This window comes from Dermochelys coriacea, chromosome 15 (genome assembly GCF_009764565.3).
Source record: "Dermochelys coriacea isolate rDerCor1 chromosome 15, rDerCor1.pri.v4, whole genome shotgun sequence".
In the NCBI taxonomy this organism is placed as follows: domain Eukaryota; kingdom Metazoa; phylum Chordata; order Testudines; family Dermochelyidae; genus Dermochelys; species Dermochelys coriacea.
Genome location: NC_050082.1, coordinates 2574278 through 2643783, shown reverse-complemented (window position 1 = coordinate 2643783; position 69506 = coordinate 2574278). Strand labels below are relative to the sequence as shown.

The 69506-nt window shown below is 52.1% G+C and overlaps 2 protein-coding genes and 1 long non-coding RNA gene across 6 annotated transcripts; 2 read left to right on the top strand and 1 right to left on the bottom strand.

Annotated features, from left to right (window-relative positions):
* The first annotated feature begins 33964 nt into the window (after window positions 1–33964).
* DDX54 (DEAD-box helicase 54) lies at window positions 33965–53620 on the top strand. 4 transcript variants are annotated; one of them, XM_038373502.2, is made up of 20 exons: window positions 33965–34132; window positions 35084–35210; window positions 35662–35732; window positions 36109–36297; window positions 37454–37503; window positions 38228–38269; window positions 42009–42104; window positions 42705–42826; window positions 43353–43414; window positions 44311–44442; window positions 45234–45444; window positions 46217–46351; window positions 47305–47526; window positions 47876–47949; window positions 48531–48716; window positions 49109–49251; window positions 49337–49450; window positions 49846–49950; window positions 50524–50621; window positions 50921–53620. In XM_038373502.2, the coding sequence occupies exons 1-20, from the start codon at window positions 34034–34036 to the stop codon at window positions 51160–51162; spliced, it is 2520 nt and encodes an 839-aa protein (XP_038229430.1). In that variant the 5' UTR covers window positions 33965–34033; the 3' UTR covers window positions 51163–53620. The 4 variants fall into 4 exon arrangements, with proteins under 4 accessions (XP_038229430.1, XP_038229426.1, XP_038229429.1 ...); XM_038373498.2 differs by having other exon boundaries at window positions 33985–34132; window positions 47861–47949; XM_038373501.2 differs by having other exon boundaries at window positions 33989–34132; window positions 35081–35210.
* A 149-nt stretch (window positions 53621–53769) lies between these two features.
* Window positions 53770–68973, bottom strand: CFAP73 (cilia and flagella associated protein 73). The gene is made up of 8 exons (XM_038373506.2): window positions 68626–68973; window positions 63579–63684; window positions 61711–61815; window positions 60491–60691; window positions 58452–58673; window positions 56667–56825; window positions 56167–56295; window positions 53770–54174 (listed from the first exon to the last, which is right to left on the bottom strand). The coding sequence occupies exons 1-7, from the start codon at window positions 68934–68936 to the stop codon at window positions 56203–56205; spliced, it is 1197 nt and encodes a 398-aa protein (XP_038229434.1). The 5' UTR covers window positions 68937–68973; the 3' UTR covers window positions 53770–54174; window positions 56167–56202.
* On the top strand, window positions 60598–64308 carry LOC122456762. The gene is made up of 3 exons (XR_006275804.1): window positions 60598–60717; window positions 61166–61213; window positions 64214–64308. It is a non-coding gene; the product is annotated as an uncharacterized LOC122456762 (long non-coding RNA).
* Window positions 68974–69506: the final 533 nt, after the last annotated feature.

The following is a 69506-nucleotide window of genomic DNA, read 5'->3' as shown; positions in this document are numbered from 1 at the left end:
GTCCCCCTCTCCCTTGCCATGTGTCCTATGTACAGTCAGGAATCCTGATGAGTCATCTGACTGAGCAGGTGAGCGTTCTGCAGGTGGCAGAGCTCCCACCTTGCCATCACAAGCAGAGAGAGACGGGCGGGTGAGAAACAAAATCCACCTCTCTACAGTCTGTGCAATCCGACCCCAACACTGAGAACACAGCCTCTGGCTGGGCTTTGTAGCCAAACCTCGCCCCTTTAGCTTGAATCAGAAAAATGAACCATGGCTAACTGATAGGTCTCAATAAGAAGTTGGTCCAATAAAAGGTATTACCTCACCCACCTTCTCTCCGATATCCTGGGATTGATCCAGCTACAACAACACTGCATGCTCTCAAAATGTAATTGTCACTGGGGAATCGTCATCAAATGGGTGTGTTTCTAATGGGACTCCACAGGGACTGGTTTTTGGCCCGACACTATTTAACATTTTTATCAATGATCTGAAAGAAAACATAAAATCATCACTGATAAAGGTTGCAGATGATACAAATCGGGGAAGTGGTAAATAATGAAGAGGACAGGTCACTGCTACAGAGGGAACTGGATCACTGAGTCGGCTGGGGGCAAGCAAACAACAGACATTTTAATATAGCTACATGTAAATGTATACATCTAGGAACAAAGAACATAAGCCCTACTTACAGGATGGGAGACTCTTTCCTGGGAATCAGTGACTCTGAAAGAGACTTGGAGATCATGGTGGATAATCAGCTGAACGTGAGCTCCCAGCTGGATGCTGTGGCCAAAAGGGCTAATGCGATCCTGGGATACATAAACAGGAGAATCACGAATAGGAGGAGAGAGGTTATTTTACCTCTGCATTTGGCACTGGTGCAGCCACAGCTGGAATCCTGTGTCCAGTGCTGGGGTCCACAGTTCAAGAAGGAAGCTGATATAGTATAGTATGAAAAACTGCTACATGAAGGAATTTGCTACTTAGGGTGCACTGAGCATGTTCACACGAACTGAGCATGCTCAGTAACATCTGCTGAAGCCACTGCCCTTCAGCCTGCCCTTACTTGGCATAAGATTCTGAGGACTGCATTCTACAGGGGTTAAAAAGGGGCAAAGGGGGAAATCAGAGGAGAAGGGTGGCCAGAGTATGACCAGGGGGCGGAAATTGACTGGTCGGGGGGGTCAAGCAGCTGGAGGCAGGATTAAGATTGGGGCTGAAGGGCAAAACCAGGGATGGGGGACAGTGGGGAGGGGAAAGGAGCTGGAGTTAAGCCCAGGGGTGAGGCAGAGTGAAGAACCCTGGCACAGGCAGGGGCAGAGGGGTTAACAGTTACCCCAGTGGACTGAAACACCAGTATTTGCAGAAATAGGGTGGCGTCCAAGGGGCCTCTTTTATTTCCCCTCTCACAGGCAGCACCTCTTAGCATGGGCTTCTCATTGGTCCCTCTTTGAGCAGGGGTTGGACTAGAACCTCCTGAGGTCCCTTCCAACCCTGATCTTCTGTGATTCTATGATTCCCAGGGCTGGGTTCTTAGAGGCACAGGGCATCCCAATGCCTAGTCACTGCAGCTCCCCTTTGTCTGATGTAACCTACTGAGGTGCTGCAGGAGACTTAATTCAGTGAAACATTTTACACATACCGCCTCAGAAACAAAAAATCCCTTATCAGTGTATCTGACTGCATAGAGTCTGTCACAAATATAAAGGGAAGGGTAACCACCTTTCTGTATATAAAATCCCTCCTGGCCAGAGGCAACATCCTGTTACCTATAAAGGGTTAAGAAGCTCAGCTAACCTGGCTGGCACCTGACCCAAAGGACCAATAAGGGGACAAGATACTTTCAAATCTTGGAGGGCGGAAGGCTTTTGTTTGTGCTCTTTGTTTACGTGGTTGTTCTCTCTTGGGACTGAGAGAGGCCAGACAGAAATCCATCTTCTCCAACCCATCCTGATCCAAGTCTCCAATATTGCAACCAGTATAGGTAAACCAGGCAAGGCGGATTAGTTTATCTTTTGTTTTATGTGAATTTTCCCTGTGTTAAGAGGGAGGTTTATTCCTGTTTTCTGTAACTTTAAGGTTTTGCCCAGAGGGGGATCCTCTGTGTTTTGAATCTGATTACCCTGTAAAGTATTTTCCATCTTGATTTTACAGAGGTGATTCTTTTACCTTTTCTTTAATTAAAATTTTTCTTTTAAGAACCTGATTGATTTTTCATTGTTCTTAAGATCCAAGGGTTTGGGTCTGTGTTCACCTGTACAAATTGGTGAGGATTCTTATCAAGCCTCCCCAGGAAAGGGGGTGTAGGGCTTGGGGGAATATTTTGGGGAAAGACGTCTCCAAGTGGGCTCTTTTCCTGTTCTTTGTTTAAACGCTTGGTGGTGGCAGCATACTGTTCAAGACCAAGGCAAAGTTTGTACCTTGGGGAAGTTTTTAACCTAAGCTGGTAAGAATAAGCTTAGGGGGTCTTTCATGCGGTCCCCACATCTGTACCCTAGAGTTCAGAGTAAGGAAGGAACTCTGACAGAGTCTCATAGCAGTTCACCAATTTGTATTATCTGCTGCTGGGATTCCCTGAATTCCGTTTCCCTGAATTACTCTTAGCATGTCATCATTTAGCTTTGTTATTGTGCAGATGCATGTCTTTGTGCTATTTAATTTATGTTTTAACAGTAAACACTCATTGAAAATATGTATAAGTAAGTACTTACTAGTAGTTTTAGTGAGGACATCTGTGTTTCTAGTATTGCACTTGCTATGTTTTTTACTGTGATTTCTAATTTGGAATTTTTAATTGTAACTTTTTCTTCTTATTTTTAGAGCAGAAGTTTATTCTGTTGGATCATCTGACTTCCAACCTGACTGAATTTCTGGCCTGGTCTCAAAACTTTGTTTTCATTCTATCCGCCAATGGTGATTGCCTTTTGCAACTATTATTTTGCCTCTCAATCCAGCCTTTGCTGTTTTACCACATGCCATTGTGTAGAACTTGATTCTCACATATTCAGTAAAGGCAGTACACTATGTCCTGTAACATCCTTCTCAAAGGCAAAAGTCAATTGTAATTTTTGCTGAACATTAGAACTGCTGTAATGGGTCAGACCAATAGTCTGTCTAGTCCAGTATCCTGTCTTCTGACAGCAGCCAGTGCCAGGTGTTTTGGAGGGAATAAACAGAACAAGCAATCACTGAGTGAACCATCCCATTGTCCATGCCCAGCATCTGGCAGTCAGAGGCTTACGGGACACCCAGAGCATGGGGATGCATACTTGATTGTCTCAGCTAATAGCTGATGCACCTATTCTGAGGAACTGATCTAATTGTTGAACCCATTTATAGTTTTGGCCTTCAAAACATAATGAACATGCATCTACATCCCCAAGATAGCTTGACAACCACAAGAATTCTAAAAACATGAGTGTGACCGGTTGGACCCCCCTTTTGGGATGCCACCTGATTTACTGGAATTGCACTGAGCCTCTCCAGCTCTACCAGTCTGGGTTTGCACTCCCTGTTTTGCTGAATTAGGCTCTCTGGCCTCTTGAAGCACAGACACAGGTAGGACCGCACACAGCTGCAGCCGCAGACTCAAGTCAGCTCTGTGTGAGAGGACTGCCCCATCACTCATGTGTATACACCTTTTGGGAGACAAACACAAAATAATACTGTCTTGCGCTGTATAGAAAAATCTGCACAGCGCAAATTCATAAAAATCCACCCTCTTCCTCAATATGAAGAGAGATGTGTATTACTTCTTGCCCCTGCAGTAAGAAATTACGTTAAACTAGGTTTAATAATAAAATAAGTTAAACTACAAATGGTAGATTTTAAGTGGTTCAAGGGATTGCAAACAGAACAAAGCTGATTACTAGACAAATGAAACAAAATACACAAACTAAGCTTGACCCACTAAATAGGTGGGATACAAATTAGCAAATTCTCACCCTGAGTGATAAACAGGCTGGCAGATTCTTAAGGGACAGGTTGCCTTGCTTGTCCCAGGTTTTAGCCTGGGACCATCACTTCTCACAGTTTAGTCTTTGTTCCTCAAGTGTTTTCAGGTGTGTTGTTGTAGGAAGAGTGAGGCCCTATCAGGTTGCCATTGTCCCTCTTTTATATCTTCCCTCTACTTGCTGGAAATCTTTTTTGCTATGACCTGGGTCAAATAGTTCCCACTGTGTAGAGCTATCTCTGAGTGGTGTCTATTTCACACAGTTCATGGGGTGATGCTTATGCTTGTGTGTATTTTTTTAATAAGACACTAATATTGTTTGGCCTCATCCAATGTACCACATTTGAAATATAGAGACATAAATGATAAAGTCATACAAATTGGATAAACACATTTAGTAAATTTTAACCTTTCCAATGATACCTTACAAGACCCATCTTGCATAAAATATATCTTAGTTATACCATATTCATATCATAACCATATTTCTATGAAGAATATGGGGTGTAACGTCACACCTCTCCCCTTAGATTACTGCCAGAGGATTGATCACTGACCAATGTGGAGGCAGTGTGCCCAGCTTCCTCTTTTCTGGACAGGACATCTGCTACCGTGTTCTCCTTCCCTTTAATGTGCACAATCTCCATGTCAAATTCCTGCAGGACTAGGCTCTAGCGTAGCAGTTTGGAGTTTGTGCCCTTGTTTCTGTTCAGCCATATGAAGGATGATTGGTCCGTTAAAATCTTGAACCTCTTATTAAAGAGGTAAGGCCTCAGTTGTTTAACAGCCCACACTATGGCATAGCACTCCTTTTCTATGACAGAGTAATTCTGTTCAGCAGGGGACAACTTTTCGCTTAGGATGGCTGTCCTCCCCTGTTTGTCTCAGTACAGCACCCAAGTCAGTGACGTATGCATCAGGGCACAATTCAAAAGTCTTATCAAAGTCCGGGGTGGCCAACACAGGCTCTGCAGACAAGAATGCCTTTACCTCATCAAAACCCTTCTGGCACGCCTCTGACCAAATCACCTGAGTAGGTTGGTGCTTTTTACATAAGTCTGTGATTGGGGACACAATGTCGCTGAACGCCCCCCCACGGACCTCCTGTAATAGTTTGACATGGCTATAAAGGATTGGACCTGCCTTTTAGTTTGGGGCACAGGCCCCTTGACAATGGCTTCTACCTTAAGAGGGTTGGGGAATATTTGACCACCCCAACCCAGTGTGCTAGGTAGGGGATTTTGACTGCCTCTATCTTATACTTAGATGGTTTTATGGTTAGACTAGCTTCCTTGAGTTTTGATAGCACAACCTCCAAGTGCGCCTTGTGGTCGTCCCAGGTGTTGCTGAGTACAGCAATGTCCTCTATGTATGCCCTGGCATAGTTCTGAAAACCATTTAACACGTTGTTGACCAGTCTCTGGAATGTTGCGCCAGCATTTACCAAACCAAAAGATAACACCGTGAATTCATAGAGCCCTATATCAGTAATAAAAGCAGACTTTTGTTGTGTCTCTGCTTCCAGAGGGATTTGCCAGTAACCTGTAGTTAAATCAAAACTGCACTATACCCTTGCAGCACTGACAACACCTACCCTGTTTCAATTGGGGTTAATTCATTACAGATTTCCATATTTTCCAGAGTTGACCCATCTTGGCGTTCAGCCATCAAATCAATGAGTGGGTATGCCTCAGTTTCCCTTTAAGCAAAGCAGATCATGTTTACTCCAGCCTGTCTACTGTGATAGGCTTTGAGCCGGTTCACATGTACTAGTTTGGGAATAGTATCATCGAGGGGCTTTTTAACTTGTTACATGTCCTCATTTGCCACTTCTACCACCTCAAAGGGCCCCTCCCAGGGGTTTTGCATTTTGAACCTTTTTGCATGGTTGAGTACCATCACCAAGTCTCCCATGTCAAAAGTGTGTTTGCAAGTATTTTTCTCATACCACGCCTTTTGTTTGGCTTGGCTGTCTTGAAGGTTGTTTTGGACCACTTCCATCATGTCCTTTAACTCCCTCCTGAACCTTTCAACATACTCAGTTACTGGTTCTTCCCTCACCTCACTGCACCCTTCCCATGTGTCTTTAATGAGATCAAGGGGTCCCCTCACTTTTCTTCCATATAGAAGTTTAAATGGAGAAAACCCCATGGACGCTTGGGGTACCTCCCTGTAAGCAATACAGCAGGAACGGCAATAATTCGTCCCAACTTTGGCCTCTCTTCTTGGCATACATGCCCAGCATGGATTTTAGGATCCCATTGAACCTTTCCCCAACCCATTGGACTGGGGGTGATAGGGGGCAGTCTTTACTTGTTTCATGACACACACCTTCCATAGCTCATTGAACAACTGCGACATAATGTTTGCGCCCTGATCTGACACAACCTCCTTTGGGAAGCCAACTCTGCTGAATCTAGTGAGCAGGGCTCTTGCCACTGTCTCAGCTTCTATATTGGACAGAGCAGCCACCTCAGGGTATCTAGTGGCAAAATCCACCACCACTAAGATATACTTCTTCCCCCTCCCAGTGGGGCATGGCATTGGACCCACAATGCCTATTGCCATCCTCAGGAATGTATGACAGGTAAGGAATGCAGGGGAGCCCTCTGGGATCCTACGGGTGTTTTCCTCGCCTGACACACCACCAAGACCTGCAATAATCTCTGTATTCCTGGCCAGTAGAAATTCCTCCTTAGCCTGTCATAAGTGCTCTGTACCCCCAAGTGACCCACAAGTGACCCGCAAAGGGACCATCATGCGCTACCAACATTAATTCCCTCTGGTGCTGGCTGATTATAGAGTTCCTGAGACCTCTGTTCCATTCCACTGGAGCCTCCCTATACAGTTTCTCATCCTCTTCAAAAAAACTTCTCCCCCCATCCCTTACTGTAGTTCTCTCTAGGACACACTTCCTTATGCTTTCTAGGGAGGGTCAGTCTTTTGCTTATTTGCAAATTCCTGACAGCTAATACTTGGGATAACGTCCACAGACACTGATAACATTTCTCCTGCCCTGGGGACCTGTGGCTTTCAGTCGGGCAGAGGCCTGACTCCACCTGTCCCACACCTGGAAGCATGCTGCCACCCTGCACTGCAGTGCCAATGGAACCCCCACCCACCTTCTCTGGAATCTAAGGTTCCAGCCCCCTACCTGGGGCTCCTCTCTGAGATCCATGCTCCCTAGAGCAGGACCTGTCACTGGTTCAGGTGCATCAGACCTGCAGCTACCAGCTGAAACAGCCCTCTCACTGGCAGGCAACACACTCTCCTCCCCCTCTGGGGACTCTGCACAACTATCCTTCCTGCTGTGAGTTACCACACCAACGGTCCTGGCCTTGTGGAAAAAATTGTTCCCTACCAACATGTCCGCTGGGATGTCCTCTAGCATCCCCACAAGTAAATCACCTTTCAGACCTTCCCACTCCACCCACTAGAGGCCTTTCCACTCCACCCGCCTCCCCACTCCCACTCTACCCGCTAGAGGCAGGGGAAACCTTTCCAGCCCCATCCCCTTAATGTTGGCTGTTTGCCCCGGTAAAATACTAGACTCTGGGACCACACTTGGTTGTACCAGAGAGAACTGGGCCCCAGTATCCCTCTGAGCCAGGCACTCTGTGCTGTTGGGATATGTTAGGGTTCAGTAAAGACCTGCAAGGCTCGATGTGCTGACATTGCATTAGGGGATAAAGGCATAAGCAGGCAGTATTTCTTTGTGTGATAGATAAGTTGTCATATTTTTCCCTTCCCTGTTGCTTATAAGAATAGATAAGCCCTGTAGCTGCATGAGAAATGTAGTTGTCTAATGAATACCCTTTGCCTAAAAGAAGTGTTATCTCCCCCCTCCCTTCCTTTTCCAGCTACACAAGCGAGTCTGGGTTATGGCCCCTTCCTCCCTCTCCCGAGAACTGTTAATGGCCCCGTCCTCCCTCCCCTGAGAACCGCTGATTAGGGAAATTTGTAGCAACAAATTATTGCAGAGAAATGTATTTTCGAGGTAAAAATGCTTGTATAACATGCATAATGCTGTGAATAATAGATAGGGGTGGGTACACTAATTGTATGGGTGTTTTTATTACTTAATAAGGGGTTTGGAGTCTTGTAATGGATGTAGGTCTTTACATACTAATGCAGATAAAAAAAAGTGTGGTATAACTAATCCAGTGCTTACTCAACAACTGGGTTGAGGAGAACAAGTACCGCAATAAAGAAGCCCTTACTCAAATCCTCCTCTGGGTCAACCTGCTCCTTCTTCTTCTAACATCTGGCATCACAAACAGGATCCCAGGGTAGAGTCATGCCTGATCCCCATGTCAGGACTGGCCATCCATCCAGGGGTGGGTGGAAGCTGCCAGGGTGTCCAGGTGCTCCCAGGACAAGAAAAAAGCTATTTTGTTGCAGGCTCTCTGTGAGGGTCTGTCAGGTTTATGGGAAGAGGTGAGAAGTCTTAAAAGTAAATTGAAAATTCTGCAGCAAATTGCTGAGGAACAGTGCACAGTAAATCATCATAGTGTGCTGGTAGTCAGAATGGCTGAAAATTGCATGGACGATTTGAATCCTCTCAAGTCAGAGAACCTGGCCTTCAGGGGTCAAGTAGATGCCTTAAAGCAGAATTCTTGCTCCCCAGGCTCCATTTACCCATCCTTAGCCCCTTCTGCACCCTCTGCCCCTCCTGCTTGTGAAAAGACCCCCAATTCCCCAATAAACCCATCGACCCCGTCATGACACGAACTGTGGCCAGGCTGGAAGAGGAGAATCAGGCTGCAACAAATGAAGCAGCAGAGCTCCAGCGCCGGTCTGGTATCAGTGTGCCGCCCCGGCTCCGAATGCAGAGGGGAGTGCTGGTTCCCACTATCCGGCAAGAGGCTACCATCACATCCCTGTCAGAAGGGGATAGAGAAAGCTTGTACAGGGAGTTGCCCCCCACTCCCCACCCCGACACTGGAATGTGTTCTTGAAATGGTTGGAGCGGGTAGAAAGCCGGCTAAATCGGTATACTGGGAATGATTTGGCTTTAGCCTGGGAAACACTTTTGGGTCCTTTGGCAGCAGCTATAGGCCTCCAGGACAAGGATTTCCAATTGTTCTGGACACAGCCCGGATTCTCTTCGGAGTATACTCCCAAACAATGGGCTTGGTTAAATTGGCTATTTCCCACCTCCAGGTCTGGGTTCGTATATTTGGTGACCTAGGAAATTATTGGCTATTACCCACTGGGGAAGATCGGGGAACATCCCGTCTCAATGTTTGACTTCAATGCCTGAGTCCCCCGCTCTACGATTAGCTGAAGTTACAGGCACACTTCCAGGCTAACAACCTGCCTGTATTAGTGGAAAAGGCCTCCACGTATTCGCAGCAGAATATGGCCCGGGACACCCCTGCATCTCACAATGGACCCACTGGTAGGGATACCTCTGCCCAGATCCGATGCTTGGAGGAGTGCCTTGATGCCCTCCTCAGGGAGTGTGGGCCAAAGCCCCAAAGGTCCCAACCCGGTCCTCTAACTTCCTCGGGCTCTAAGGCCAGCCCCACAGCAAAGAAAGGGGACTAGTCCTGCCCTGAATGCCAAGCCAATAGTTTTGCTCAAAGGAAAACTTGCTATAAATGCGGGCATTCACAGGGCCCTGCTGTGGCGCCCATTGACTAGGGGAGCCCTCAGGCCGGTCCACGGAGCTGGTCTTTCTCCGTGGATCAGTTCAGCCACTCGGTAATCCGGGGGTGGATGAATGGCAGACCTGAAGGAACATATCTTTTGGATTCCAGATCAAGCTTAAATCTGGCACACGGCCCTTCCCAGAAACGGGGCCGGCAAATATCATTTGGGGGCGCTATGGGGGGCCAAAATTGGGGGATAGAACCGGATGGACTATTCTGGCCTTCTGAGGGAGAGACTTTTGATTCCACTTCCTGGGTTGTTTGCCCTAATATTCAGCTCAATATCATAGGGGGTACCCTGTTTAAAGCATGTGGTTATTGACCTGTGTAACTGCCAGTTGTGGTCCATGCCTAATGGGCATGGCCAGGTGATCCCCATGGGGTTGGTAAGCAGTGTAGCAAAAGGCCCAAAACCAGGAGTCATTCCCTCGGATTGGGAGGACCTGTCAGAATGGGCAATGGACAGCCTGGATGCTGGGCAGCTCCAAACTTTAGTAAGCATAAAGGGCGGAGCTCCTCCAGCGTTAAGCAGTACCCCATCCCTCAAGCAGCTATTCAGAATCTCTCCATTACAATGGAGGTCCTAGAGCAGCAGGGGCTTATTGAACCAGCCGCCTTCTGTGCTAATGCCCCATATGGCCTGTCTGTAAACCAAATGGGTCTTGGAGACTAACCATTGATTACTGGAAACTAAACCGTGTGACCCCCACCCCAACCCCCACCCTCTCGGTAGCGTGCCTGCTCAAAATGATTGCCCGAATTCAAATATCCAGCCCGGAAAACTGTGGTTTTCTGTGCTGGATATTTCCAACGGATTCTGGTCCATTCCTCTGGCCCAGAAAAGCCGGTGGAAAACTGCCTTCACTTGGCCGGGGTCTCAATTCCAATGGCGGATTCTGCCCCAAGGGTACTGCAGTGCCCCCACTCTGTTTCACTGGGAGTTCAAGTGGGTTCTGAATGCACTGGGACCCGTGAGTCAGCGATGTATTCAGTGTGTGGATGACATTCTTATTCTGGGACAGGAAAAGGAGGAGGTGGCTGCGGCTACCCGGGAAATAATCAAGGGTCTCAGGGAAGCAGGACTAAAGCTGAAAGGGAAAAAGGCTCAGCTGGTCCAACCCTCAGGACCCTTCCTAGGGGTGACCATTGAACCGAGTGGGCGGTCCGTTGATTCAAGCCAGGCAGCAGTAATCACCCAGCTGCCCCGTCCAACTAATGCTAGCTAGGACTCTATCAGACTAACTGGGTTCTGCCAGGAATGCATTCCTCAGTGCAGCACCTTGTTGCGACCCCTGCAGGCTTTGCTCCAAACTTCAGATTGGAGTGGACACCGAACTGTGAAAAAGCCTTCATGGTGTTAAAACAGCATATTGCCTCTGCCCCCAGTCTGGCCAGCCCTGACCCCAAGAAACCCTTCATTCTATACCCAGAATTTTTTGGGGAGGAAATTGGAGTAGTAGCTTGTCAGCAGGCAGGGTCAGATCTGTGACAGGTAGCATTTGCCTCCCGCCGCCTGTCAGCTGTAGAAAGCAAGTACGGACCCTGTGAAAGAATGGTGCTAGCTTGTTGCTGGGCATTGCAAAAGCTAAAGAACTTAATCGGTGGGGGGAAGGTCATTGCTCGAGCAAGGAGGGGTGTAATCAGGAAGGCCAAGGTATGAATGCAGTTGCAGCTAGCAAGGGATGTGAAGGATAACAAGAAGGGTTACTACAGATATGTTAGCAACAAGAAGGAGATCAGGAAAAGTGCGGGGCCCTTACTGAATGGGGGAGGCAACATGATGTGGAAAAAGCTGAAGTACTCAATGCTTTTTTTGCCTCGGTCTTCACAGACAAGGTCAGCTCCCAGACTGCTGCACTGGGCAACACAGTATGGAGAGGAGGTGAGCAGCCCTCAATGGTGAAAGAACAGGTTAAGGACTATTTAGAAAAGCTGGACAAGCACAAGTCCATGGGTCCAGATCTAATGCATCCGAGGCTGCTGAGAGAGTTGGCTGATGTAATCGCAGAGCCATTGGCCATTATCTTTGAAAATTTGTGGCACTCAGGAGCGGTCCAGGATGATTGGAAAAAGACAAATATAGTGCCCATATTTTAAAAAGGGAAGAAAGAGAACCCAGGGAACTACAGGCCAGTCAGCCTCACTTCAGTCCCTGGCAAATTCATGGAGCAGGTCCTCAAGGAATCCATTTTGAAGCACTTGGAGAAGAAGGTAATCAGGAACAGTCAACATGGATTCACCAATGGCAAGTCATGCCTGACCAACCTGATTGCCTTCTATGGTGAACTGGCTCTGTGAATATGGGGAAAGAGGTGGATGTGATATATCTTGACTTTAGCAAAGCTTTTGATATGGTCTCCAACAGTATTCTTGCCAGCAAGTTAAAGAAATATGGATTGGATGAATGGACTATAAGGTGGATAGAAAGAAGGCTAGATTGTCGGGCTCAACAGGTAGTGTTCAACAGCTCGATGTCTAGTTGGAAGCCGGTATCAAGCGGAGTGCCCCAGGGGTCGGTCCTGGGGCCGGTTTTATTCAACATCTTTATTAATGATCTGGATGATGGGATTAATTGCACCCTCAGTAAGTTCAGAGATGACACTAAGTTGTGGGGAGAGGTAGATATGCTGGAGGCAGGGATAGGGTCCAGAGTGACCTAGACAAATTAGAGGACTGGGCCAAAAGAAATCTTATGAGATTCAACAACGACAAGCACAGAGTCCTGCACTTAGGAAGGAAGAATCCCGTGCACTGGTACAGGCAGTGCTACAGAAAAGGACCTCGGCATTACAGTGGATGAGAAGCTGGATCTGAGTCAGCAGTGTGCCCTCGTTGCCAAGAAGGTCAATGCTATTGGGCTGTATTAGTAGGATCATTGCCAGCAGATCGAGGGAAGTGATTATTCCCCTCTATTCGGCACTGGTTAAGCCAAACCTGGTGTATTGTGTCCAGTATGGGCACCCCACTACAAAAGGGATGTGGACAAAATGGAGAGTGTCCAGCAGAAGGCAACAAAAATGATCAGGGGACTGGGGCACATGACTTATGAGGAAAGGCTGAGCGGACTGGTTTTATTTAGTCTGCAGAAGAGAAGATTGAGGGGGATTTAATAGCAGCCTTCAACTACTTGAAGGGGGGTTCCAAAGTGAATGGAGCTCGACTGTTTTCAGTGGTAGCAGATGACAGAACAAGGAGCAATGGTCTCAAGTTGCAGTGGGGGAGGTCTAGGTTGGATATTAACCTTCTTCTAACATGTGCCATCAATTTTGACAACTTTAATGTGTTCCTTGGCTGTTTCATCTAGCACAGTGTCCACCAAGCAGGTGTGATAAATTATGGAAGTACCCTCCAATGCCTTGGGGCTGAGGGTAACCAAGCCAATATGGAAGCGGGGGGGGGGGCTATTTTCCTTCAATTTGGGGACGTTATACTTCAGGTGCTCTGTAGAGTTACAGTGGAAGCACCTTCTAGAGTCTCCTTTTTAAGGGTTATTTGGGACTGGTATGGGAGGCCGGAATCTGGGAGGGTGAGCACCCCCCCTCCCACCCTCCTCCCTTTTCCTAGGGGCAAAATGGTGACCTGACTTCCCTCCAAACTTAAGCCCCTCTGCCTGTGATTTATTCCTACTAGGTGCTTGGTATTGTTCAAAATTATTTGCAAAAACTGCAAGTTCATAGGCCAGTTCCACCTTTTTATCCCATAAATACTGTTTCACATCATCACTAGATATATTCAGGAACTGTTCCTGAACAGCCAAATCACACATTTCTTCAAAGCTTGTAATGCTTTTCCCCCCTCACCCACTTATCCAGTAGATCTCTCATTTGGTTCACATAAGCCACATTACTTAATCCAGCCCCTCTCTTAAGGCTTCTAAATTTTACTCTACAAGTTTCAGGTGTAATCGGAAATGGTTTTAAAACCAAGTCCTTCAATTTACCATAATTGGAAGCATCACCAATTGCCATTTTATTGAATATGTCCAAAGCTCTCCCAGTCAACTTTGCAACCAAAGTGGTCGTCTTTTGATTGTCAGGAATCGCATGGAACATACACAGCCTCTCAACGGTGATGAAGTATTCAACAATGTCCCCAGATTCGCTATATGCTGGACATAACCACTCACACTTGTGGATTTTTGGAGAGGAGGGCCCCCGGGTGGGGTGGTTCTGTCTCCTCCACTCCATTACAGCCAGTTCATGCTTCATTTCTTTGTCTCTCAGTTCCATGGCTTGCTTCTGGATCTCCATGGCCCTCTCATGAGCTGCTTTCTGCTCATCTGTTTCAATTCCAACTGTCTCTTGTGTTCTTACTTCCTCTCCTCTGCCTGGAACACCCCATTCCTGCTGCATTTTACCATCTCCCTGGGTCCCTCCTTTCTCAGTCTCTCCCTTTCTCTCCATTCCCCCTCTCCATTGCCCCTTCCCTTCTGCTTTCTACACCACTCCTCTGGCTCTTCCTTCCCCAGGCAAGGTGTGAGGTGATGTCTGAGTGACAACCCAGGTCGCTGGCTGCAGATGCTTCTCTGGTCTCCCCTCCCATGGGCAGTGGGGCTGGGTGCTCACTTCTGCTCCCTTGGTGATCAGGATCAGGATCAGGAAAGGGGGTGGAGCTGCTGCCATGAGACATGGAGGGAGGTGCTGGGGAATGGAGATGGGGGAAGATTGGGAAAGCTGCTGGAGACTGGCCTGTGGAAGGGGAGAAGCAGCTGCTGGAGCCTTGCAGGGATTCACTGCTACAAAACACAGCATTTCTTTGGCTCTTCAGTGTCCCTGAGAGCCGGGCCATTACCAACCCACCTCTTTCCTGCTGGGAATCTCCACCTCTTTTGGGGACTCTGCTCTCCAGACAATGGGTCATCTGCCAAGTGCCAGGCCCCCTCTCCCCCAGGCCAGGCTGCAGCAGGGGCGGGAGCATGGCACTGTGGCTGAGGTTTGCCAAGAAGGGCTTTCACAGGGAGGTGGCTGAGCAGGAAATTCATTCCTTCCCCCCATGGTGGGGGCACTCCTTGGAGGCTCCATGGAAGGCCTGAGGGGTGGGAGGAAAGGGGAGGGGAGAGAGATACAAAGGCATTGGAGACAGGAGGAGAGGGGGAAATATGCTTATCCTGGGGTTACAAGCCTTATGTCATCAATGAAGGGGCGACGTCTGACTGCAATATTCTGGGAGATGGAGCCATGCCCCTCCCCATTGGGGAGGTAGATGATGTCTGCAGCTTTATGCATGGCCCCCATGACACTCCCTCCATTCTTTTACAGAACATGCCCATGATTGCTGACAGCTGAGACCGCAACAATTGCACCTGCAGGAATCATAGAATCATAGAATCATAGAATATCAGGGTTGGAAGGGACCCCAGAAGGTCATCTAGTCCAACCCCCTGCTCAAAGCAGGACCAAGTCCCAGTTAAATCATCCCAGCTAGGGCTTTGTCAAGCCTGACCTTAAAAACCTCTAAGGAAGGAGATTCTACCACCTCCCTAGGTAACGCATTCCAGTGTTTCACCACCCTCTTAGTGAAAAAGTTTTTCCTAATATCCAATCTAAACCTCCCCCATTGCAACTTGAGACCATTACTCCTCGTTCTGTCATCTGCTACCATTGAGAACAGTCTAGAGCCATCCTCTTTGAAACCCCCTTTCAGGTAGTTGAAAGCAGCTATCAAATCCCCCCTCATTCTTCTCTTCTGCAGACTAAACAATCCCAGCTCCCTCAGCCTCTCCTCATAAGTCATGTGCTCTAGACCCCTAATCATTTTCGTTGCCCTTCGTTGTACTCTTTCCAATTTATCCACATCCTTCCTGTAGTGTGGGGCCCAAAACTGGACACAGTACTCCAGATGAGGCCTCACCAGTGTCGAATAGAGGGGAACGATCACGTCCCTCGATCTGCTCGCTATGCCCCTACTTATACAACCCAAAATGCCATTGGCCTTCTTGGCAACAAGGGCACACTGCTGACTCATATCCAGCTTCTCGTCCACTGTCACCCCTAGGTCCTTTTCCGCAGAACTGCTGCCGAGCCATTCGGTCCCTAGTCTGTAGCGGTGCATTGGATTCTTCCATCCTAAGTGCAGGACCCTGCACTTATCCTTATTGAACCTCATTAGATTTCTTTTGGCCCAATCCTCCAATTTGTCTAGGATGAATGAAGCATCCTCGGTGACAGTCCCTGGAAAAATCATGGAGCAGGTCCTCAAGGTATCAATTCTGAAGCACTTAGAGGAGAGGAAAGTGATCAGGAACAGTCAGCATGGATTCACCAAGGGCAAGTCATGCCTGTCTAATCTAATTGCCTTCTATGACAAGATAACTGGCTCTGTGGATGAGGGGAAAGCAGTGGACGTGTTGTTCCTTGACTTTAGCAAAGCTTGAGACACGGTCTCCCACAGTATTCTTGCCAGTAAGTTAAAGAAGTATGGGCTGGATGAACGGATGATAAAGTGGATAGAAATCTGGCTAGATTGTCAGGCTCAATGGGTAGTGATCAATGGCTCCATGTCTAGTTGGCAGCCGGTATCAAGTGGAGTGCCCCAAGGGTCGATCCTTGGGCCAGTTTTGTTCAATATCTTCATTAATGATCTGGAGGATGGCGTGGATTGCACCCTCAGCAAGTTTGCAGATGACACTAAACTGGGAGGAGAGGTAGATACGCTGGAGGGTAGGGATAGGATACAGAGGGACCTAGACAAATTAGAAGATTGGGCCAAAAGAAATCTGATGAGGTTCAACAAAGACAAGTGCAGAGTCCTGCACTTAGGACGGAAGAATCCCATGCACCGCTACAGACTAGGGACCGAATGGCTAAGCAGCAGTTCTGCAGAAAAGGAGCTAGGGGTTACAATGGACGAGAAACTGGATATGAGTCAACAGTGTGCCCTTGTTGCCAAGAAGGCCAATGGCATTTTGGGCTGTATAAGTAGGGGCATTCAGCAGATCAAGGGATGTGATCGTTCCCCTCTATTTGACATTGGTGAGGTCTCATCTGGAGTACTGTGTCCAGTTTTGGGTCCCACACTACAAGAAGGATGTGGAAAAATTGGAAAACGCCCAGTGGAGGGCAACAAAAATGATTAGGGGACTGGAACACTTGATTTATGAGGAGAGGCTGAGGGAACTGGGATTGTTTAGTCTGTGGAAGAGAAGAATGAGGGGGGATTTGGTAGCTGCTTTCAACTACCTGAAGGGGGGTACCAAAGGGGATGGATCTAGACTGTTCTAAGTGGTAGTAGATGGCAGAATGAGGAGTAATGGTCTCAAGTTGCAGTGGGGGAGGTTTAGGTTGGATATTAGGAAAAACTTTTTTACTAGGAGGTTGGTGAAACACTGGAATGGGTTACCTAGGGAGGTGGTGGAATCTCCTTCCTTAGAAGTTTAAGGTCAGGCTTGACAAAGCCCTGGCTGGGATGATTTAGTTGGGGATTGGTCCTGCTTTGAGCAGGGGTTGGACTAGATACCTCCTGAGGTCCCTTCCAACCCTGATATTCTATGATTCTATGCTGTACCATCCCACTCCCACCTATCAGAAACCACGGATGGCACAGAGTCCTGCACCCCCCGCCCCAACGGGGCAGAAAGTCATTCTCCTGTCACTCTTGCAGGTGTTTTGCATGCGCCTCGACCAGAGGCTTCACTTGCACCTGCTTGGAGCAACTCCAGGCCCCATGAACCAAGCCCTGATCTACGCTGACTCTTCCCAAGCTTGGGCTTGTCTCCCTGCCTCCACTGTCTCCCTGTTGCCCTGAGCAACAGCTTCAGTCCCTTTCTCCTCCTTTGAGGCCCTGCAGCCTTCTGCTCATCCTACATCTCGGACTTTGTCTCCTGACACTTTGGCCCTTCCAGCTCCACTCAACCATGCAGACTGGCGTTGACACCTTTGTTCCATTCCCGCTCCCAGCTCAGACTTGTCCATGCTGGTCCCTCTGCATGTTACGTCTTCCAGATCCTCATCTAACATTGTCTCCTTCCACAAACTAACTTCTGCAGGGCGCCTACAAGCAGTGAGTTCATTCACCGTATTCAAAACAATTCCCATTTATAGAGAATGGAGCCACCGAGATGGGCAGGTGCTAAAACTGAGCACTTGTGCCGGCTGCTCACTGTAACCTTTGTCTTTGCTCACCCCAATTTCCCCCTCTCCCATTCTATCACATCTAGAATCAGGTGTCAACTCACGGGAGAAGGGACCAGGTCATGCCTTGATTTGCTCAGTAAAACACCTCCAACATGTGAGCGCTGTGTGTTAAACAACAAGGCTTGTGTTGGGATCTCGCTCTTTTGGGTGGCAGCTCTGCTGCTCTTCCGTCCGGGCACAGCGGCAATTCAGTGGCAGCTGCTTGGGGCAGCAAAAGTGGTAGAGCTGCCTCCGAGTGGACAGCTTTGCTGCAATGGGATTCCCTAACTGTGGTGGAGCGATAGACAAACGCATATCCCTGTCTTGCGACCGGACCACCTTGGCAGCCAGTACGTAAACTGCAAGGGGTATTTTTCAATGGTGCTGCAAGCACTGGTGGATCACAAGGGATGTTTCACCGACATCAACGTGGGATGGCCGGATAAAGGTGCATGACGCTCGCGTCTTCAGGAACTCTGGTCTGGTTCAACAGCTGCAGCAAGGGTCACCTGATGTGCTGACAATACCTCTGAGCCCGTTTTCCCTGCCAGCTTGGGACTCCAGAACCCTGCCTGGTTGAGCCAGACATGCCCGTCTGCTCCAACACTGATAGAGAGAGATGCACAGCTGTTTGCCCCCCCCCACACCCTTGTATTAATACATACTCTGGGTTAATTAATCAGTAAAAAGTGATTTTATTAAATACAAAAAGTAGGATTTAAGTGGTTCCAAGTAGTAACAGACAAAACAAAGTGAATTACCAAGCAAAATAAATTAACACACACAAGTCTAAGTCTAGTACAGTAATAAAACTGAATACAGATAAAATCTCACCCTCAGAGATGTTTCAATAAGTTTCTTTCACAAATTGGATGCCTTCTTGGTCTGGGCACAATCCTTTCCCCTGGTACAGCCCTTGTTCCAGCTCAGGTGGAAGCTAGGGGATTTCTCATGATGGCTGCCCCATTGTTCTGTTCCACCCACTTATATATCAGGTTTCAGAGTAGCAGCCGTGTTAGTCTGTATTCGCAAAAAGAAAAGGAGTACTTGTGGCACCTTAGAGACTAAAATTTATTAGAGCATAAGCTTTCGTGAGCTACAGCTCACTTCATCGGATGCATCCGATGAAGTGAGCTGTAGCTCACGAAAGCTTATGCTCTAATAAATTTGTTAGTCTCTAAGGTGCCAAAAGAAATTGTGTTAGCGGCTGAGGAAGTTCCCCTGCAGATGTACCACAAGAGGGCTCTGTTTTACCAGCCACTCACCCAAATGCAGAGTGATCATTTCACAGTCTGCTGCTTCATGTGGTCTCTGATTCCCCCACAATTTCTCCTCCTCCTTCCCCTCAGCTCATGGCTGGAGTGTTATAAAAGAAATTGTTAGGTTTCAGAGTAGTAGCTGTGTTAGTCTGTATTTGCAAAAAGAAAAGGAGTACTTGTGGCACCTTAGAGACTAATAAATTTATTCGAGTATAAGCTTTCGTGAGCTACAGCTCAATCCGATGAAGTGAGCTGTAGCTCACGAAAGCTTATGCTACGGCTGGAGTGTTATAAAAGAAATTGTTAGGTTTCAGAGTAGTAGCTGTGTTAGTCTGTATTTGCAAAAAGAAAATACAGACTAAAAACTAACACAAAAGAATTTGGTCTCAGCACAACAGCTTCCTAACCCAGCTCAGCATCACATTAAGCAGGTTTTACAGCTGGCTACTATGGCTGGAGTGTTATAAAAGAAATTGTTAGGTTTCAGAGTAGTAGCTGTGTTAGTCTGTATTTGCAAAAAGAAAAGGAGTACTTGTGGCACCTTAGAGACTAATAAATTTATTAGAGCATAAGCAGGCTGCTGTGTGGTTGGCACCATAGGCACTCAGCGGAGGAGAGCTGTGCCGCAAAGAAAGCGGGTGGATCTATATTTTTAAGACATCTTTCCCCACTCCTCCTCATGGCTGGGGAAGGCAAGGGATAAGCTTCCCTCTGCATGTTGGGGACAGGTTCTAGCCCACCTGATCCCCTGAAGATGTTTCTCACCTGGGTTTCAGTTGCAATATTTCCCACTCTTGGTGAGTACGATTTCAGGTCGATTGGGCCAGATCCTCAGCTGTGTGAATTGTCACAAGTCCATGGAAGGCAGTGGAGTTACAAGTCCCATGAGATGAGGAGTTAGCTCTAATTTCAGATTTACAAACCACCTGTTTATAAACCTTCATCCCCTACCCCCAGGTTTTAGAAGTTTGGAAGGTAGATAAACATCCCAGGTTCAAGCCAAGAGCCTTCCGAATGGATGTGATATTTTATTTTTTCCAAAAAGGGCTAATGGAGAACCAGTGACCCAACCTGATGACAGAGTGACTGTATCCAAAGGGGAACCAGTGCTTCTGAAATGCATCTATAACCCTACCCAGTCTCCAACGCTCTGGTGGTATGAGTACTACCCAGTGCAATCTGCAAGGATGGGCCTTATGTTGTACAAGGTAAATGAACACACAGTAAATGTAGGATTTCAATGATCAGATTCAGTCATATTCCTACATAAAAATGGTTAACCTTGTCAGCGGGGCTTAAAACAGGTCTTTGAATTAACAAGGTTGTCTAAAAATTGTGTAATTGTATAAACATTAGAGAGCTTTGGTTATTGCTTACAAACAAGTTCATTTCAAATTGAACTTTATAAACAATTTATTAATAATTTGGAGCTTCCCTGAAAATTTTATTACTGGGAGCATGAATAATTAACGATCAAACCCAGGATCTTCACTTTAAAGTGTTAGTTTCCATATTATTCTGAATATGGAGGATTTTCGGCCACATATTTATATATTTACTATGAAACAAGCGATTTTTGTCCTTATGGAGCATTTGTGAACTTTTGCCATAGGGATAAAGCTATTGAAAAAGAAAAGGAAACTGGGTGAGGCAGTGAGTAGCTGCCAACTCTGTAAAGCCTCCATCACATACACCACCTGCTGGTATATGGTGATTGGAAAAAAAATCTGTTTCCCAATTTGGAAGTTAAGATGCTCCGGTATGCGCTCTATTAGAATCCAACCGGGAACAGTGAGCGGAAGTTAAGTTACCTCCCGTTCCATAGCTGATGGAGTGGGGTGGCGGCAGGGACTAGGGGCTTTGAGAATGCGGGTGCCTGACAGGTGTCAGGTGTGGGGTTCCCTGCTGCAGCTCCACAGGCTGGAGCCTGCACCTGCCATGACAGGCAGAGGCTGGTGTAGCATGGCACAGCAGAGAGACGACACCTCCCATAACGGCGGGGCCTTTTCACAGCAAGAGCGGCACCTCCCCATGATAGCACGGACCCCACCTTCTCCTCCTGCTTTCTCCTGACAACAGCACCACTCTTCCTGGCACTGCCTCATGGCAGCTTCTGCTTCTGGACTTGCACCAGAAATGGGAAGCTTGGGGTAGGCCTGGCAACGGCTGAAAGGGAATGGAGGCAGGAGACATGACCACTCCCTTGGTGCCACAGGGCCCGCCATGGCTGAGGGGAGATGGAGGCAGTGGATACCACATCTCCCACGGTGCCACAGAGCCCACCCCATGGCTGAGGGGAAATAGAGCCCTGGGGAGATGCTACATCTCCCACCATGCATTGCTTTACTCTTCTCTCCCCACCCATCAGGGGCAGCCTCAACCCCATTACTGAGTATGTGGCCCCAGGATTTCCGCTCCCCTCCCCAGAGCAGGCCACCCCGCAACTCCATAGGGTTTGCAGGTGGGGTGCCCCCCCAGGGTTGGGGGTTGAGGTCCAGGGGAGGTTTAGCAGGTGAAGAGATCTGGTTGGGGTTTGCCGGGGCGGGGGGGAGGGATGGATAGCAACAGTGAAGGGGAAGTTGGACACTTGCCAGAATACCAGGGAGACAAGGCTGGTGAGGTAATGCCTGTTCTTGGACCAACATTTGAGCCACACAGGGCTCTTCTTTATGTTGGGGGAAGGTGCTCAGTGCGTCACAGTTCAATACAAGGTGGAACGCTCTGTCCTGAGTACCAGACATTCCCATACTTCCTGGAACAGTGGGGGCCTATCCCCATTGACCTATAACCAGCCCCACTGTCTAACCCAGAGGTGGTTGCATCTTACCACCAAGACACCAGTGTTCACTGCTCCAGTGCAGATGGTACACACAGGCCACTGCCCTACGTGGCCACCAGAGGTCACAGACGCCCTTAACAGGCCACCACAGGTTACTGCCCTAAGAAGTGAGGTACATACAGGCTACTACTCAAACTGGGCACCAGGGGTCACTGCAGCAATGGTTGGAGACACACATGCAGGGCACTGCCTCACTTGGCCACCAGGGGTCACTGCTGCAATGTTGGTGGTGGGGTGGGGAATGATAAATAGGCCACTACCTGAAGTGGCCACTACCCCAGTGGTGTGTGTGTGTGGGGGGGGGGGGGATGATACAAATAGGGCACTGCCACACCAGGCCACCATGGGGATGTCACTGCTCCAATTAGTAGAGATACACATTGGGTAGTGCAGGGGGCACTACCTCAGAGAGAGAGAGAGAGAGAGAGAGAGTATGGCGAGAAGAGGAAATCAAAGGCCACTGCCTTACTTAGCCAGCAGGGGGTCACAAATAGGGGATGGACACACACAGGGCACTGCCCCACCTGGCCAGCAGGGGTCACTGCCCCAGTTGGGGGATATACACAGGGTATTGCCTCACGTGGATGCCAGGGATCAGTACCTGCCATACCTGGCCACAGGGAGTGTGTGTGTGTGGGGGGGCACGCTACACACAGGGCACTGCCCCACTTGGCCACCAGTGCACATTCCTAACGGGGGAGTGATGCACACCAAGAACAGGGTTCACTGCCACAAGGGAGTTGGAAGATACCCAGGGTACTGCCTGACATGGCCATCCAGGGCACCCTGGCACCTTGGGGGAGGGGAAGAATACACCTAGGGCACTGACTCATCTGGCTACCAGTGGTCACTGGCTCAATGCAGGGGTTGGAGTGAGTAAATACACACAGGGGATTGCCCCACCTGGACAACCCGTGTCACCAAGATGAGAGTGGGATACACAGAGGGCACTGCCCGAATGGCTGATATACATACAAGACCCTGCCTCACACAGCCATCAACGGTCACAGTCACAATGGTAACGGTGGGGTCACATAGGCAGCTGCCCTCAGTGGCCACCAGGGATCGCTGCAGCAACGCTAGGGGGAATACATGCCAGGCAGGGCTGCATCCGGCCACCAGGAGCCACTGCTCCAACAAGAAGGCATCTACAGGGCACTCCCATGTCTGGCCAGCAGGGGTCACTATCACAGTGTGTGTGTGTGTGTGGGAGGATACACATAGGGCTCTGCCACACCCGGTCTCGAGATAATACACACAGGGCACTAACCCACCTGGCCACCAGGGGTCAGTGCCCCAAAAGGAGCGATATTCACCATGCACTGCCCCACCTGGTCACCATAGACCTGACAACTACCCCACATACCCCTGGTGAGCAGGCGTGTGCCTGTGTGTTATTCTGCACTTTAAGAAATGAGGCAAAGGCTAATTTTTTCTTAAATTTCTGATGAAGAAAGCCCTAAGTTACAACCCTCACCTTGCCAAGCACCTGCCCAAACCCAGAGCAGTATCCCTGATGACAGAGACCCCAGAACACAGAGACCCAAAGGAGAAGCAGCTTTTAGGTGAAGCAATGACAGACTCTGGAGAGGGGCTATGGGGAAGCAGAGAAAGAGCAACTAACTGCAGTGGGGAAAATCATAATCTACCAGGGAGAAAAGACTGACTCCACTAGGATATCACACCAACTCCTGCCAGGCTGGGGTACGCAGCAATTCGGGGCTGGAGCAGCTCCAGCTAGAGGCTGGGCAGAGGCAGGTGGTGGTTAGTGACCTCAGTCTCTGTGCTGAGTAGGCTGCTTTGGCTGCGAGGAGGGACAAAGAACCCGCTGGCCATGATCTTGCTGCCCGAGGAGGGTGAGATCTGTGGCAGTCTTTGGAGTAGCTGGTTCAGCAGCCATGAGCCTGCCTGCTTGTCCATGCCTGAGCTCTCAAGGAGCGCACATTGTGCACAGGTATACACACAGGATGTAGGCACCAGTGTAACGCTACAGGGCCAGACTCTGCCGAGTGCTGCCTGCAAGAGACAGGGCAGAGTCAGAAGGGCAGATGGGGGCAGGAGATGACAGGGCCAGTGGCCATGAGCTGAACCCATCACACTTCCAGCCTTTGACATCACCATCCGTCCCTGCAGCTCTCCACCTGTCCCGCTGTCCATCCAACCCTCAAGCCCCCCATCCATCCCCACTGTATGCCATACACATCCCTTCATCCATCTGCATGCCTCACACACTCATCTATCTCCTCATGAATCCCGCTGTCCCTCTGTTTGTCCGTGCAGTGCCTAGCACACCCTGAGCGAGGCTTAGGGTGATGCAGTAATGGAGCTAGGAGGTAATAAGAGGGGTTCTAGGCATCTCTAATGCCAGCCCCACTTCTCCTGTGCCCAAAGCCATGACCGCGAGGCCACCCCTCTCAGTCTCAGACCCCACAGCCCCAAAGACATGACTGGCCACTCACACTGTGACCCAGTTACAGGAATGAAGTCTCCCTAAACTCTCTAGGAAGATAGGGGATGGGAGGAGCAATCCCCGTAGCCTGGCAGGCAGTATGCATCCTTCCCAGTAGGGCAGAGACCATGGCCATAGGCAGATAGACCCTGCCTCGCCCAGAGGAGACTGGGGAGGGGGAGCAGAGGAAGAGGATCCAGGCAACTGAACGTAACAGGTGTCCATGAAAGGAGAGAGAGACAGAGACAGAGTGTGAGTTGCCAACACAGTAGAGAAGACAGAGAGAGAAACCTAGGAGGAAGGAAAGAAACTCAGAACAGGGAGTCACCCTCATGGATCCAACCTTCTGCTAGGGAGCACACCCCACTCCTGGCCAGAGAGATGAGCAGCTCCCGCAAATGGCAAAAACATCTCCCTTGAAGCCACAGCTAGTCAGGAAACTTTTTTTTTTTTTTTTTTTATATAAACAAACCCACACACCCAGCTAACGGGAAGTCCCTGTCTGGAGCCAAGGACGCTGTGAGCCCTCACCAAACCAGACACTTATCTCACTGACAGAGACAGCTGCTCTGTTCCCAGCTGGACAGGTCTTGCCTGGCGTGGGCAAGATTCACGCTGTCACTGCTCTCACTCACTTTCCATCTCACTTGGGGCTGGACTCCGTCCCCACGACTTCTTTTCCCTTGGTATTACACACAACAGAAGAGGAAAATAAAAAGCAATGGTGATGAGGCTTTTCTCGCTCCTCCCACACCCCAGGGCTCTGGGTTCAACCCCCCTCCCATTATGCCATCACAGCTACAATTAGAAATCACTCCTTTGATTATTGAAACTCTTCCCCTGCACTTAATACCACAGAGCTCCACGCCCAGCTTGCATGTTCACATCCTCTGAAGAAAACTAACCTGGGAAGAGCTGAGGAAGAGAGTGCCATCATCGCTGACTCAAACCCAGTGCTGGGAAAGGCAGAAAGCTCAGGACTGTTCACCTCTGCTTAGCTGGATGTCCAGGCTGCCCAGCTCCACTTCCTCCCTCTTCTCCTCTGGCTGGGGCTCCTGGGCGATTCATCTGCAAGTGCAGGAAATAACCGACCAGCGAGCCAGCCCTGCCCACAGCTCTACTGGTGCGCAAGAGCTCGCCCTCCCTCCGTCTCCCACATGCTCTAGAGCAGCCCCACTTGATGAAGAGACAGAGCCAACGGGTTGTTTGCCTAGTCACCCCACCTCCACCACTGTAGTATCCAGTACCTGGTATGATTCTCTTCCCTCCCGCTAGATAGTGCAGGCTCTCGAGACCAAGCCTGTGGAGATGAATGCACACTTCACCTGCCCATGTCCTATGGTAGGAGACAGTACAAAGAGAGAAAGAAGGTGTGTTGGCTAACACAATAGAGAAGTCAGAGAGAGAGAGAGAGAGAGGGGGGCACAGGAGAAATTAAAATAACTCAGCGCCTAGAGTCACCCTCCTGGATCCAATCTTCTGCTGGGGTTCCACACACCTCTCCCACCAAGAGAGATGAGCAGTCCCCAAACCAGACACTTCTCTCACCAACAGTGACAGCTGCTCCGCTCCCAGTTGGACAGGTCTTGCCTGGCATCAACAGTGCTTGTGCTCTCACTCACTTTCCATCTCACCACCGAGACGGACTCTGTCCCCACCCCCCAACACACACACACACTTTTCCCTTGGTGCCAAACACATCGCAAGAAGGAAAAACCAAAGTTACCATCACAATCTGCTGTGATGGCTAGGGTCTCCTTCGCGCATCTCCCACACCCAAGGGCTCTACCCTGAACCCTCTTTCCATGATGTCAGAGCTACAATTAGAAGCACCTCACTGTACCTGCACCCAAAATAGTCACTTTGCACAGGAGACTCTTGTCCCTTCCACTGGTCTTAACCCCACAGAGCCCTGGGCCCAACTTATTTTTCTTTAGTACTGGGGCTCTCGTCCTCTCCTTCCTATCCCTCTTGGACTCCATCTGTGAGAGGGGACAGGGAAGTGTTACAGACACAGACACCCTCCCCAGCTCTCTGTGCGCTGGGCTCACACCTGGTTGTCTCCCCAATCCTTGGCGTTATCCAGCATGTCTCCCTCCACAGAAGTCACCTGGCCTCATCTTAGACTCCATTTTCATATTGCTCTTCTCCTTCCCAGAGCTCCTGCTCTACTCCTCAGACTTGCCTTTCCTCAGCTCTGCAGGCAGAGGGGAAGGGGCACCATGGGAACACACACCCCATTCCAGACACCACATAGTATCCACAGGGCTACCAAACCGTGTCACCTTCGGCCAAAAACCATACCCGACCCAGAGGGAGCAAAAGGCCTTTGTGAGCCCAGCACACACAAGACAGGAAAAGATTAACACCCACAGTGACCAAGCCCAGCCAAATTGAGAGCTTGCTCCCCCCTTCCCAGGGCTCATGGATGGAGAAGTTTGGTGGGCAGTGGGGGGCCCTGAAGGACCTACTCAGTGTGTGAATGAATGACTGGGATATATGGGGGGGCAGACTGTGGGGTTGGGGTGTCCAGGAGGACCCAAGGGAAAGGAATGGGGGATTAGGGCTAGAAGAAGGTAGGGTTACCAAGGTGCACTGTGGGAATGGAGGATTTAGAGACCCCCGAGAGGATGGGTGGGGGTGGGCTGGAGGGCCCCTGGTGAGGCCCGAACCTCTTCCCACCCCCACTCCACCTCAGCCCCACCCCCACTTTCCCTGAGCAACGTCCTGGGGTACTGCAGCAGGGAACGGGCATGCCCTGCACTCCCCGGGTGGCGGGAAGTGGAGTGACTTGGCCCCAGCTCGCTCTGCGCTGCTGGTGAGTGCAGGGGGTTTCCTCCCTGCCCCCCAAGCCTGGGAAGGAGATGGAGCAGTGGGGAAGGGGCACGGGATGGGGAAGAGAGGGGGATAGGGGAAGCGGGGGCCCAGCATGCGGATCCCCTTGGCAGCAGCTGGGACTCCCCTGTTAAGCAGGCCCATCAAACCCTCACCCTGACAAGCCCCACCTCCCCTGCATCTGTACCACCCCGATGAGCCTCCCCAGACTGAGCCCCAACCATCTGCACCCCCACCCAAATGAACCCCACCTCCCCTGCAACCAGACACCCCCCCCCCGCCACTGAGCTCCAACCACTTTCACTTGGTCCCCCCTGCAGACTCCCATTGTTCCTGCACCTGGAACCTCCCTATGCATCCAGATCCCCCACTGAGCTGCCTGCACCCAGACTGCCACACAGAACCCTCTTTCCCCCATCTGGATCCCCCCACACTAAGTCCCTCTACACTTGGATCCCGCTGCCAGGCTGAGCCTCCCTCCCCACATCCGGTGTGCCTGGCGCAAAAGGGGCAGGGGCCCAGGGTGTTTCTGTGGCAGGCCTGGCCCTTGTGCTTTGTCCGAGTCAGGTTCAGCCTCACTGCCAAGTCCCTGTCCCAGGGGGGCGAGAGAGGCTGCAGTGTATTCTCCCAACTCCATGCAGCCAGTGGCCTGTGCTCCCCACTGCCATGGTGGAGCATCCACATTTATTTATTGTAAAAAAAAATTGCAGAATTTTAAAATATTATGCTGTAGCGGGGTTGTATTGGAAAACTTGTAAAGGTCCCTCCCCCAACCTAACAGGAGGGACCACTGAACCCAGGGACCAACTGATTGTGGGGGACAACTAATGAAAAACAGGGGTCGGCGTGAAGGTCATAGGTTCAAAACGAGGATACCGGATGGGGACACTGAGCAGAGAATCCCAGACAGCGCCCATTGCTCCTCAAAGCTGACAAAGGAGCCAGCGGACACTGCCCTGTGGAACTGTGCCTGGATGTGTGAAACTGCGGAGGAACAGAAATAGGCCCCACAGTCGCAGAGGACCCCCTCGTCCAACATCCTCCTCTTGGTATTATAGATGGAGAGCTTGGCCTGGGCCAGGAGGAGGTTGATGAGGAGGTCTCGTGACTTCGTGGAGCCACAGATAGGGTGTGCAAAGAGGAACAAGTATGGGGAGAAGTGCAGCCAGAACCTCAACAAGAGGTTCTGGAGGAGCCGGAATAGGGGCTGCAACCTGGCGCATTCAAGATAGGCATGCGCCAGGTTCTCCCTCATGCCGCAAAAGAGGCAGACCTCGGGTATAGGGGTGAACCGTGCGAGGTGCACGCCCGTGCTCACGGCTCCATGAAGGAGCTGCCAACCGATGTCCCTGGCAGGCCGTGGGACCAAGATGGAATAAAGGCTGGCCCACTGGGGCTCCTCACCCTCTTTAGGAAGAAGATAGTCCCGCCATTTGGTGTCGGGGCGGGACGCAAGGGTGAGGAAGTGCAGAGTGTGTACAGATGGACTCTAGGCATGGTTCGGAACCAGACCTGCTGCAGGGTGTGCAGCCGGCTCAGAGCGTGCGAGCGGGGAGGCTGGGGGGGGCTCATGGAACAGGGGCCGAAGAAAAGTGTCCGAAGGGCCAGGGGTGAAGGGTGGGCGGGGAGCACCCTCTCGCAGGGCTCGCCACAGGAAAACGAGAGAATCGGGTGACAAGGCGGCCTTCACCTCCTGGACTACGCGCCTGGGGGTCGGAAGGGTGGAAAGCCCCATGCGTCGACTGAGCACGCGGGGCGCCACCCAGTCCCCCCTGTTGTAGTCCAGGAGGTCTCAGACTCTGGTGGTTTCTGCCAGGACACACCGAATGACACTCCGCCACCTGCACACGTAGATCGAGGTTGTGTAGCAGGGGCTCCCCGAGGACGTCCGCCCCCTTGGTGGCCACAAAGGGCCTAGTCACCGAAAAAAGCTTCCCGGTCCGGAGGAGGTCCGGGTATAAGACCGGCAGCTCGGAGAGGTCACGCGGAAGACCACTTGGATGGAGATAAAGGAGCTGCTGGTTATATTGGAGTCCTTGGAGGCAGTGGAGGAAGTCATGTGCCAACTTGCTCCACACTGCACTACCTGCGCTATAAAGGAGCCTCTGCAGGGCCTGGAGGCGGAAGACACGGACCTGGCTGCGCAGGGCCTGGCTGTCTGTAAGCGAGGACTGGCCTGTCTCCTAGAGGTCACCTTCAGCCCTCAACTAAAACCTCTCCAGCACATCATCAAGGATATACAACCTATCCTGAAGGATGATCCCTCACTCTCACAGACATTGGGAGACAGGCCAGTCCTTGCTTACAGAGAGCCCCCCAACCTGAATCAAATACTCACCAGCAACCACACATCACACAACAAAAACACCAACCCAGGAAGCTATCCTTGCAACAAAGCCCGTTGCCAACTCTGTCCACATACCTATTGAAGGGACACCATCATAGGACCTAATCACATCAGCCACGCCAGCGGGGCTTGTTCACCTGCACATCTACCAATGTGATATATGCCATCGTGTGCCAGCAATGCCCCTCTGCCATGTACATTGGCCAAACCGGACAGTCTCTATGCAAAAGAATAAATGGACACAAATCAGACGTCAAGAATTATAACATTCAAAAACCAGTTGGAGAACACTTCAACCTCCCTGGACACTCAATTACAGACCTAAAAGTGGCAATTCTTCAATAAAAAAAACTTCAAAAAGCAGACTCCAACAAGAAACTGCAGAACTGGAATTAATTTGCAAACTGGACACCATCAAATTAGGCCTGAATAAAGAATGGGAGTGGCTGGGTCATTACACAAACTAAAAACCCTTTCCCCATGCTAATTCCTCCCCCCCTCCCCAACTGTTACTCACACCTTGTCAACTGTTTGAAATGGGACATCCTGACTATGACTACAAACATTATGTTGCCTCCTGATGATAATAGGCCACTTTGAGTTCTCTCCTTAGAGTTGGGATGGCAATCTTTTCATGGTGTGTGTGTGTGTGTGTGTGTACAGAGAATCTTCCTACTGTATTTTCCACTCCGTGCATCTGATGAAGTGGGTTTTAGCCCATGAAAGCTTATGCCCAAATAAATTTGTTAGTCTCTAAGGTGCCACAAGGACTCCTCATTCTTTTATCTGAACATGGTGGCTCAGCCTCAGGCAAACCAAAAAACTTTGTGCCCCAGAACAAACATTTGTGGAGAGCCTCAGTTATCAACACAATTAGCATTTATGATCAATTAGCTCAAATTATAACAAAACCACCAACTGTAGTCTAGACAAAGCCAAAGCACAAGTCCCCCAGCCTAGACAGGACCTGGATTTTTATATTTTAAAAATATAAAAGGAGGCAACATAAATGTATCTTCTCTCCCCAAAACAAACAAAAACAAACATACAAACAAAAAAACACCTAGGCCCCCAAACCTTCATGCCTTCTTTACACATCTGAAGAAAATCAAACAAAGGTACCGTATCAGTTATTGCCCCTTTACAGATCAACTTCAAAAATGAAATTATCCTTTACATTCCTAATTCCGCAAAATCAGGGTAACTGCTCACTTTGTGGGGCCAAAAGACTGGATCTGGGTGTGAAAATTTGTCCCTTTTCACCATTGCATGTACATATAGAACAGAGTGCTTGGAGCACAACAGAATAGGTTAGGGTAAGAGAAAGCTGATTAGGGGAAAGAGGCCCTCAAAAAAGTCTTGTCTTGAAAATAGCCACAGGATTGGTTTAGTTGTCAAGATTTTTGAGGTTGTTTAAGAGAGATACAGTCTCACTAAAATAATCATGTAACATCCAAGTTTTATACCACTTATAACTTTTTTTTTTTTTTTAAATACACATACTTGAGGCTCAAACTGGCTCTAATCCTGATATTATTCTCTCAGGATCAATTGTATACAATTTCCGTCACTGCTTCCCTTTTGGGGAAGCAATAATTAAAAAGCTATTCAGGGACTGGGGTAGAATTTATGGAGCAAATTTAGGTCATTCGATCAAGAGGTTCCCAATATATGTTCTCTCCCTGCATTATGAGCTGCTTTTAATTTTCAAAGTACTCTAAAATGCACATGCATATGAATCCAATGAAGTGAGCTGTAGCTCAGCGAAAGCTTATGCTATAATAAATTTGTTAGTCTCTAAGGTGCCACAAGTACTTTTTTTCTTTTTACGGATACAGACTAACGCAGCTGCTACTCTGAAACACGCATAATGAGATTATCTAAGATATTGGTATGCCACAACAGGGGCAATGGTACAAGTTTGGAATAATTTGGTTCAGGCATTCCTCGCATGCTGTCCCCCCCCACACAAGAAAATGTTAATATTCCAGTTGCTCTAAAACTGACATGCATAGTGAGATTACCTTGAACAGTGGTATTGCACAACTGAAATTGAGGTAGAGGGGAACTCCCATTGAGATGAATGGGTCATTTCACACCACCCAGAGCTATTGTGTTAGACAATTCATCTCTTTGGAGCATCTTAATTCATCTGAGCACACACCCCTGAATAGGCCATTCCACACATCAATAGTTCTCCTGTACTGCAGAGGGCTGTGCCAAGCCCCTTCCTTTACACTAGCTCCCTGAAGTAGATACAAAGTTTGGGACTCCCTGCTATTCTTTTTGCTGCCTCCAGCTGGTGGATGTGCTCCTCATGATCCATCAGTTACTATCCTCCTTTCTTCCCATGGCCCTTCCAGCCCTACTGGGGGCATAGTGGGGCCAGGAGAAGAGCAAAGCTGGTAGTTAAAGTGGCAGATCATTCCTCTCCCAGAGGTGCCCTCCAATCATGCCCCCTCACTAACACCTCTTCTTCAGGAAACAAAGGAAACTAACCGCCCAAAAACAGGGTTAATGACGGTCTTGTTTACACTACAGCATCTATGCCAGCTAGACTCACCCCTGCTTAGTACCCTCTTCAACTCAAGAAGTATGTTTCAGATTCCTGCTGGCATTGCCAGTCTGACATGCCTTCTCTGGTCTGTCAGATTGGGTTTATATCTGCTGGTGAACCACAGCACCACTCATTAGGCTGCTTCCCAGGCTGGTGAAGCACCTGTGGTTCATTAGTTTTATGTCAGTGTAACTCCACTGATTTCCTTGGGGTTGCTCCTGATTTACACTGCTACAAGTGAGGAGAGAATCAGGTACTGCCTCCGCAGGTGCTCCAGGGCTTCAGCACCCATGGAGAAAATAGTAGGGGTGGTCAGCACCCACCAGCCACAGCTGTTCGGCACTTGGCATGGGACCGGGACAGGGAGGCAGAGCAGGGACAGGAAGAGGTGGAGCGAGGATGGGGTCTTGAGGGAGAGGAGGGGGTGGGGTGCAGTGGGGCAGAGCACCCACCAGGAAAAATAAAAGTCAGTGCCTATGCTGGGGGCAGTCCTTTCTCCCCACCGCAGCCCTAGGGCAGCCTGCACCCCAAACCTCTCATCCCTGGCCTCACCCCAGAGTAGGCACCCCTAGCTGGAGATCCCACCCCAACCCTCTGCCCCAGCCCTGAGCCCCCTTCTGCACCCCGAACTCCTCCTCTTCCCCAGCCCCACCCCAGAGCTTGCACCCCCAGCTGCAACCCTCACCTCCTGCACCCAATCCTCTGCCCCATTACTGAGCCCCCTCCCACACTCTGAACCTCAGCCCCTCTCTTGCCACATTTCACCTCCTTATTGGTGCACATAACAAAAGTCATTCCACACATGGATGGGAAAAATTAGAGGAACAGTGCCCTTCACAGAGGAGGATGTAGGTGAACACTGAGGAGAAATGAGGTACTAGGGACGGGAGATGAGGCACAAGTGAGGAGGTTTTGAGACTTCTACCCAGGCCTCCGTGAGTTTTGAACTCGTGACCCCTGTATTCTGAAATTGCTGCTCTAACCCTGTGAGCTCCAGAGCTTGGCAGAGGGAGGCAGTAGGTTAATGCTGAGGAGAGACAAGCCACCAGTGAGGAGATTCTGAGTCCAAGACGGCTACTCAGGCCCCTGGGACGTTTGAACTGGCGTTCCCTGCATTGTGAGACCTCTGCTCTCACCCCTGGGCTACGGAGCTGGCGGCGTCCCCCCGGGGCTGCCAAACAAGGTCTCAGCCACATCGGACGTGCTGGCCTTGACCTTGTAGCTACTACGGCCCTTGCATAGCAGCTGAATAGCTTGGGTTCCAGAAATGGGCAGCTCCCTAGAGGGGTTTGTTGCCAAGCTGACCCAACAAAGCATCTCGGGCCAGGGTCCAGGTCAAGCAACCAACTCCGCCAGAAGCACAAGAGAGTCCTGTAAGGAACTGCAGAGAGCGAGCAGCAGGGCCAGCGTCCTCGGGGGGGTGCCCGCAGGTACGTGTGAAGTGGAGGCGCCCAATGACTGTCTCCAAAGTGCAAACTCAGGTGTGAAGCGAATGATAATGTGACCAGAGAAGATCAGCCAGATCAAAGAAAGGAGATCCCGCGGGGCTGAGACGGTAGCACAAGCACAGGGGATTTTTTAGGGCTGGAGATTCCCGGGGGGGGGGGGGGGGGCTCTCGGAGAGATCCTTCTGCAGGGAGGGGGATTGTCAAAGGCAAAATATCCCAGCGTCTCTTCACTGCGACCCAGGCCACCCGAGCATGGCTTGGTCAGCAGCATGGAGGCGGCTGGAGAAGAGGGTCAGAGGGCACCGCACCCCATCTCCCCCTGCAGCTGCGCACAGCACCCCGCCTGGCCTGCACCCCAAAGTGCCCCGTGCCCCCCGCACTGCGCCAAAGCCCGGGACTCCGCCCATCGCCCCTGGAGCCCCAGGCTCCCCGCGCGCGCTCCGGCCGATACCATCTCTCCAGCCGGGGGACGGGAAGCGCGGCGCTGGGCTCCCCGCTAGGGGTCGCGGTGGTTCAGTCCGCCCCGGGGGCGGGGCCACAGGGCGGTTGGGAGGCGGCCGCGTGCAGGACCCCGCCCCCGCCCCCGACCCGCCGGCTATGGCGCCGCGTCGCCGCCGCCACCCTCGGGGCCGCGAGCCCGAGCCCGAGCCGGGCGAGCTCCGCCTGGGGCCTAGGGAGGGGAGCCCGGAGCGGCCGGTGAGCGGGGCGACCCGGTCAGGGACCCGCGACTCCCGCAGGCCCAGGGCCGGGCCGCAGGGCGGGTGCCCCTGCCTCGGGGAGCGCCCGCGCCAAGGGAGGGGGCGCCCGGAAACCCCCCTCGGGGGCGGGGCCTTCGAGCTGCGGGCGCGACCCGGCCCTGGGCCGCTCCGGTCAGCACCGGCGCCCCGGCTGGTCGAGTCCCGCCAGTGGGGCCCAGCTGAGGCGGGCGAGGGCCTCAGCACCGCCCTGGCCGAGAGCCGCCCACGGTCAGCCCGCCCCCCGCGAGCCTGCGCCCCAAACCCCGCGAGCCCCAAACCCCGCGAGCCTGCGCCCCAAACCCCTCATCCCCGCCCCCCCACGAGCCTGCGCCCCAAACCCCTCATCCCGCAAGCCTGCGCCCCAGCTCAGAGCCCCCTCCCGCATCCCATACCCCTCATCCCCAGCCCCCAAATCTGCACACCAAACCCTGACCCCCTCCCGCACCCCAAAGCCCTCATCCCCACCCCCCGAGCCTGCACCCAGAGCCCCCTCCCGCACCCCAAACCCCTCATCCCTGCCCCCCCGAGCCTGCACCCCAGCCCTGAGCCCCTTCCCAACCTGGAGCCCCCTCCCACACCCCAAACCCCTCATCCCTGCCCCCCCAAGCCTGCCCCCCCAGCCCTGAGCCCCTTCCCAACCTGGAGCCCCCTCCCACACCCCAAACCCCTCATCCCCAGCTCTGTTGTGTCATGGGCATCAACAATTTTCTTCAACTGGGTCTCCAGAAAAAAAGTTTGAAAACCACTGCTCTAGGGAGTTCTAAAATAAGACTGGACAGATAAGGGAAAATAGGCTGCAAGGACCACTCCCGCTCTGATTGGGCTGGATGATCTAAGAGCCCTCTTCTATCTATCGTGACCTGAAATAACATTGCTTTTTGCATGTGTGCCCTTTCCCCGTCATCAGCAGGCATCCAGTAAGATCTTACCAGCCTTTCCAACGCCTGATTACTCCTCTGATGTAGAGCCAGACACGAGAGAGATGGTACGAGCACAGAACAAAAAGAAGAAGAAATCTGGGGGCTTCCAGTCTATGGGTGAGTGAAATGGATGGTCATAAATCTGAGGGCAGAAATTGCGTTTTGATTAACATGGGGTGCTCAAACTTAGCTCGACTCAGGGCCACCTCAGCAACTGGTCAAAGCCTGAGTACCAGGCAGAAGAGCACATTGCAGGTGTATTCAGAAGAAATCACATGTACCAGCATGCATCAAGGCCCATGCTTAGATCAAAATTGGGGGTCTTTTTATTTGCCTTCTGGAATTTGAACCTTTAAGTCACATTTTTGAGCTTTTTATCTGCAACTATTAGGACAAGAAACTTTTTAATGAAAGCTGAGGTTATTCTCCAATCACATGACTCCAGAAGCTGGAATTTTAAGTAAAAAACAATAATATCGCGAGACTTGCACTAAAATAGTTGGCAACACTCCACCCTTGTTATCCAAGGGCCATTTAATATTGAGATCATATTTGTCTTCTCTTCTAGGTTTGAGTTATCCTGTATTCAAAGGAGTCATGAAGAAAGGCTACAAAGTGCCTACGCCAATCCAGCGGAGGGTAATGGACAGGCTCTCATTGCTCCAGTGTAATTTTTATGGGGTGTATGTTTGTTAAAGATCATGGGGGGTTTCCATAGGTAATTTCTGCAGTGCTTTGTGCAGTTGAGGTGGGAGGTGAATCTCACTGTGCTGGTGAGCCTTAGCCACATCTGGCATGTGGATTTCACTAGATCAAGTGTTAGCAAAGGTTGCCCAACACCCCTGTAACCTACCTGTGGAACTCATTGCCACAATATATAATTTAAGCTAAGAATTTAGCAGGGTTCCCAAAAGATGTGGATATTTATGTGGATTATGAGAACATCCATGGATACCCCAGTGATTGGTAAGAATTCTCCAGCTGGATTGGAGCAGCATCTGTTCTTGTTTTGCAGACTATCCCTGTGATCCTGGATGGGAAAGACATGGTGGCCATGGCAAGGACTGGCAGTGGGAAGACGGCTTGTTTCCTCATCCCCATGTTTGAGAAGCTGAAGGCGCACAGTGCCCAGACAGGAGCACGAGCCCTCATCCTCTCGCCAACCCGCGAGCTTGCCTTGCAGACTATGAAATTCACCAAGGAGGTAGGGAGTGGAGGAAGCAGCATCAGCTGATCAAGGAGCCACTGGGACTGGAATAGCTTGGAGCTCTCTCAAAAATGTGACTTGAGAGCATGGTGCATGGAGTTATGGTGGTATGGAGAGTCAATATAGTGCAGTAATTGCTTAGGGACGATTTCTTGCATGACATAACTAACCTGTGGAACTCATTGCCACAAGGTATCATTGAAGCTAAGAATGTAGCAGGGTTTCAAAAAGATGTGGATGTTTGTGGATTATGAGAACATCCATGGATAACCACAGTGATGGGCACAGAATAAGAATCAGAATAGAACTAGACATGATAAAAAAATAAGGGTGAGATCATCAAGCTTCATGGCATAAGCCAACTGGCTGGGGGTTAGGCAGATGATGTGCCTGTAGGCAGGTTATTCCATACTTGTCCACTAGGGGGTTCCTTGCACCTACCTTTGAAATATTTGGTCCTGGCAAGAGACTAGACTAGGGTGGGCAAACTTTTGGCCCAAGGGCCACATCTGGGTTGGGAAATTGTATGTAGGGCTGGGGCAGAGGGTTGGGTGTGGGAGGGGGTGTGGTGTGCAGGAAGGGGCTCAGGGCAAGGGGTTGGGGTGCCAGCCGCTTCCGGGAGCGCTTCCACAGGCTGGATTGAAAGCCCTGACGGGCTGGATCTGGCCCACGGGCTATAGTTTGCCCTCCCCTGGACTAGACAAAAAGCAGATGGACCTTGGGTGTGATCAAGTCTGGCTGCGCTCCTGTGGTTTAGCTCACACAGACAGCCTTCAGACAGAGCTGTAGTCTGTGTATGGGTACTTTTTGTAATGCTGCAGGTTAAATGAGTATGAACAGCCACTGCATTCTGTCTTTTGAGTGCTGATGGCTGGGGTTGTTACATGAGCCTCCTGCTGCTCCTGTGGAAAGTCCCCCCACATCGGTGGTATTGTGGGGTTAAAGATGGAGGCTGGTTGTACAAAGGGAGAAGCAGCCTGATCCAAAGTCTTAGCAACTTCAGTGTGTTCATCCTTCCTTAGACAGCCAGGCCTCTGGTGCTGGGGTAGCCCTGGCAGTTGAGGTGAAGAGTCCAATGGTTGGGAATAAGGGGAGTGGGGAGCTGGAGGCAAGATTAAGATTGACAATAGATGGGGTGTTTTTGGTTCTGCAGCTGGGCAAGTTCACAGGCCTGAAGACTGCATTGATTCTGGGAGGAGAGAGGTAAGCCAGTTGCAGTCTACCCCAAGTGCCAGCGGCTGCAGCAGATTGAAAACCCTTGTGAACGTTTTGTCAAATGTATTTTTCCCTAGAATGAGTCAGTTACAGTAGAAACTTGTGAAATATTGGCTAGATCAATGCCCAGATGAAATATTGACCTGGCTCAGTGACACTGCAATGGGTAGAAACATCACAGCTGGGTCTAAGCGGGATTGCTGGGACTGAATCTGGGCCCTTCAAGGGGTTCCGTTAATTTTCAATGAATTTTTAAAAAAGCATATTGGCTCCTTTCAGCATTGGGACCTAGTCCCAGCTTTGGGCCCAGCTACTTGTATTTGTGCATGCATGGCGGGCTGGTGCGCATCGGGCAGTTACCGAAACGTGCGTGTGCGGCGGGCGGTTACCGAGACGTGTGCGTGCGACAGGCTGAGGAAGGATTTCAGAAGCATGGCACAGATCATTGGGCAGCTTGCTGCTCTCTGGCCAACCTGTTCCTTTAGAACGATCCCTGGGAAGCCGGGCTCAAGGATCAGCATGCTCCGTCTCCGCTGCTTTTGCAGAAAGCAAGTTGAGGGCATGAGGTGCTTGGCAAAGTGCAGGTGGCTCAGTGATTTACCTTGGAGCTTGCTGCTGGGCTGGGTGTGGTCCCTTGTTGTTGGTAGGGCTGTGTTATGGCTCACCCTGCTGGTCATTATTACCAGCACCTCCGATTCTCTTTCTCCCCTAGGATGGAAGACCAATTTGCAGCTCTGCATGAGAACCCTGATATGTGAGTCTTAATGCTGAGGGGCAGCGACTGTGTTCTCCAAATGTGGATGGGGGGGGGGGGGAAGGGTCACAGCATGGGGATGGGGCTTGTGGGTGGGTTTTTTCCTCTTTCTTTGGAGCACTGAGACCCAAGACACATCCCACACAATCCATCCTCTAGGACTGCCCTGCTGTTTTGTTCTTTTCTGTAACTGATCTGGAGTATCTGTGATTGGGAGAGTTGGGTTAGGCTGTCTTGACTTTCCTTTCCCACCCCCCAGGCAGCATAGTCTCACTTCTGTTATTTCATAGAATCATAGTCTTTAAGGTCAGAAGGGACCATTATGATAGTCTAGTCTGACCTCCTGCACAACACAGGCCACAGAATCTCACACCCACTCCTGTAATAAATCCGTAGCCTATGTCTGAGCTATTGAAGTCCTCAAATCACGGTTTAAAGACTTCAAGGTGCAGAGAATCCTCCAGCAAGTGACCCATGCCCCATGCTGCAGAGGAAGGCGAAAAACCCCCAAGGCCTCTGCCAATCTGCCCTGGAGGAAAATTCCTTCCTGACTCCACATATGGCGATCAGCTAAACCCTGAGCATGTGGACGAGACTCACCAGCCAGACACCCAGGAAAAAATTCTTTGTAGTAATTCAGAACTCACGCCATCTAACATCCCATCACAGGCCATTGGGCATATTTACTGCTAATAGTCAAAGATCAATTAATTGCCAAAATTAGGCTATCCCATCATACCAGCCCCTCCATAAACTTATCAAGCTTAGCCTTGAAGCCAGATATGTCTTTTGCTCCCACTGCTCCCTTTGGAAGGCTGTTCCAGAACTTCACTCCTCTGATGGTTAGAATCCTTCGTCTAATTTCAAGTCTAAACTTCCTGATGGCCAGTTTATATCCATTTGTTCTTGTGTCCACATTGGTACTGAATTTAAATAATTCCTCTCCCTCCCTGGTCTTTATCCCTCGGATATCTTTATAGAGAGCAATCATATCTTCCCTCAGCCTTCTTTTGGTTAGGCTAAACAAGCCAAGCTCTTTGAGTCTCCTTTCATAAGACAGGTTTTCCATGCCCCGGATCATCCTAGTAGCCCTTCTCTGTACCTGTTCCGGTTTGAATTCATCTTTCTTAAACATGGGAGACCAGAACTGCACACAGTATTCCAGATGAGGTCTTGCCAGTGCCTTGTATAACGGTACTAACACCTCCTTATCTATACTGAAATATCTCGCCTGATGCATCCCAAGACCACATTAGCTTTTTTCATGGCCATATCACATTGGTGGCTCATAGTCATCCTGTGATCAACCAGTACTCCGAGGTCCTTCTCCTTCTCTGTTACTTCCATGTAACGCGTCCCCAGTTTATAACAGAAATTTTTGTTGTTAATCCCTAAATGCATGACCTTGCACTTTTCACTATTAAATTTCATCCTATTACTATTATTCCAGTTTACAAGGTCATCCAGACCTTCCTGTATGATATCCCGGTCCTTCTTTGTGTTGATAATACCTCCCAGCTGTGTGTCATCCGCAGACTTTATTAGCACATTCCCGGTTTTTGTGCCAAGGTCAGTAATAAAAAGATTAAATAAGATTGGTCCCAAAACTGGTCCCTGAGGAACTCCACTCGTAACCTCCCTGCAGCCTGACAGTTCGCCTTTCAGTATGACCCATTGTAGTCTCCCCTTCAACCAATTCCTTATCCACCTTTCAGTTTTCATATTGACCCCCATCTTTTCCAATTTAGCTAATAATTCCCCATGTGGAACCGTATCAAACGCCGTACTGAAATTGAGGTAAATTAGATCCACTGTGTTTCCTTTGTCTAAAAAAACCTGTTACCTTCTCAAAGAAGGAGATCAGGTTGGTTTGGTACGATCTACCTTTTGTAAAACCATATTGTATTTTGTCCCAATTACCATTGACGTCAATGTCCTTAACTACTTTTTCCTTCAAAATTTTTTCCAAGACCTTGCATACTACAGATGTCAAATGAACAGGCCTTTAGTTACCCAGATCACTTTTTTTTCCCTTTCTTAAAAATAGGGACTATATTAGCAATTCTCCAGTCATAGGGTACAACCCGAGTTTACAGATTCATTAAAAATTCTTGCTAATGGGCTTGCAATTGCATGTGCCAGTTCCTTTAGTATTCTTGGATGAAGATTATTTGGGCCCCTCGATTTAAGTCCCATTAAGTTGTTCGAGTTTGGCTTCTACCTTGGATGTGGTAATATCTACCTCCATATCCTCATTCCTATTTGTCGTCCTGCCATTATCCCTAAGCTCATTAGCCTTATTAAAGACTGAGGCTAAGTATTTGTTTAGATATTGGGCCGTGCCTAGATTATCCTTAACCTCCACTCCACCCTCAGTGTTAAGTGGCCCCACTTCTTCTTTCTTAGTTTACTTCTTATTTATATGGCTATAGAACCTTTTACTATTGGTTTTAATTCCCTTTGCAAAGTCCAACTCTACCTGGCTTTTGGCCTTTCTCACTTTATCCCTACATGTTCTGACCTCAGTAAGGTAGCTTTCCTTGCTAATCCCTCCCATCTTCTACTCCTTGTAGGCTTTCTGCTTTTTCTTAATCACCTCCTCTGAGATGCTTGCTCATCCAGCTTGGTCTACAACTCCTGCCTATGAATTTTTTCCCCTTTCTTGGGATGCAGGCTTCCGATAGGTTCTGCAGCTTTGACTTGAAGTAATTCCAGGCCTCCTCCACCTTTAGATGCACAAGTTCTTCAGTCCAATCCACTTCCCTAACTAATTTCCTTAATTTTTTTTTAAAATTAGCCCTTTTGAAATTAAAAACCCTAGTCACAGATCTATTTTTATTTATCCTTCCATTTAGTTTGAACTGAATTAGCTCATTATCACTTGAACCAAGGTTGTCCCCTACAACCATTTCTTCTATGATGTCCTCTCTACTCACCAAAACCAAATCTAAAATGGCATTCTCTCTTGTTGGTTCAGCAACTACTCGGTGAAGGAATCCATCAGCTATCACAGGAAAATCTGAGCTCTATTATTATTACTAGCACTTTTTCTCCAGTCTATATTTGTATTCCGGTAGCACTTATGAGCTCTTGACAAAGAGAAGAGCCCTATCCACTAGGCACTGCACACACGCAGAACAAGCTTGCAGGTGCTGCATGCAGTGGGTCTGATTCTGCACTCACGGTGTAAATGGGAAGTGAAGCCACTGAAGCTGATGGAGTCACAACCTGTAAACCCTGTGTGCTGAGCAGATCAGACCCAGAGCCTCTGCGTGTTTCAGTGAGCATCAAGATAGCATCCAATGGGGGCTGCCTGCTACTCTGCGCCTCTTAAGAGCATCTTCCTATGTGTAAAGAAAAGCAGTATTTGTGGCACCTTAGAGACTAACAAATTTATTAGAGCATAAGCTTTCGTGAGCTACAGCTCACTTCATCGGATGCATTTGGTGGAAAAAACCATGTGTGTTTCTGGGGGGAGAGCGGAGACTGGAGATGGGTCTTCCTGGAGTGGAGGCATCTGAATGTCCCTCTTGGGCTGGAGAGGCAAGTGGGATGGGAGGGGGTTGGTTGGGGAGAGCTGCCTTGTCCTATTTTTTACCAGAGCGGAGAGCTGCAGCTTTCACAGCTCCATCTCTCTCCACCAGGACAGGTGGGTGCCCGGATGTGGGTAGCATCTTGGGCCTCGCATGAAGTTGTAGGCAGCTGGGTGCCTTCTGCCCATTGGTGTCTGTCATTCCAGAATTATTGGCACCCCCGGGCGCCTGATGCACGTGGCTGTGGAAATGAATCTGAAGCTGCACAGTGTGGAGTACGTGGTGTTTGACGAAGCTGACAGGTCAGTTCATGATGTTGCCGAAGCTGAGATTTCACCTTGGGGCATTTGTCAGCCCCTCTGTTCCCAGGGGCTCCCAGTAGGACCCTCCGTCAGCCAAGTGTGACAACTGCACTACCAGGGAGGAGATGGGGTTTGGTACTGTGGCTGCATCCTGTGGGTACCTGTCGGAAAGGAGCAGAGGTGGGAGAGTGGATTCCCAGTGCCACAGATGAAAGAGCACACAGCTATGTCAGGCTCTGAGTGCCTGATGAGTGAGATGTTAGGCCAGTGTGGGAAAGCAGACCAGGTCAAGGATCTTGGGAAAGCAACCAACTGATGCAATGGTGCCCTTTCTTGTTGGCTGATGCTGGGCTAGATCTTCCACTTGCAGGGCCAGCGCTGGGGCTGGCATGTGAGATTCTAGGGTCTGGGGATAGGAGCTCCTGGGTGTGGATTTAAGGCCTCGCCCTGGGAGGAAGCAGCATGTCCCTGTGCATGGGGATGTGCAATCCCCGTGCGCACACTGCTTTCCTGGGTGCTGCGTCAGATGACCGGGCCCTGGGGTGGGCATGGCTTGCTGGGCTATGTGGCTGCTGACCTTGGTGGTGTTGCCCCCCTCAGGCTCTTTGAGATGGGGTTTGCGGAGCAGCTGCAGGAGATCATCGCCCGACTCCCTGAGAGCCGCCAGACCCTGCTTTTCTCTGCAACGCTCCCCAAACTGCTCGTGGAGTTTGCTCGGGCCGGTAAGGAACATCCCCCCAGCCAGCCCCACACAGGAGAGACTGGGGGGAGGTTAGATGGAGAGGGGGTAACAGGCTGAATGGCAGGTCAGCTAAGAGCAGTTTCAGCTGTGCTGACCTGTCCTTTTGGGGGAGGGGAAGGTTTCCTCACCTGCTTTTGCCCCAGGCCAGGGGCATCCACACTGCCTGTGTCCCACCTATTTCTTTCCTCTTCAGTTCAGGGGACCTTTCCCCTGTCTCTTGCAAAATGAATTTTAGTGCTTGTGAAAGCAGGCAGCTAATTTAAAGCTGGGGCATGGCACGGCGCGGGCAGGGCTCCAATCCTTTCCCCTTGCCTCCGCTGGCACATCCCCCTCCTGACCTGCAGCACCCTCTACTGGGCGTGTCCAGTATGCCTTTCAGAAGCTGTGATTGCCTCGCTGTAAGTGTCTAACAGTGAGTCTGCTACCTTGGCCTGTTCTTATCCATTGTGAATTCAGGCGCCCCATCCCCCTTGCCCTGGGCTCATGTTCTCCTGCTTCATTCACAGGTCTCACTGAGCCAGTCTTGATCCGCTTGGACGTGGAGACAAAACTCAGTGAGCAGCTCAAGGTGAGATGCGCTTGGGGTCTTCAAGGCTGTTGAGTTCGGGAGGGCTGGGATAGAGGAGACTGGGACTGTCTCTTGGTTCTGGGCCTGTATAGCACCTAGCACCATGGATCCCTGGCCCACGTCTGGGGTCCCTAGGCTGTAGTGCAATACAAATAACTCCCCGTTTGTCTGAGCTCACCCCAGCAGAGCCCTCAAGCTCCAAAGAGCACTGCTGTCAGCTGGCACTGGGGAAGGAGGTGGAGGATCAGCAGTATGCGTTGTATAGCCCCAGTGTGCATATGTGCCTGCCCTTCTCTGGACTGCTGCATTTCACAGCTGCAGGCAGTGTGCAGCACCCCCTCTTGGAGCTAGTAACTGATGCTTGGGTGGACGAGGTGCTACCATAAGCCTGATCCCGTCAGGAGCCTCAGTTAAGCGTGGCCCTGACAGCATTAGCTGGTGTTGGCACCTGCTGCAATCTCGCCTGTAGGCAGACTCGGGTAGAACCTGAGGCCAGGTGAGGTAGACAGGGGAACCACCCTGAAAGTCCAAGCCTCCAGGGAACCAGTTTAGATTGGAGGGCAGAGAGGACACCTTCTATCCCGTCCCATTAGCCCCAAGAGCATGCTGGGTGCTTTCCAGACAGGGCCAAAGAGCTGCCCTGCCAGAGGTGCCAGACAAACGGGGTGATGGGCTGCAGCACTGGGCTGTGTTGTTTCTTTGGTAGCCTCTAGACACCTCGGTAGTGGATCAGGACACTGTGGTGCTAGGCGCTTCACAGCACCTGTCCCAATCAGAGTGATGAGAAAGCACAGCCTGTGTTGTTAGCCCCAGCATCTCTGGCTTGTGTAGCTTCCAGGGGAGCCATTGAAGGGGAAGGGAGGGGCTTCCTACCTCACCCCTCTCTCTGCTGGCAGCTGGCCTTCTTTCATGTGCGTGCGGATGACAAGCCGGCCGTGCTGCTGCACCTGCTGAGGAGCGTGGTGAGGCCTCAGGACCAGACAGTCGTCTTCGTGGCCACCAAGCACCATGCGGAGTACCTCAAGGAGGCAAGTCGGGGAGCCAACACGCCATGGGCCTGGCACGAGTTGTGCTGGGCCTGGGCCCAGGCCTGGTGGAGCCAGGGGAGATGTAGCAAAGGGGTGGGGATACATGTAGTCCTGAGACCAAGACAGAAGCTCTCACTAAACCCTGGAGGAGAAGGGGGAGCTGCTGGGGGTGCTGCTTCCCCATGGCAGGGAGGAGGGGGAAGGAGCACTTTGCTTCTGTGGCTGCTGCAGGTCTCTGGCTGAACTGGTGCCTGAGCAGCATACAGCAAGGTTGGGAGGCTGGGGGGCACTTGTGCCCCCAGCTCTCCCCTCCTATCTGGTGCGTGGCAGATCACCTGGGTCTGCTTCTCTGGGTGTGTGGTCGGAGTCAAGCCCAAGTTTCCTTCCCAAGAAGGACCCCCGCCTGAGCTTCCACTGACTGACTCCTGTGTCCAGGAAATGCCAGGGTGCTCCCTGTCGCCAGAGCCATCCTGCTAATGCAAGGGAGTGTCAGAGGCTGGTGCTGGGCTGCCAGGAGGAGGAGGGGCATTGCCGATGGACATTGCGGCTCTCTTGGAGGGTGGCAGGGGAGAGATCTAGCATGCTGTTGCTTGGCCAGCCTAGTACATGTAGGAGCAGGGATGCTGAGGGGAGGGAGGTGCAGCCTATCCTGAAGCTGCCAGATGGAATCTCCTCCCTTTTGCTCTGAGGCGTGGCTTGGACTTAGGTTGAGGTCCCATGGTCTTTGGGGTGGTTCTCCCCTGCTGGGGGCCCGGGCACTGACCTGTGCTCCATCCTCCTCCTCCCTCCAGTTGCTGACGGCGCAGGGAGTGAACTGCACCCATATCTACAGCTCCCTGGACCAGGCGGCCCGGAAAATCAACATCGCCAAGTTCGTGCACGGCCAGTGTGCAGTGCTGATTGTTACTGATGTGGCTGCCCGTGGCATCGACATCCCCATGCTGGACAATGTCATCAACTACAGCTTCCCTGCGAAGCCCAAGCTGTTCCTCCACCGTGTCGGTGGGTCTCTGGGGCTGGCTGGGCCACAGGATAGGGCTGGGTCTAGGGCACACCCACCTGTCCTACTTCAGCTGATCTGCTCCCTCCCGCCCTGGTCACACCTCCTCCAGGCTGGTAAATGCCATGGAGGAGGGAAGCCTCTCCACCCCCAAATATCCTCCTCACTGCCCCTGCTGGGCAGCCATGTGCCATTGCCGTGGGAGCCATTGCTGCAGCGTGCGTCATTAACACCTGTCCCAGCCTGGACTCCCTGCCGCTGAATGCTGTCTGGGCTGGACACCTCATCCTGGGGCTGGACCCTGCCTGGGACACTGGGGGAACTCAGCATTTCAGGGAGGGGCACAGGAAGGTCTGAAATCTCAATCTGAGGGGTAAGGCCCAGGTAGCCAGCTAAGCCAGGCCCAGTGGGAGGGCGTGTGCAGTTTGGGGGCCATTCCCATTAGTGGCATGGGCACTGGGTGCCAAATCCTTTGAGAGCAGCAGAGTACATGCTGAGATTCACCATCTGTAGCAGGTACGAGAGGGTGAGAACACCGTGCCCTTGTCCAGCCCTCACTTGAATGAACAGGATGATCCCCACTGAGCATGGGGGCCAAGCTTGGCTTCTTGGCCTCGGTCCCCTTAGCAGCTTCCCTGCCCCCGACCAGAATCGGCACATCAGCCAAACCCAAGTCCGTGACTGTGGTTCCTAAGAGTGGTTCCACGGTGGCTGAGCCAGGGCCAGCAGCCACAGAGTTAACCCGGAGCTATTCCGCCTTGCTTTGCCTTCCAGGCCGTGTGGCCCGTGCTGGCCGCAGTGGCATCGCCTACTCCCTGGTGGCATCAGATGAGACCCCATATGTCTTTGACTTGCACCTGTTCCTGGGGCGCTCGCTTACCCTCGCCAGCCCCCACGAGAAACCCTCAGGTAAGGTTCATCTGGGCACTGGCCCCTTGTCCCCAAGTGGGCGTGTGGAGTTGGGGGTGGGTGCTCTCACTTGGCATTCCTGCTGGGGCTGGGCCTGGCGTGGGGAGAGCCACACCGTGGCTTCGGTGATGATGCGGCCAGCCTCGCAGGAGGGCTGGGTCTCACTCCCCAGGCTGGGGTGGCATGCCCCTTGTCTCTTGCAGGCCCAGATGTCTGTGCTGGCTAACAAAAGTGTGATGGGGAGCTCTGGCAGCAACACAGAGCTCCCCTGCATGGCAGGATGTGCTGATGGGAGGGTGACTCTTGCTGCCAGAGGCCCTGTCTGCGGATACTCTACCCTGGCACAGCACGGTCCTGTTTGCACTATTACCAGGGCTTAGCTCTTTGCATCCCTGAGCAGTGCTGAGGTATCGTGGCCCAAGGTCTCTGCTTAGGGGCCCCATTAAGGTCCCATCTGCATGATGCAATGAATCCCTACAGCTTCATCCCACTGGACCTTCCCCTCCCGCTCTGTCCTCTCTGAGGTCACGTAGGGACCCCTTTGTGTCCCCAGGACACCATAGTGGCCACATCCTACACTGTAGTCCAGCCAGGCTCACGCTTGTTTCTGTTCTGGAATAGCTGTTCAAAAGCATAGTGGGACTGGCACAGCATTGGAGTGGGAAGTCTGGGACTTGGAGACCATAGGCAGGGGATGCTCTGGGTGGAGGCAGGGTGTGGGGAAGAGATCAGTTGTGTATGTCTTTAAAGTTACCAATTGCTCCACCCTTTCTAGCCTGTGCCTTGTCCCAGTGGGCCCCCCTTGCAGAGTGTTGCTACAAAGGCTACTCTCCAGGTCCCTGAACTGGGTGCAATCTCTGTTCCCCCATCCCAAGTAGACACAGGGGATGGGCTGAAGCATGGGACCCCTGGGGAGAAGCTGCAGGACCCGAACCCCTCCTGTCCCGTTGCAGACGGAGAAGGGGTGTTTGGCAGAGTCCCCCAGAGCGTCATCGACGACGAGGAGTGTCTGCTGTTCACTGACCACGAGAGCTCGCTGGACCTGCAGAGTCTGCGCAGGGTGTCGGAGAACGCACACAAGCAGTACCTGAAGTCCCGGCCTGGTCCCTCGCCCGAATCTGTCAAGAGGGTGAAGGAGCTGGACTTCTCCCTGCTGGGCATCCACCCGCTCTTCAGTGAGTGCCTGTCTCTGTCTGCACCCTCCTGGCATGGCAGGAACTGCAGGCTGCTCCCACGCTGGGCTCCTGCAGCGGGGCCCATTGGGTGAGGCTAGGGCAGGAGCTGCTCCTATTGCTAGTGCTCCTGCACTGCTCCCTACTGCGCTTCCTGCTGGAGCAGCAGGGAGCTCTCCCCATAGTCAGTGCTTGTCCAGCATTGCCTACAGCACCCCCTGCTGCGGGAGATTGGGCCTGGAACGCTGCCTCTTCCCGGCTTTCTTTTCCTGCTGGGGCTGGGAGCTTGGATATATATTAGGCACTCACTTCTCTGTGTCCCTTCCTCCCGCTCTGGGCTCCTGGCTCGAAGGTTCTTGCTTTGGGGAGGATGAGCTGGAGAGACTGAAGTTCGTGGACAACATTAAAACCTACAGATCCAAAGCAGTGAGTATGAGCCGTGATCTGACACCAGGCCCGTGCCTATCGGGTGGGGAAGGGAGCTCACTCCAAAGCTGCCAGCAGCATTGCCTCATGTCAGAACAAGGGGGCTGGCCTCTGTGAGCCCTTGACTTGGGCGTGCTGCCAGGTGCAGCGACCCAGCCAGAGTGCCACTGAACTGAATCTTGTCCATCCACCATGGCAACCCAGCAAATGAGGCTCACCCTTGTGGGCGGAGGGGTAACATTAACCCTTGCAGCACCTCTGTGGTGCAAGGGAGTGTGCTTTAGGGATCGCTGCCCCTCCACTGAGATGCAGTTGCACAGGAGTTTAAGGTGGGACTAAGGAAGCTGGGACTCAGCTCCAACTACAGCTCCTCAGGCTCTGGGAAGATGCTCCCTGCCTGCCCCAGGGTTGCTGGGATGCGGCTGGGCCGGCTCCCTGGATGTGTTACTGGCGCTGAGTGAACAGCACGACCAGAGGTGCCAGGTTGAGCTCACATCCCAGCAGACAGCTCCGCCTGCCCCAGTGAGGGGGAGGGGTCCTCCAGGGTAAGCATCACTCACAGGTTCCGTCTCTCGCCCCAGACCATCTTTGAGATCAACGCCACCAACAAAACCCTGGCCAGTGATGTGATGCGAGCCAAGCGGAGCCGCGACCGCAGCCTTATCGACAAGTACCAGAGGGGGCAGCAGGAGAGACGGGCTGGGGCTGCGCTGGGAGGCCAGGACCCAGCAGTCCCTGCCCCTGAGGAGGAGGAAGCAAACCTCCAGGTATGGACTTGGAGGGTGCCAGTGTCATGAGGACATGGGCATTGCCAGCTTCTCAACCACATCCACTACAGAGCCTGCCTGGGGACCCTGGGAAGCAGCCCGCCTGGCTGGCCCCAAGCCCTGCACTGTGTAGTGTCAGCCCATGGCTGGGGGCATAAAGGGCTGGCTAGTGTCATGGCCCCGGTAACGTTTGCAGGTCTGTGTGTTGAGATGGGGGCTGGTGTGATTGTGCCAGGGGCAGGGAGCAGTTTGCACAATTGGTAGCATTGCACAGTGCAGGGGTTGGGTGGCCATCTGTAGCCAAGGCACCAGCTGGCTCAGCAGCTCCTGTCTGGAGAGTAGGGTGGGGGGTTGGCTGTGCACCTAGCCCTCCTGTCTGATCTGTGTCCCAGGAAGTGTTCGCTGCTGTGGTGGGCAGGAAGCGGAAGCAGCACCAGGTGGGAGAGGGCGTCGGGAAGAAGCAGCGTTATGAGGTGCAGCGGGACGAGGAGTTCTACATTCCCTACCGGCCCAAGGACTTAGAGAGCGAGCGGGGGTGAGTCACTTCGACCAATGGCGGGATCCTCTGCTTCTCCCAGCTCCCCGAACCCCTCTGACCTCTGCCTTTCTCCCATCTCCAGGCTGAGCATTGGTGGGGAAGGCAGCACATTTGAGCTGCAGGCTTCTGGCGCCATGCTCGACCTCCTGGGGGACGAGACCCACAACATGAGCAAGACCAAGCAGCTGCTCAAGTGGTAAGTGCCTGACCTGTAGAGGGCAGCAGCAGTCCAGAGAGAAAAGACACCTGCTGTGGGAAGGGCCATGGGGACAGCTGCCCCTCACACGGGGCACTCCCCACCTGGCGGGGCCCTTTGATCCCCAGCAGGCAGCACCAAACAGTGGATTTTGCCTTATCAACCTCTCCTCCTTGCTCTGTTGAGTGCTGGGGGAAGTGCTACGGTGCCAGCTGAGGATGGGATTCTCTCCACCACCCAGCTGGGCTGGGGCTTGATTGCTTGTGCCCCGGGGCTTGAGGGGAGAGCGCTTATTCTTCCAGGTGGGGCTGATCCAAGCCAGCTTGGTGTCAATGAGCCCCATTTCTCTCTCCCCTGCAACGCCATTCCACCCTCCTGCCCTGCCCTCACTCCAGGGACCGCAAGAAGAAGCGGTTCGTGGGGAAAACTGGCCAAGAGGACAAGAAGAAAATCTGCACAGAGAGTGGCAGGTACATCAGCGGCTCCTACAAGAACAACCTGTATCCTTTCAGACTGGGGAGCCTGGGGATGGGCTGGGGCAGAGACAGGGCAGGGAGCAACGTGTATCTAACCATGCTCAAGGGGCTCTTGCTCTCTGCCCTCCCAGGACTTCCTGACTGCAGGGCACGGTGGCGACTGCGGAGGGAGCGTGTGTGAGTGGCAGGGAGCAGCTGTTTCCAGCAGCAAGGGACTGGGCACTTCTGTGGCTGCTGCAGAGGCAATTCCAGTTTGCAATAGCGGGATGGCGTGGTGGCCCTGCTGGCCATTGCTGAGCTTTGCAGCTGGGGATTTTATGAACTGGGGAGCTAGGGACCTGGGCTTCCTTCCAGGAAAGTCTTCTGCCGAGGGAGAAACAGAGTGGTAGCAGGCACAGGGGAGAACGCTGCAACTGCCAGCCCCAGCCTTCAGGGCCCTCTTCCTTCGCGATGCTTTGGGGCTGCGAGCTTAAAGGAGGGAAGCACAGCCCGGGGGGGGTGGGGGGAGAGAGATTGGGATTAAGGTGAGGGGAGAAGTCGTGGAGGGCTCGGGGCACCCTCCCCGTCCCCAGCCTTTCCTTAACCCGCTGCCCCCAGCTATGAGAAGTGGAAGAAGAAATACAAAGTTGCGGAGTGTGACTCCGAGGAGGAGGCGGGGGGCGAGCCGAGAGGCGGGACGCACCGTAGGGGCAGAGGTGAGTGCCTGGGGGTGAAGGCACTGCCCTGTGCAGACATTGGTGCCTTGGGGGATACGGGTGGCTGATATGCAGGATAGCATCAGCCTCCCTGCTGGATAGAGAACTGCTACCTCCCCAGGGCCCAACCGGCTGTGCGGGGGCTCTGCTCTGTGCCAGCCTGTTCCCTGCTAGAGTCCATTCCCCTTGGCATTGCTCTCTATAGCTCAGTCCCTGACCCAGCATCTTGGTACCAGGGCTAGGCGCGTGTGGGGAGCTGAGCAGGGGGGAGAACTTTGAGTAACTCATTCCCCCTGCAGGAGGCAGGCGGCTGGCGCCCTCCCCAGGGAAGCGCAGCTCCCAGCAGGGGAAGGTGCACTCGGAGCTGAAGAGCAAGCAGCAGATCCTGAAGCAGAGGAAGAGGGTGGCCAAGCAGAACTTTCTGCAGAAGGGCGGCCTGAAGCGGCTGAAAGGCAAGAACCGGCAGCGGGTGCAGGAGCTGCGCAGGACGGCATTCGGCCGTGGTGCTGCCAAGAAGGGTAAAATGAGGAAAAGGATGTAGAGAATGGAGCGTGGGAGAGCAGCAGGCCTGATCTGAGCAAAGGACTGATTCCGAGCCATCTTCCCTTGCTGGGGGGTGAGCTGCCCTGTGCAAACTCTGGCCTGGGCAGGAGCCATTAAATGATGTTGTGGTCGGTATTTAGTTTCTGTTAGTTGTTTGTGTCAAATGCAGCAGAGGGGAGCCGAGAGAGGAGTTCCTGTTGCCTTGACCAGCTAACTCTCTTTCGAGAGTGCAGGAAAACCGGTCGGGGGGGTGGGGGGGGAAACCACAGCTGTGCTAGCCTGCACCACTGGTCCTAGTCTGGACTGGTTTTCACCACCTACTCACTCCTTCTCCCAAAGGATGTTCCTGACATTGCATGAGGTTGCTTTTAAAAGCAGTTTTTGATCATAGCACCTCCCCCCCGCCAGGCAGCAGCAACACCTTGCTGGTCCCTGATTGCATTTGTTTCTGCAGAGCCCCCTCTCCCGGCAGTCTAAGCTAGACCATGCATGAATTTGACCTCAGTGCCCCCTTGTGAAGAAAGGTAACAACAGAGGGGGGTTTCAGAGAAGAGCACTCACTTTTCAGGCCTGGCTGCAAAATGGTATTTATGTAATATAAGCTATCGGTCTCAGAGCGCATTGCAAAGGAAGTCAGTATTGTCCCCATTTTACAGATGGGGAAACTGAGGCACAGGGGGTGACTTGCCCAAAATCACCCAGCAGGCCAATGGCAGAGCCAGGACTAAAGCCCAGTCTGAGTCCCAATCCTTTGTGCTGTCTGATCATTGCTGTCCAGCTGTATTCCCCTGGTAATTCCATTTCTCTGCCTCAAGCCAGCCAGATTCTTAGTCTCAGGGCTTAGCTCCTTATGTTATACAGACAAAACCACACAGGTTTGTTTCAGGGGACAAGATGTCACATTTAAACAATTTGATTTATGACCAATAACTAATATCTAATACCTATGTAGCCACACACACAAATGTTCTGCAGCTGCTGTATAGTTACCAGTCCTGAATGTAGCTGGAGTTCATAGCTCGTGGCAGCTAACTGGCCAGGAAAACCAGGCACAAAGAAGGGCTGGGGCTCTGTTAGGCAGGCACTGATGCCCTTCCATGTTGGCAGCAGAATGTTACCCTCCAAAGTCTTCCATCTCATCCATCCTTTTTGTAGGCTTTAGTTTGAATCCAGTCTATAGGTCTTGCTGTGTCAAGCTGCCCCTGGGTTCGGTGTGATTGATCACCCGTCAATTGCAGACATGACTTTCAGCCTAGGACCTGGCTTTTATGTTTCCTCAATTGTACTTTTGTTCTTTTCTTTTGAGGGTGGACTCCTCTTACTTTGTCAGGGCTGTCGTATGCATCTTCAGCCATTGGGTGTTTACACTTTATTTTATCAGAACAGGCTGGGGCTGAAGGTTGATTCCATCATCCATACATTCCTCATTCACACATCTAAACTAGTAAGATTACAGCAGGGTTTTGCAAAACAGAGTGAACATTTTAAAATGGAGTTTGAGTTACAATATGGACAAGTGTAAGGAATGGCAAACAGTGAGCTGAAGTTACAATGTTGCATTGATCAGTTCTACACTTACACAGCTGGGGGTACTCTCCTGCGTCTTCAGCTATGTGACCATGGGGGGAGCAGTAAGTGTCCTCAGCTCCCTGTTGCCTGTCACTCCATCTCCTCCTAACTATGTCAGTTGTGTGGGAGGCGGTGCTCGATCAAGAGATGATTAGAAGGTGGATTTTCTGATAAAGAGCCCTCAAAACTGTTGTTGAGAACCTGCACATGTGCTTTTCTCCTCTGACAATACCATCTGTGCAAGGTCTTTTGCTCTTGGCACATAAAAAGATGGAGGGATGTCCCCAAAGGAAAATGAATAGAGGTGCAATCATAGAATATCAGGGTTGGAAGAGACCTCAGGAGGTCATCTAGTCCAAACTCAAGCTCAAAGCAGGACCAATCCCCAGTTTTTGCCCCAGATCCCTAAATGGCCCCCTCAAGGATTGAGCTCACAACCCTGGCTTTAGCAGGCCAATGCTGAAACCACTGAGTTATCTGTCCTGTCCCAGCCCATCCTCCTTCCCCTCTCTCCCCCCCGAGGGCAATGGGCAGCCATACCATGGCGAGTACAAACTGGGGCATTTAAAGATACTTCTGCAATCCAGTGTCACCTATAACAGTGCAGATGGCCAGAGGCAGCATGTGCAGGCCCTGAGCCAGCCACCTGCAGTGAGGAAACTTCACTTGCTTTAGACTTTAAATGCTTCCTGGGTCCCCTCAGATGGTCTCTCCTGCTCAGGGCTGTGTGGCAGTATGCAAAGGGGGGAAATTGAGCCGTTTGACTTGCTTTTAAAATGGGGCCTTACTGTTTTTTCAGCCTAAATTGAACTAAGCTTTGTATCAAAAGTCAATGTAAATAATGGCCCACACTTTTTTTACTCCAATAAATTATTTTTTCTATTGTCTTTCAACCTCCTTGCTGTGTGTGCAATGCAGATGACAGCCTAAGGGATATCTGCCTGGAGAAACTGACCCAGGCTAGTTTGAGGGACCCAGCTGTTGTGAATGCACACAGTCAGTTTGGATTTTGGAACCTTGTTTAACTAAATCAAGGAGGTGATGAAGTGTTTTAAACTGGGTCAGGCAGCTGCTGCTTTAATCCCTGCATTGCTCAAGGATGGAGCAAAGTATTTGCCCCAAAGGGGCTGTGCATTCTACATAGGTCCTGATGTTGCAGAAGAAGGTTGGAAGACTAGACCTCAGGGTTAATGGTGTACTAGTAGGCAGAGTTGATGGCTGGAAATACCTGAAGATCACCATGACTTCTGTTCCAGGTACTTCAGGAGCCTTCCCCCAGGCAGCAAAGTCCTGATGCTTGGGGCTGTCGTGTCTGTCGAGTGGCCATAGCACATGCAAAGGCTGCAGGTGCGGTGATTCCATGTGGCAGCAGGAGAGGAACCTGCTATGACAAAGGTCTGGTGGTGGTTAGCACAAGGCCCTGGTCCAGCTCCCATGGAGCCTGGAACAGAGAAGACAAATGGATGCTGTAGTGCAGGGGAAGCTGCAGCCAGCTTTGCCTTCCAGTTGCTGTGAGAGCCCACCCTGCATAGGCCCTTTCTACCATACAAACAAGGCTTAAACAGGGCTGGGATAGGATTGTGTTCCAGCATAGTTTCTTTTTGCCAAGGTGCAAAGAACTAGGATTAAAGACCCAGACTTTAGTACCAGATTTACAAACATGGTTATTGCTCAACAGGTAGGAACCACATGAGGGATAGAACAGGGGCCAGGCTGTATCAGCTCCGTGGGCCTGAGCCAAAGCAGATATATGAATTTTACAGCTCCAGCTTGGGCACTTTGGCCCATTAGCTCAAGGTGGAGCACCTCCTGTCTTCAGCTCCAGAGGGTTCCAGTTCAATCGCTGGGATGATGGCCAGCGCAGGGGCTCACAATCATGGTTGAGTTATTTTTCTAATGCAGGCTGTCTGCAGTGGAACCTCCCACCATTTCACTAGCACAAGGCTGGGAATGCTGGCCAGTGGGGCTCAGTCACAGCCTGGCTGGTGCCAATACAGCTGCAGCCCGGACTCAGTGCAGGGTAGGGGCTGAACTGAGGCTGGAATGAGACAATGGTTTCTAACCCTCAGTTCTGCACCAGCCCCCCACCCCCACCCCATAGGAGCAGAGTGGGTCAAACAACCAGACTGGTTTGAAGCTGGCGCTCTGGAAGTTTGTGAATAGGCTAATGTGAAGGGGCTGCTGCACTAGCAGGGCCTGGACTCAATGACCCAGGTCCCTTCCAGGCCAGGGGAAAGGTGGGAGGAGCTGGCATCTCCCAGGCATGGTTGAGCAGGACTGACTCCAGCAGGTACCTTCAAACACAGGGGGAATTCAGGAGCCATAGCCCAGTCAGCCCCTGTGACCCCAGCCACTGTGGTCAGTGGGGTGGGTTTGTTAATTTCAGACATGACCCCCTAGCATCTCCTTGCCCACTGTCAGGCTGGAAAGCAGCTGGGGGAGTGATACCTCCCCCAGTAAAATGCAGGGTCACAGATGTTCAGTGGATAATTTGTAGGACAGGTACTGTAGGGGTAGGGGAGGGGTCTGGTTCACAGTGCCCGCCCTCCCCCTTCCTATCGACCCATTGGCCCATCCAACACCGACTTTGCGGGTCTCTGGACAGATGGACAAGTGCGTCTGTGATCTTTGCATAAAGTGAGAGGTGTAGGCGGGGAAATGCTGCATTCATTCCTGCCTAGATCAGGCTGCTAGGCTGGTACTTTGAGCCAACGCAGGGTAAAACTCCTTTGGGGCAGGAGCTGTAGGTGATTTAGAGCGGGGGGGGGAGGGGGAGAGAACGACAAACTTTTTGGTCCAAGGGCCACATCGAGGTTGCAATACAGTATGCTGCCCTGACCCCTATCCACACACCCACCCCCTGACAGGCTCCCCAGAACCCCTGACCCATCCAACCCCCCCCATACTCCTTGCCCCTGACTGCCCCCTCCTGGGACCCTGTCCCTAACTGCCCCCCCCAGGACCCAACCCCCTATCCAACCCCCCTCCGTTCCCTGTGTCCTGACCGCCCCTGCCCCGAACTGCTGCCCCATCCAACTGCCCCCAGGACCTCCTGCCCCTTATCCAAGCCCCCTGCTCCCCATCCCCTTACTATGCCGCTCAGAGCAGCAGGACTGGCTTATTGGAAAGCCTGGGAGGTGGGTGGGCCAGAGTGCTGGCAGCGTGGCTGCAGGGGAGGGGCCAGGAGCGAGCCTCCCCAGCCTGGAGCTCGGGCCGGGTAAGAGTCCTGCGGGCCGTAGTTCGCCCACCTCTGATTTAGAGAATGGTGAGTCAGTGATATAATGAGGCTTAGCCCCCTGGAAAACAGCAGTAAGCCGCATGCCTGATTTTGTAACACAAGGTGCAAGCTGCATTCAGGCAGGTGGGAGGAGAGGGTATGCAAGAAAGGATGGAAATCAGGGCTGCCCAAAGCCAGCCTCAGCAGCAAACTCACGGTGGAGGTGGTGCAGCTGGGAGGAGGCTGAGTGGCTTAGCTGGCAGCAGCAGGCGAGGGCTGTACGGCAGGTGCCCCTTTGCGGAGGTCAGCAAGGATGTCAGCCAGATCGAGCATGCAGAGCTGCACCTGATGGAGACAGAGCGCGGTTGCTTTAGAAAGGAACTTTACCTGGATCCAGCCAGTGATGTCCTTTGAAGGCTTGTGTTTTCAGGAGAAATCCCAGCAGGGGCTGCTGTAGCAAATAGTAGGGCCCACTCCCTGACGTAGCCTGGGGTACAGAGGAGCTCACAGCTACTCTAGGCCTGTCCTGTCCCAGGAGGGGCACTGCAGGGAGCAAGACAGGAGTACTGGCTACTCCACTCCCAGCCTCTCCCAGGGGGAGGTGCTGTACAGGAGGGTCAGCAGCATTGGCTGTAGGCTGTTCTCTAGCCTCCAGAGCAAAGGGCTGGGGAAAGCCAAATGCAGTGAAGAAGAGCGGGCGGGCGGCTGCATCTGACCGTGCCGAGCTGGGTTTCCGTGTCCTCCAGGGAGACGTCCACCTGCAGCTTCATTTGCTTAGTCGCCAGCTGGAAGAGGTTGAGGGTAGCCATCTTGATCTGCCCCAGTTGCAGGGTCTTCTTGGTGGCTGTGTTCTGGATCTCAGTCCACTTGGACTCCTGCATTGAGATTGGAGCAGAGGGTTATGGGATGCCTTGACACAGGCACTGCATCCCCCAAACTGCCTGCCCCAACCACGCAGCGCATCTTCCCTATGCCACGGGAGACCAGTCCTGGAGGGCTGTCAGCACCCTCGCTAGAGCAGCGATACCCAGCCAGCAGTCTCCATGCACCAAAACTGGGTTAAGCCCACACAGCCCAGTGATAGTTGTCCCTGCCTCAGGGACAGATGACGCCCCCTCCCTCACTGATTGGGTCCTCATCTTCCTCCCACAGCAGAGTCTGATCAGTTGCTCCATCCCAAGTGATGCTGCCTCGTGTTCCTCTGAACATGGGGCTCCTGCCTTGATTCCCCTTGGCAATGTCCCCATCTGTGAACGAAGCCTCAGCCCGGCCCTGGGAGGTAGGGATGGATTATCCCCACTTTGCTTAGGGTGGGAGGGGACAGCGTGCTCAGATCAGGCTGCACACTGGCAGCAGAGTTAAGAGGAGAACCCCAGCATCCTGGCTCCTACCTGGCTGAGTCCAGCTGTACCCTTGCACTTCCAGTCCTGTGGGCATGGCACCCTGCAGCAGCACCCACCACATAGCCCCATGGAGGCTGCTCTGTCTCACAGCTGATGCCAGCTGGGGTCATGCACATGTTCCTACTCTGCACTTTGGCAGTCCCGAGTTCAAATCTGCACAGAGGGGCCCAAGTGCTAATTCCTGCAGTGACCTCATTCTGGTGCAGCCTACAGAGCCATGCCTGGTGAGCAGCGGAGCTCCATCCCCATGCCTTGTTGCTCACTGGACAAGGAGCCGCCTCAGTTCAGACTCCTCATTTGTCTCTTGGGGGGTCCACAGACAGAGCATGCCCAGAAGATGTTCTCGATGCTGGCATGCCAGAGCCTGATGTACACTGGGCCCCATCCCCCCACCAAGGCTCCTGAGGGGGGAAAATGGGTTTGGTGGATGTTGCATCTTGCAGGCTAGTGCCTGGCCCAAGCAGAAGCACTGGTGTATTATAGACACACCAGGTCGGTCTGATCCTAGCCCTAGCAGTGTTTGCTCCCCACCTGCTGCACCCGCATCTCTCCCTCAGCACCCTGCTTGTAGGGGCTATGCCACCAGCCACCCTGCTCTCTAGCCTGCTTACTGGAGCAGGAGGCACCAGCATGCTGCGTGGGCGAGGCTGGCATCATCCCAGCAGGAACCGGGCCCAGCTCACTCAGCCCTTCCAGGGTTCACAGCTGTTCTCTTTAGGCAAAGTGAGGGGGAAGGCAGGAGCCATCCTGGATGGACTGCCAGCCCCACCATGCTGGCAGCAATCGAGGGCCCAGCTTGGGAGGGACAGCAGAGCAGGAATGCAGCCAAGACCCCCTCCAGCTCAGGGTAGGTCAGTGCAGGTGGGTGGTGGCCTTCAGGCACCAGGGCCCATTATGGAAGTGGTGTGGGAGAGTCACTGGGGCCACTGCTAGGGGTTGAGAGAGCCCTTGGGACATGGGCACATATCCCTGCCCCACAAGGCAGAAGGAGCCTCTAGGGAACTGCCCCATGCCCCAGTTTCATAGGGCCAGTGGAGTATCCTAACAGTCTCCCACCCCTCTTCCCCGGCACGCTGGAGGGCTAGTCTCCCCACTTACCCACTGGTGCACCTTGGCCCGGGCCTCCTCCCGCTGGGCCTGCAGCACGGCCAGCTGATTGTTGAGTTGCATGATCTCGTTGTTGCTCTGCTCCAGGTACTGCTGGAGCTGGGTACGCTTCTCCGCCATTGCCTCCCGGTTCCCCAAGTCCTGCTGCACCAGCGCCACGTTGGTGGCGGTCAGCGTCCTAAAGCGGTCGATCAGAGCCTGGATTTCCTGAAACTGCCCGGGGAGGGGACGGTGGGGGAGGAAGGGATAACGGGGGAGGCAGAGGGTTAGGGGTGCTCATTCAGCACAGAGGTGCAGGCCTGCAGCCTGGGAACCGAGTCCCTTTCACAGGTGGCATAAGAGAGGGGTTACGCTGGATTTAAATTAGCAGGGCTATCCTGTTACATTGAGTGCATCTCTACTTTGGGTCAGGGACATCCCGCACCCTGTGATCCTTTGTTTCCTGCCTGCCCCCTCCCCCACAACCCCTGCCTCAAGATCTCTGGTGCACCAGCATCCCCTGTGCACCTTGCTCTAGCAGGTTTGGGTGGAGTGTCCAAGTCACCATGGGTCACTGGGATCCAAGCCAGAACCAGCTGCCTCCCACCATACTCCTTGCACAGGGGCCCCTTCCCCATAGACAAGGTTACTGGGCAGCTGGGTCAAGCCTGAGGGGCCTAGCGGCTTTCCTAGAGCAGCTGGAGCTGCAGGCGGAGCATGGCGTGTTTCAGCACCTCTCAGCCCAGGGGAGGCCACCTCCTCACCCACAAAGGGGCAGGACGTGGGGGGCAGGATTAGCTTGTTTCAGCACCACCAGTTTCAGGCTACAAACCTCCCCAAGCGCATCAGCTGGGGAGGGATCAGAGCACTTGGCGGGGGTGGGGAGGCTGCTCTGGCTGAGAGGATCAGGGCAGTTGTGGTGACAGATACTGCAGCTGTGTGACAGGAGCGGTGGGGCAGTGCTGTGGGGCAGGGGGGAGGTGCTGGGGCCATGGGGCAGTTGTGAGGGGAATGTGCTGTGGCCTGGAGGGTTCTGTGCTGGAGGAGGCATGGGGAAGTTGGGGGCGATGGGTGCTGTTTCCATGGGGGGGCAGCATGTGATGCGGCCATGAGGGGGCACAGGGCAGATGGGTGGGGAGGAGGAGTGCTGTGGCTATCAGGGGGCAAGACGCAGTTGGGCGTGATAGGTGCCGCAGCCGTGAGGGGCAGTTATGGGTGACAGGTGCTGTGGCCATGAGGGGGTGCAGGGCAGTTGTGGGGGATGGTACTTTGTCCTTGAGGAAGCGTGGCACACTTGTGTAGTGGGGGGCTGCTGCTGTGACAGGGCACGGGGCAGTTGTGGGGCGGTACTGCAGCCGTGAGGTGCTGTTGTGTGTGATGGGTGCTGTGGCTGTAAGGGGGTGCGGCCATGCAGGGACACAGGGGGCGTGGGGAAGTTGGGGGTGATGGGTGCCATTGCTGTGAGAGGGCGCTGGGCAGTTGGGAAGGGGGCGTGTGATGCGGCCGTGAGAGGGTGCTGGACAGCTGTGGGGGCTGCGGCCTTGAGGAGACGCAGGGCAGTTGTGCGGGGGGGGGGGTGCTGCAGCTGTCAGGGGCCGCGAGGCAGTTGGGGTTGATGGGTGCCGCGGCTGTGAGGGGTAGTTATGGGCGACGGGTGCTGCAGCTGTGAGGGGGTGGGGGGCAGTGTGGGGGATGCCGCAGCCATGAGGGAACACAGGGCAGTGGGGGAAGGTTGTGAGTGACGGATGCTGTGGCCCAGAAGCAGGACTTGGGTCACTTGTTGCGGGCACAGGAGGTCAGGGTCAGCAGTGGGCCAGGACAGGGAGGGTTGCACAGGAACCTGGGGACTTCGGCAGTTGGAGGGACTGAGCACTTGCAGGGGGTGTCAGAGTGCTTTTCAGCACAGGGAAGGTCAGTAGCTGGGGAGGGGATCAGGTAAAAAAATGGGGAGTGGGGAAGTTGGCATGGGGGCATCTGGAGACAGGGGTAGTGCCCCCTGCTCCTGCCCCTGCCCCTCCCCCACAGCAGCTCCCTGTAGAGTCCCCCCTCACCTGCTCTGTCTTCTCCAACACCCCCTGGAGATAGCTCCGGAAGATGGCATGGGCTTCCAGGTGCCTCTGCAGCCTGTCCCTCTCTACGAGCAGTCGGGTGATCTCCTGGCGCAACTGCATGGCCTCCACGACCTTCTGCACCACCTGCTCCCGCTGCTCACTCACCTTGTGCAGTGCCCGGCTCCGCTTGGAGTCATTGTCCTGCCACCCACAACACAGGGAACCAGGTAATGCCAAAGGGCAAGCTCCCCACCACACTGAGCCCACATGCTTGATGTGTAGCACTGCTGCCACAGGGTTCTGTTCTAGCAGGGGCTACTGCTATGAAGGTAACAACCTTCTACTGACACCTTGCTGGAGAAGCTGCTCCTTTAGCTCAAGCTGTTGAGCTTCGGCTTTAGGTCCCTGATTCAGTCCCCACTGATAAGTTGCACTGTCTGCGTGTATGTATGTTGGGGAATCAGAAATGGGAAGAACCAGAACCCTGGATCCAAATGCACCTAGAATCTAAAACCAAAGTGTGTGGCTGAGAGTGGAGCCCAAACTGGATCCTTGTAGCTGAAGGACTGTGGCTGAGGTCAATAGTGGTGCCTGGATGTGCTAAGGAATTTGGATGATGAGGGAAATGGGGAAATGGCAGACGTGCGCAACGACTGTTTGTTTGCTTTCAAACAGGTTTGTAGCAATTGGACGTCTGACATCATGAATGCCAGTGAAAACAAGGTAGGATCAGAGGCTAAAATAGGGAAAGAACAAGTTAAAAATTACGGAGACAAGTTAGATGGATTTCATCAGGCCCTAGCGACTTGAACACTCAAGGAGCTGACTGAGGAGATATCTGAGCCACTAGCAATTATCTTTGAAAAGCCATGGCAAACGGGAGAGAGATTCCAGACGACTGGAAAGGGCAAATCTAGTGCCTATCTATAAAAAGGGGAATAAGGACAACTCGGGGAATTACTGACTAGGCACTTTAGCTCAGTGGTTTGAGCAGCGGCCTGCTAAACCAGGGTTGTGAGTTCAATCCTTGAGGGGGCCATTTAGGGATCTGGGGAGTTGGGGATTGGTCCTGCTTTGAGCAGGGGGTTGGACTAGATGACCTCCTGAAGTCCCTTCCAACCCTGATGTTCTACGATTCAATACCTTCCGAATACAGTCCATCCCCACCCCAGCAAGCAGGCTTTCCTCCCAGCCCCGGGATGGACATGTGGATCTTGTACCTTCAGGAACTTGTCAAATTTGAAGATGGCCTCCTTGAGCTGCCCCTCCTTGTGTTGCAGCTCCTTCCGGCGCTGCTGCAGGCTCTCCATCTTCATCTGGAACTCCTGCAGAAGGACAGGACAAGGCCAGTCAGGGGTTGGGGCCAGCCCAAGCAATCCTTCCCGATTCTTCACCAGCAGGGGGGCAAGGATCCACAGAGCACTGGGCTTGGTGAGGGGGCTCAGTGTCTGGGAAGAGAGGGCTTCAAGGCTGCATCCCCTGCAGTGATAGAGCCGCAGCAGGTCTGCCTATTGCTGAATGTTCTGTAGAGCAAGAGTAACATGCTGCCAGAATATGGGTCTTACAGTCTCCTTCTAATGGCTTGTCCACACAAGGATACAAGCCCACTAGTGCTACCAATTGAGGGAGTTAGCCCTTCAGCGCAAGCAGCAGAAAATCATGCTTTTAACACTGAAGGCCCCGGGTTCCTGCCTTGCTATCAGCCGAAGTGGCAGAAGTTATACAGAACAAGGAGTGGAGAGCTGACTAAATGTTCTGTGCAAAGCCCTCCCTGGCATTCTGGTGGATCTAGTCCCTGTTTCATCTTAACCCCCCTGTGGCTCCATGTCCAAAAGACTGGCCAGCGTTATCAGTGCTGCATGGGTATACCGGTGCACCACCATTGTCACTGTTTCTTGGGTCAGCCGTAGTAGTCACAGTGGAGCTGAATATCAAGCTGCAATGCCTGCTAGACTGGGGGCTTCCATGGGAATTAGGCACCTAAATACTTTTGAGGATCTGGGCGATTATTTGGAACATTTTATTTGTATTGTGATAATGCCTAGCAGGCCAGGACCCCACTGCTAGGTGCTGTACAGTCACAGAACAAAATACACACCTTTTTTTGTCTATGCAGGAATATCTGGCCTGCAGCACATAGCGTGTATGGGAGTACGGGGGGGTGGGGAGCCTGGGGACAGAGTGAGGGACCCCTATGAGTCAGTACAAACCCCTGTTAAAACATTCTAGGTTCCATCCAAAACATTTACTGACACCCTTGATCTAATACTGAGGATCCAGTGATGGCCACTGCTGGTGCAGGGGCCTTCTCCTCTGCAGCAACTGCCATCTCATTAACTGATTTGCCAACTCTTAAAATCTCATCTGAAAGCTTTTTCCCCTTGCCCATCTCTTAGTCCCTCTCCCGTCACTGCTCGGCCATTACATTAAATATCTTTCTATTACACAATTCGCTAAATGTACCATTTTATTGTTCTCTGCTGTTTAATTATGTAACTATTATTACATCGTCAAGGTGTTTTGTACTGTTCTCCCTCTCTTCCTAGGTACATACTTGGCCACAGTGTGGCCTATCAGATTAATAGGTCAATCAATCCTGGGCAAAATCATGTTTATTATAATTAACACTAGTACACCAAAGTAACCCGTTGTGCATTACAAACTGCAGCACCATTTTTTGCTGCTAAACTTTTCAGATTTGGGCCAAAATCTTTTGGTTACTTGAATTTTCCCTGAACAAATGAAATTTTCTGGGGACCGGGGGTGGGGGAGTAGGCATGGGGAAAAGCATTCTTCCAACCAGCTCCAGCCCAGTGATGTTGGGTGTCTTTAAAGCAGGAGTTGTCTCCATTGATTGCATTGTGCCTCTCCCCTCCTGCCCTTGAGCCCTCAGGAAGTGACCAGCTACTCCCCATCATGCAGCCCCAGTGACATGAAAACAGCAAGGACTTGCTTTCCATTCTCAACCTCCTTCGAGGCTCTGATGCCCCCCCAACCCCTCGCCCGTCCAGGGACCCCACCATTTAGGAATCATGAATCTCAAGTTAACAGGCACAACCCCGGCAAGGCCCTATGCAGCTGTATTTACCTCTTTCTGTGTCAATAGGGCTTGTTCCACCTCTGCCAGCTCCCTCCTCTTCTCCAGCAGGCGGGTGGCAGGGGTCAGGTAGTCGTCTTCTCTTTCAGGCATTTTCCTGCAGGGGAGGAACAAATGGGAGAGTGGCAGCGCCCACCTGGCCCTAGTGGAACTCTGTTATCTCCTCTTCAGCCTCCATTGCCATCAGTGGCATCCAGGATGCCGAAAAAGGTTACGCCGGACTGGGTATGGAACTACTGAGATACAAGGGCACCACACTTGTTTTTACTGCAAATGCCACATGTTTACTTGGACCCCCTGACGTGGGCTGGGCCACTGCAGCTCCACAAGCCAGCACTTCTCCTCAGTGGCCACCACCCTGTGCTTCAAATGTAACGATTTCATGTCAAGAGATGCACAGTCAGCAAGCAACCTAGCTAATTTCAGGGCTGGCCTTGGGGGAGCAGAGCCATGACTTGAGTACTAGTTTTTCCCCCAGTTCCACCCCAATCTATCCCAGAGGACAAGCTGAAAGTGGTTTCTAATCCAGAGCCTACCAGGTGCCAAGACAGAGATTGTGGTTTTACAATCACAGGTTTCCAATTTGTTTTAAAACTAGTTTTTTCTTCCCCATGTTACATTTAGAGAAATGACAGGGAAAAGTGAATCCTTAACGAATGTGCAAGGCAACAGCAAGCTCAACTGGGCCCAAAGCAACAAACTGAAATCAAAAAAGGCAAGAGCTCTTTTCTCAAATCTCTTCCAATCTGTCACAGGGTGACTGGCCCTTTAAGAAGAAACAGGTCCAGTTCACCTCCAGCAAGGGCCTGAGTGTAGGGCTGCCAATTTTTTAATGGCAGAAAAAAACCCAAACACCCTTGCCCCACCTTTTCACCAAGGCCCCAACCCCACTCATTTCATCCCCCCTCCATCCATTGCTTGCTCTCCCCACCCTCACTCACTTTCACCAGACAGGGGCAGAGATGTGGGAAGGGGTGAGGGGCAGAGATGTGGGAAGGGGTGAGGGCTCCGGCTGGGGGTACAGGCTCCAGGATGGGGCCAGAAATGAGGGGTTCAGGGTACGGGAAGGGGCTCAGGGCTGTAGACACGGGGTTGGGCTGAGGGAGGGGGTGCAGGCTCTGGGAGGGAGTTTGGGTGCGGAGGGGGTTTTGACCTGGGGTAGGGGTGCAAAAGGAGTTCACGGTGCAGGCTCCGGCCAGGCGGCGCTTACCTCAGGTGGCTCCCAGAAGTGGCCAGCATGTCTGGCTCTCAGGTGGAGGGGCCAGGGGGCTCTGTGCAATGCCTGAGCTCACGGATGCCGCCCCCACAGCTCCCATTGGCTGTAGTTCCCAGCCAACGGGAGCTAAAGAGCCAGCACTCAGGGTGGGGTCAGCATGCAGAGCCCCCGTGGCTGTCCCGTGCCTAGGAGCCAGACATGCTGGCCGCTTCCGGGAGCTGTGCAGAGCCAGGGCAGGCAGGGAGCCTGCCTTAGCCCCACTGTGCCCCAACTGGACTTTTACCAGTGCTGACGGGAGCCACCAGGGTCCCTTTTTGACCAAGTGTTCTGGTCAAAAACCAGATACCTGGCAACCCTGAGTGAGTGCACCTGGCCTCTCTAAAGAGCCAGGCAGCAGCTCAGCGAGGGGAGCAGGAAGGAGCAGTAGTTGAGTGCTAGCAAGTGAGAGCTGTTGGAGAGAACTGGTGAGAGCAGGAAAAACCTGCTGAGTAGTTGGCTCCTGCAGAAGCACCTTGGTAAAGGGGAAGAACAAGTCAAGCAGAGCAGGCCAAACCTGGATTTTGGAGGGAGATTCCCATGGGCAGGGGTAGGACTTGCAGGCAAAGGGACTGGGGAGTGAAGGGATACAGGGAGCCCTCTTGCAAGGGCCTGAGGGCTGCAGGAGAGTTGTAAGCAGCACAGACAATTGCCAGAGGTGGGGGCCCTGGAATACGAGTGGGGCTGGAGAACTGCTGCATTTTAACTTGCTATGCTCTAGGGGGAGAATGGTCTGACTTTGAGGGATCTGCTGGAGGCTGAAATCACTAAATTATGCCAAGCTGCAGGGTTTGTATTAGCCTCTGAAGGGGACAACATTCTTTTCCCAGGCAGAGAAGGTAACCATTGGTCTGATTTGTGGTGGAGAAGATGGGCAATTCAGTTGTGCTGGGCACTGTTGGGAAAAACCAAGTAAGGACTTGCTAGTTGCACCGTGGCCAGCCACAGAAGGGTGCTCTGGCAGGGCAAGTCCTGCTTACATAGTTATAGTCCTTGTAGGTGTTATTTATAGCAAAGGAGGTCAGACAGAGGAGTGAATACTTAGTTCAGTGGTTCCCAAACTTGTTCCTCTACTTGTGCGGGGAAAGCTCCTGGCGGGCCGGGCTGGTTTGTTTACTTGCCAAGTCTGCAGGTTTGGCTGGGTAAACACACCAGCTCGGCCCAGCCCGCCAGGGGCTTTCCCTAAACAAGCGGTGGAATAAGTTTGGGAACCACTGTTTGGGAGTTTGGGAAAACCACAAGTTTGGGAAAAACCAACCCTAACTTATCAGGACTGGGTACCACCCAAAGAATACGGTTACGGAAACATTTTGGGGTTGAGCTTTGTCTATTTGTCTTTACTAAACTCAGATGTGTTGGGGGGGGGGCTCTTGTTACCACACAGCCGTCTGCCATGCTGTAATTTGGACGGGCAGTGTCGATTCACTTGCTAGAAGGGATCACTAGGTCATCTAGTCAGACTTCCTGTGTAATACAGGCCAGAGAATTTTGCCCAGTTACCCTGACCCAGTAACTTGTCTGCCTCAAGCAGATCTTCCTGAAAGGCTTCCAGTCTTGAGCTGGAGATTCCACCACTTCCCTTGGTAGCTTGTTCCAATGGACAATCCCCCTTGTTGCTAACAATGTGTCTGGCTTCAGCTTCCAGCCATTGGTTCCTGCTCAGCCTGTCTCCTTGCAAAGGTCCTTAAACATGAATCAAGTCACCGCCAATCTTCTTTGTGATTGAGCTCTTGAAACCTCTCACTGCAAGGCATTTTCTTCAGGCCACAAATCTCTTTTGTGGCTCTCTTGCACCCCTCCTATTTTCCAACATCCTTTTTAAAACTTGGACACCAGAACTGGATGCAGTATTCCATTATTGGTCTCATGAAAGTGACCTGAGCTTTACTAAGCTGTGTTCCCGACAGGCGCAATGAAACCGCAAGTCTCACTATCTTAGTATATTTATTAAAGCCCCAGCTGCTGGAGTCATGAGATTGCCTGAGAATCCAGACACCAGAAATAGGAAGGGCCCAACATTAATTGGCTTAAAAATCACAACACTTGTTTTAAATAATTGCATGAGTTTCGCACCTGACTCCTAGTTTTTGAATGCTTGAGGTTGGCAATGTTGCACACAAGAGAGGCAGCGTGATTGGGTGGACAGGACACCAGACTGGGAACTAGGCAACAAAGGTTCCAGTCTAGATTCGGCCATTAACCAGCTGCATGACCTGGGGTAAGTAAGTCCTTTCACTGCTCTGGGCCTTAGTTTACCAAGCTATAAAACGAGAGCCATGATACTCCCCCTCCTTGCTTTGACATGGATGTAAAATGTCAAGTGTAGCCATGGCTTAGGGAATTGCTTAAAATACACCATAGTACAGCCAAGGTAAGCATATGCAGGCAGCAGATGGGATCATCACACACTCCTAACCTGTGCTGTAATTGTTCTATAACCAGGCATTCTAACTTCTGAGTGCAGACAGCAGCTCTTTTGGTACAAGATAAAATGTTCACCATATCCCCAGGAGCAGAAAGCAACACTCTACAGAAAAGAAAACACAAAGCTTCATCAAGGCTTTCTACGAATGCTTCCAGTGCCTCATTTTCACGTCCTCTGACCCTGGTTCCACCCCCTATATTGCCAACCCCAAATGTTTAAAAAGCATGAGTCAGGCTCACCAAAAATCATGAGACTGGCTTTCAAATCATGAGATTATGTAAAAATACTAGATTTGGGGTTCTTTTTATTTGCCTTCTGCTTTTCAAGCCCTTAGGATGCACTGGGGTCACATTTGAAGCTGTCTCCACAGCCACAAGGGCTAGAAATTTACTTTTTCTTTAAGAATGAAGGCTGAAATCACCACATATCCACTTGACTCCAGGAGCTGGGGCTTTAAGGAAAACAATAATTATCATGAGACCCATGACAAAATCCTGAGAGTTAGCTGGAAAAATTTAATATCTGGATGGAATTTGCCGATTTGGCTAAGTTGGAACGTTTTGCAGAACCAGTCTGATTACACCAAAGTACCGACAGCACCCAGGCAGGCTTCCAGCAGAAACCTGTCTGGTTTCCGGCCAACTAAGCCCAGGCTTCCAGGATTCACCATCCTGGAGCAGCCAGCCATGCAGACTACAGTGTCGGGTGGAATTTCAGGACTTTGCAGGATCTGCATCTCTAGGGCAGCCAGACAGCCCAGCCCCATGCCACGCGGCCAGGTCTCCAGGGCTTCCAGAGTTTGGGGCACTGGGGCAAGGCTCCCTTCGCTTTCATGGACAATTTCAAAGCTATTGGGGTTTTTGTTCCGAATTGGAATGAAACCAAATTCTGGAATATTAAAATCCTCCACAAAACAGAATCTGCTTTCTCTGCTCAGCTCTACTTGGGACCCTGTGGGGTGCTGGCAGAATTCCAGCCCTGATCAGCAAGCAGGGTGAGAACAGGCTACCGAGAATCACTCCAGGAAGCATCTGCTAAGTGTTTTCTTGCTGGCACAAAACCCAAGAATTAGCCATCCCTCCAGCTACCCAAATAAAAGACACCCACTGCTATTAGTATCAGCAGGAAGACTACTCCCCTGAGGGCCTGAGCCAAAAGCCGCCTACCCCTACCATGCTTCTTGCCCAGAGATCTGCCAGCGCCTCCATAGCTCTACAGAGGGCCTGGCTATACAAATAATAATAAGAGTTATGCGGGCTCCCACAAGCGGGGGGGGGGGGTGCCCAGTGCAGCTGTGCAGACCTCTTCACAACAAGCAGCCACCTGCAAGTGGGGGGAGATAGGGAGAGGATCTTACTCACAGCAGCAGCAGCTTGTCCCGGAAAGCTGCGCGCAGATATTCTTCCAGTTCGAAAGCCATCGTGGCCCAGCCCCCAGCAGGGACCCTCGGCTCAGGGAATGGGGAGCCGTGGGCCCCCAGCTGCCGTCCCAGCGCCTGCAAAGGGAGCAGAGCCCGTCCGTTGCTAAGGAGACAGTCAGCACAACGTTCTGTTGCCATGGTCACGCGTTCGGAATCCCGGAGCCCTTTAAAGTTTCTCTTCCGCGCGCCGCTGCAGGAGTCTAGAGAACATCTCGTGCAGGGCAGCGGGAGCCGCAAGACCGGCCCAACCATGCCGATTTATTTGCAGGAGGGAGGCAGCAAGGGAAAGCCTGCCAGTGCCTATTTACCTGTGAACGAGTCTGTTCCCTCCCCTGTCCGGGGGTGTATTTCCCTCTCCTCTCTCCTGACTGGTTTGCATGATTGTTACAGCACCTGGTTTAACTTAGGCTGCAGCGCAGGGCTTTGTGAGTGGCTCCCCTGTGCCATAGCCCCCTTCTCCCCGGCGTGCCATAACTCCAGGTGCCCCCATTGGACCCTGATGGGCAGATTGCTGTGGATACATATCTGAAAGAGTGGGAGGTGCCCAGACACTGCAGAAATGGGAGGCGTATGTGCTAAAGATAGATAGGGCCTGCAATCAGATTTGTATGAGCAGAGCCCTGTTTGTGCCAGTACTGAAGATAATGGAGCTCTGGTCTGCCCTTGAAATGTGATCCTAAGATCTGAGCCCATTTATCTGGCCCTCACTGCTGGATTATCTAGGCAACTCACAATCTTCCATGTATTTATCCCTGTACACCCCTGTGAGGTAGGGTGGTGGTGTTATCCACATTGTACAGATCACACAAGGAGTCTGTAGTG

Excerpts from the sequence above, each read along its gene's own strand:
- DDX54 (XM_038373497.2), top strand. The coding sequence starts at position 34,034 with ATGGCGCCGCGTCGCCGCCGCCACCCTCGGGGCCGCGAGCCCGAGCCC. Across the intron at positions 35,733-36,108 it reads CTACGCCAATCCAGCGGAGG|ACTATCCCTGTGATCCTGGA; the intron begins GTAATGGACAGG and ends CTTGTTTTGCAG. Across the intron at positions 46,352-47,304 it reads CCCCCACGAGAAACCCTCAG|ACGGAGAAGGGGTGTTTGGC; the intron begins GTAAGGTTCATC and ends GTCCCGTTGCAG.
- CFAP73 (XM_038373506.2), bottom strand. The coding sequence starts at position 68,936 with ATGGTTGGGCCGGTCTTGCGGCTCCCGCTGCCCTGCACGAGATGTTCT. Across the intron at positions 60,692-61,710 it reads AATTTGACAAGTTCCTGAAG|GACAATGACTCCAAGCGGAG; the intron begins GTACAAGATCCA and ends TGTGGGTGGCAG. Across the intron at positions 56,296-56,666 it reads CGGAAACCCAGCTCGGCACG|GTGCAGCTCTGCATGCTCGA; the intron begins GTCAGATGCAGC and ends TGTCTCCATCAG.